The following is a 72,089-nucleotide window of genomic DNA, read 5'->3' as shown; positions in this document are numbered from 1 at the left end:
ATGTTGTTCAATCATTTGACTAGGGAGGCCAAGACTTGGCAGATGATCTTCGCCCACTACGTCCTGCCTACCACCCACTTTTCTGAGGTCCCCATGGAGATGCTTCTGCTGATCGGGTGTGTTATGGAAGGGAAGGATGTCTCCTTCCCTAGACTTATCCGACAGTGCATGTGGCGGGCGCATATTCGTGGCCTACTCCCGTTTCCTACCTTGGTCACGAGTATGGCAGCCCTGGCTGATGTCCCATGGTCGGATGATGATGTGCGACCACCACCCGCTGATGCTGATGACAGGGAGGTTACTATCCCCTGGGGTGTTTGGGTGCACGAGCGGCCACCTGCTAGCCGCCGCTCTCGGGCTAGGGCTGTCATAGGGACACCTTCACCACCAGCCCCTGCAGCTGGCCCATCATCTTCTACAGCCGCAGCGCCTCCACCATCTACAGACCCTCCGGCAGCACCTGAGCCTACATATCTCCTGGTCCAGCGTCTCTTCCGGTTCCTAGAGCGAGAGCGACGCCATGTCAGACGCCGTTTGGATCGGATGGACCAGGCACTTATCTCTCTAGGCACTGAGCTACCTCCGCTTCCTGATTCTCCGGCCTCCGATGAGCAGGATCATCAGGAGGAGGACGCGGAGGCACCAGCTCAGCAGGATGCCCCTGACACTACGGAGCCGGCACATATGGAGGCACCACCTCAGACTCAGGAGGAGCCTGTTCCTCAGCCTGTTCCTCAGCCGGTCCCACAGCCACAGACAGAGCCAGAGCCTATCGTTGCACCTCCCACTGATCCTCCGGTTTAGCATCGAGGACGATGCTTGGTTTTAAGTGTGGGGAGGGCACCGGTAGCATTATTTGGGAACCGGTGAACTCTTTTTCGGCTTAGTTATCTCATTTTGCACATTTTTGTATATATTTTGATGCATTTCTAGTTTGCTTTGGATACTTTTATTGCTTATTTTGGATTTTAGATATTTTGATGCTTTTGGATACTTTTAGATATTTTGGATGATAGATTCCATATTTTAGTTTGATTTTTCTTTATACATTTTCGCATATCTCCTTTTGTATATTCTCCTTTTAGTTTGTGGTTGTGATTAGAAATCATGTTTTGAGTGAAACTTAGTCACCCCTTTTTGCATAAGAATTTGGTTTTGAGTGAAAAAGAAAAGGGTAAACTAAGAAAAAAAAAATTTTTTTTTTGAATTTTTCAATCACAACAATGCTTAGTCAAACATTGAGGTTTTTCAAGAAAGTTTAAATATAGGGCATTAACCCAATTGATTGAAAAAAAAATTTTTGAAACTTGCTTGAAATTCATACCTTGTGAAGCATGTATTGAATTGAGGACACAAGCTTGTGAGACTTGAGCTTATTGATGTGGTTACATTTTATAACCACTTATTTTCCATTCTTGTGTGAAATTGTTCTCTTTCCATGATTGTGATCCTTAATTTGCTTGATTCTATATATCCGTTTATTTCTTGTGTTTGTGCATTTATATGATTGAGGCCATTATTTCATTTGCCACTTACCCAAATAGCCAACCTTTTACTCTCCATTGTTAGCCAATTTTGAGCCTATGCTTAACCAACTCATCCTTATTTTAGCTCATTACAAGCCCAAGGCGGAAAACCAATGAAAGGTCCTTGTTTGGATCTTTGATTAGCCTAGGCTAGTGAGAGTATGTATTATTCAAGTTGGTGAGGCTTGGGAACATTGGACGGGATAGAAAGGGGCAATACACTTTTATGTTTAGGAATTGGGCACATATTCATGTATTAATCAAATGTAGAGACCTTATGCATTGATGTTCGTGTATTTAGCTTGAAAGAAAAAAAAAACAAAAAAAACAAAAAAAATGTATATATATATATAGAAAAAAAAAATAATGATGAAAAGAAAAATAAAATGAAAGAAAAAAAAAAGAAGAAAAAAAATAAAAGGGGACAAAATGCCCCAAAGTGGAGTCAATAAAAAGGAATCAATGCATAAGTGTTGTGAAATGAAAAGAAAATACATGAAGTATGTAAGAAAAAGTGAAGAATGGGTAGTTAGAATAACTCGCATTTGTATAGGTCACTAATTAGGTTAGGTGGGAAAGTCTATGCTAATCAAAGACTCAAATCCTAGCCCACTTGACCATAAATAATCATACCTTGACCCTAACCCCATTACAACCTAAATGAAAGACCTCATGATGAATGTATGCACGCATTGAATAAATGTTGATTGTTAGAAGAAAATCAAATCTTGGAAAACATGATTAGAAGAGAATTGAGTGGATTAACCCTTAAACACTTGAGTGAATAGAGCGGATACACATCCGGTGAGGGTTCAAAAGTTCAATTACATGCATTTCACCTATATTATCTATATTCTTGCAAGTTTGAACTCCTTTTAACAATTCAATACAATTGTGGTTTGGACTTGGTCCTTATTACTTAGCTCTTGTACTTACACATGCTCTCTTGGGAATTGATTTGTTTGAACTAAGCATTTCCAATTGCCTTAGATAGTTGCATTTAGATAGGACTCATATAATTTAGTTGCATTCAATAAATGCCATACCCCTTAGTTCCTTCTTATTTTAGCATGAGGACATGCTAAGGCTTAAGTGTGGGGAGGTTGACAAACCCCAATTTGACGGTTTGTTTTGCCTTGAATTTAGAACATTTTGATAACCTTTGTCACATTTAGCCTAAGAATTAGCATGGTTTTGTTATCTCTTCCATGATTGTGCTTAAGTGTAAAAACATGCTTTTTAAGCCTTATTTTGGTGAATTCTAGTTTCTGTTTGATTCCATACGATGCCGTGATGTGTTTGCTAGTAATTCCAGGGTTGAAATAGGCTAGGCATGGATCAAAGGAAGCAAGGAAGGGAGCATACAAGTGGAGAGAAGCATAAAAAGTCAAAGAAGCAAAGTCAGCCATGCACGCGCACGCGCACAAGGCGCTCGCGCGCACATTGCAGAATCGACCAGGGACGCGCACGCGTACCATGCGCGCACGCGCCGATGCTGGCACATGACCTCATTAATGCAACACGTGCCTGGCGATTTGAGAGGGTTTCTGAACCCATTTTTGGCGCCAAATTGCTAAGGGAAAGGAATAAAAGGATGAAGGATTAAGGAGGAGGCATGAATCATTCATCACTTAGGATCATTGATCACTTTAGATGTTAGTTACCATTAGTTTAGTTTTAGTTTTGTAGTTAGTTTCTAGAGAGAGAAGCTCTCCCTTCTCTCTAGGATTAGGATTAGGTTTAGGTTAATCTCTCTTCTTAGATCTAGGTTTAACTCATGCTTTGATTCACTTTTCATTTACCAATTCTTAATCTTCTCCTCTTCCTATTTCTAGATGTGTGCTTTAATAATTGTAATCCTTCATTTTGTTTTGGATATATTGTTGTTCCTTGGTTTTCTTTCAATAGTGCAATTTGAGGTAATTCATGATAATTGTGATTTCCTTGATTGTTGTTGTTAATTCCTTTCAATAATTGTTGTTAGACTTCATTCTTGTTGTTGATTTACTATACTTTTCTCTTGTGCCTTCCAAGTGTTTGATGAAATGCTTGGTTGGATTTTAGTGTAGATTTTGTTCCTCTTGGCCTAGGTAGAGTAATTAGTGACACTTGAGTTATCTAATTCCTTTGTTGATTGATAATTGGAGAGATTGCTAATTGATTTGAAAGCCTCCAAAGCTAGTCATTCCTTTAGGAATTGATTAGGACTTGAGAAATCAAATTGATTCATCCACTTGACTTTCCTTTAATTAGTAAGGGTTAACTAAGTGGTAGCAATGAACGAATCTCATCACAATTGAAAAGGATAACTAGGATAGGACTTCTAATTTTCATACCTTGCCAAGAGCCTTTTATAGTTGTTAGTTTATTTTCATTGCCATTTACTTTTCATGCTTCTTATCCAAAACCCCAAAATAACCCATAACCGATAACAAGACACTTCATTGTACGTCCTAGGGAGAACGACCCGAGGTTTAAATACTTCGGTTTATAAATTTTAGGGGTTTGTACTTGTGACAAACAACTTTTTGTATGAAAGGATTAGTGATTGGTTTAGAAACTATACTTTACAACGAGATTTCATTAGTGAAATTCTAAACCGTCAAAAATCCCAATCATCAGCGACCCACGCGCAAGCGTACATGACGCGTACGCGTCGGTCGCCATCTTCACATCCACGCGTAAGCACACCTGGCGCGTACGCGCCCTTCGTCCAAACTGCGCATCGGCGCGTGGGCGTGCATGACGCGTCCACGTCACAAAAAAAAGAGTTTTTTTTCTCATCTTCCATTTTCTTTTGTCCATTGCATTCGCATACTTTTATTCTTTGCATTTTCATTTTGTTTTTATAGCTTGTTTTACCTTCTTCTTTTTTTTAGCTTCTTATTTTAATAATGGTGTTGAATTCTCTTACTCAATTGTTGAAAATTTCTTGGTTACTCTTGGTGCGTCGTGACTTGTTTGGCAATAATTGTAATATTTTCTCTACACACAAGATTCGTGCTTTAGTCTTTCCTGATTCATGATCCCTTGTTTTTGTACCTAATCATCATTGAGTTAGGATGGGACCAAATGCTCTCATGTTTATCACTAATCTTGTTTGTGTCAATTGTTGATTAAGCTTGATGCAACATGCTCCTCATGTCATTTGCCTATGCTTTGACTTTACTCTTGCATCAAGTATTAATTGATATGCCCTTTGGCTATATTGCTCTCTCACTTACATGCGTAGCTAACATGTAGTGAGAACCTTACTCTTATTTGGCATTAGCCCCCGCCTATGTTCTACTTGCTTTGATATCTTTGATATAGGCTTAATTATCCTTCTTTCTCTTTCCTTTTAGGTTGGCCACCAAGAAGGAAAGGATTGGAAAGGCTTCTAAATGGGGCAACAAACAAGTTCACCCGCACAACCCTTTGAGGAAGCTCATCAATTGTAGCAACCCGTCCACATTGATCTCCTTTGCATGCACCGAGGACGGTGCAAATTTCTAAGTGTGGGGAGGTCGTCCGACCGACCTCCATGGGTAACAACTCCTTTTTTCAACACCAATTCTTAATTTTCTTTGTTAGTTAGTTGTCGCATTGCATGATAAGTTGCATGATAGTTAGAGTTTGTACATATTTTACCACTTCTTTTTATGTTAGGACTACTTGGTTAGGGTGATGATTTCTTTTCTAAGAAAAATTGTTTTGGGACACCCTACCAATTTGAAAAAAAATATTGTGACAAACTTGCTTGAAGAATGTATTTTGGAACATGGTTTTTGAGCTAAGAATAAAAGCATGTGAGTTTTGAGCCCAATTGTGTGGTTACATCTTATAACCACTTATTTTCCATTCTTGTGTGTATTGTTCTTTTTCTATGATTGTAATCTTTGATTTGTTTGATTCTATATGTCTATTATTCCATGTATACATGCATTTATATGATTGAGGCCATCATTTTATTTAGCTCACTTACCCAAATAGCCTACCTTTCATCAACCATTGTTAGCCAATTTTGAGCCTATTGAATCCCTTTTGTTCTTAATTATAGCACATCACTACCCCTAAGTGAAAATAATAAATGTCCTTAATTTGGATCTTTGATTAGCTTAGGCTAGTGAGGGTGTGTATCATTTGGGTATGGGAAACTTGGGACATTGGTTGAGGTAAAAGTGTAATTTTTATTTTTATTAAAATTTTTGGGAATTGGGTACATACTCATGTATTAAATATGTAAACACATATGCATTGATACATTTGTATATACTTTAGAAAAAAATGATAAGAAGAAAATATATATATATAAAAGAAAAAAATAGAAAAAAAGAAAAAAAAGAGAAAAAGAAATAAAAAGGGGACAAAAATGCCCCAAAGTAAAGTAATAATATCAATGCATATGGAATGTGAATTAAAAAGAATGTATGAGTATGTGAAAAAAAGTGGGAATCATGGGTAGCTAGGTTGTGTATTAGAATTGTATAGGCTGTTATATGTGTTTAGTGAAAGCTTAGACTAATCAAAGATACAAATTTCAAGCTCACTGGACCATATACATCCCTACCTTTTTCCTAGCCCCATTACAACCTATGAATAAGTCCTCATGATGAATGTATGCATGCATTGAATAATTATTGATTGTTAGATGAAAAACAAATCATGGAAAGCATGATTAGAAGAGAATTGAGTGATCGACCCTATACACTTGAGCGACTAGAACGGATACACATCCGGTGAGGGTTCGATGCTCAATTCCTTGTTCCCGGCTTTCATGAGCTTTTCTTCTTGCAAGTCTATTTGTGCTTTAATTTGAGATTCAAATTGGTAGGATTCGTGAATCATCATACTACTTAGCCCTACATGTGCATATGTGCTCTTGGGGATTGATTTACTTTTAACCAAGAAGGTAGAATCATTTTGCATTTAGTTGCATTCATGTAGATAGGTGCATATAGTTTAATTGCATTGAATAAATATTCATACCCTTTTCTTGTCCTTCTTTATTCTTAGCATGAGGACATGCTTATTTTAAGTGTGGGGAGATTTGATAAACCCCGATTTTGTGATTTATCTTGTGCTTAATTTGGGGGATTTTATCAACTTTTCTCACATTTATTCAATGAAATAGCATGGTTTTGTAATTCTCCCTTGATTTGTGCTTAAATGTGAAAATATGCTTTTTAGGCCTTAAAATAGCTAAATTTAACTCACTTTAATTCCATTCGATGCCTTGATATGTTTGTTGAGTGATTTCAGGTTCATAAGGCAAGTATTGGATGGAAGAAGTGAGGAGAAAAGCATGCAAAGTGGGAGAACTCATGAAGAAATGAAGGAACCGTAAAGCTGTCAAGCCTGACCTCTTTGCACTCAATCGACCAAAACTTGAGCTACAGAGATTCAAATGAGGCGGTTCTAGTTGCGTTGGAAAGCTAACATCTGGGGCTTCAAAATGATATAAAATTTGCCATAGTTGCTTCGCGTTTAGGGGTGCGCACACGCCATGTACGCGTGCGTGCCGATGGAGCACGTGATTCACTAAAAGTGAAATCATGGCCAGCGATTTCTAGCTCATTTTAGGCCCAATCCAACTCATTTCTGATGCTATTGAACCCAAGGATTGAGGGGGTGGGGAATGAACCAAGTAGTCATAGTTTAGTTTTCATCATGTTTTAGAGTAGAATTCTAGAGAGAGAGGCTCTCTCCTCTCTCTAGACTTAGGATAGAAATTAGGGTAAAGTTAGGTTAATCACTCTCAAATTTCTCTTTCAATTCTTGTTTTGATTTTATTTCTTATTATATTTTAGTGTTATATTGTCTCAATCTTCTCTTGTTAAATTCTTGTTTTACTCTCTTTTGTGTTGATGAACCATTGTTGGATCTTAATTTTCCTTAATGCAATTTTATGTTTCCATGCTCTTCTATGTTTATCTTCATTATTATTTTTGATTTCTTGCTTATGATTCTTATGGGTTCCTTTAATTCTTTCATTTTATGATGTTTACTTTTCTTGCACTCTAAGTGTTTGATAGAATGTTTCCTTTAGTTTTTGAGTAGCTTTTCCTTGCTCTTGACCTAGGCCAAGAGAATTGAGTGACCTTGAGTCATTGGGTCTCAATGATTTGGTGATTTGAGAACCTTTGGTGATCAATATGATACTCATTGACACCAACCCACTACTAATCTAATTAGTAGATAGGTTGGAACTTATGGGTTGATGTGATCAAAGCCATTTGACGTACTTCAAGTCTAGGAGTAGATATTACGTACTTAAGACTTTTGGAAGTAGACTTGATGAGCTTGGTTCCTCATAATTATCAATATATGGTTTGTAGAAAAGGATGGTGATCTCAATTACCTATGTCTAGCCAAGATTTCTTTCCTTTATTTTATTAGTTCTTGTTGTTTAATTTCTTGTCATTTATTTTTCTTGTTAATTACGAAATCAAAACCCCTCACCCCTTTATAGCCAATAATTGAGCACTTCATTGCAATTCCTTGTGAGACGACCCGGAGTTTAAATACTTCGGTTAATTCTTATTGGAGTTTGTACTTGTGACAACAAATATTTTTTATGTGAGAATTGTTTGTTGGTTTGGAGCTATGCTTACAACGAAGTGCTTATTTCTATAAGAGAAATTCTAGACCGTCGAGCAAATCTCATCTATCAGATAGTTGCTAAGGGTTCTGCCTCGATCCAACATTTAGTGAAGTAATCAATCCCTACTATGAGGTATTTGACTTGTCCTAGTGCTTGTGAAAATGGTCCGAGCAGATCGAGACCCCATTTAATTGTTGTCTTTCAGTGTACTCAGCGACAAAGTCAGTAAGATATTGTGACTTAATTGGTGTCCAAGCTTCATACTTTAGGTCGAACTCGGACAGTTCTACAGCCCATTATAGCATCCGTCCTACCAAATCCATCTTTTGTAAGATGTGTTTCATTAGTTGATTAGTGCGGACTTTGATGGTATGAGCCTGGAAGTAAGGTCGGAGTCTTAGGGATGTGAGGATAAGGGCATAAGTAAACTTTTCTATCTTTTGATAGTTTAACTCTGCCCCCTTGATGAGCGGATAATTTATACGCTTTTTGGCATTGTTTTTAGGTAGTTTTTAATATGTTTTAGTCAATTTTTATTATATTTTTATTATTTTTTAAATAAAAATCACATTTCTGGACTTTACTGTGAGTTTGTGTATTTTTCTGTGATTTCAAATATTTTCTGGCTGAAATTGAGGGAGCTAAGCAAAAATCTGATTCAGGCTGAAAAAGGACTGCAGATGCTGTTGGATTCTGACCTCCCTGCACTCGAAATGGATTTTTTGGAGCTACAGAAGTCCAAATGGCGCGCTCTCAATTGAGTTGGAAAGTAAACATCCAGGGCTTTCCAGCAATATATAATAGTCTATACTTTGCTCCAGGATAAATGACGTAAACGGGCATTCACGCCAGTTCCATGTTGCATTCTGGCGTTAAACGCCAGAAACAGGTTACAAGTTGGAGTTAAACACCAGAAACAGGTTACAACCTGGCGTTTAACTCTGGAAACAGCCTAGGCACGTGTAAAGCTCAAGTCTCAACCCCAACACACACCAAGTGGGCCCTAGAAGTGGATTTCTGCACTATCTATCTTAGTTTACTCATTTTCTGTAAACCTAGGTTACTAGTTTAGTATTTAAACAACTTTTAGAGATTTATTTTGTACCTCATGACATTTTTAGATCTGAACTTTGTACTCTTTGACGGCATGAGTCTCTAAACTCCATTGTTGGGGGTGAGGAGCTCTGCTGTGTCTCGATGAATTAATGCAATTATTTCTGTTTTCTATTCAAACACGCTTGTTTCTATCTAAGATGTTCATTCGCACTTCAATATGATGAATGTGATGATCCGTGACACTCATCACCATTCTCAATCTATGAACGCGTGCCTGACAACCACTCCCGTTCTACCTTCGATTGAATGAGTATCTCTTGGATTCCTTAATCAGAATCTTCGTGGTATAAACTAGAATCCATTGGCAGCATTCTTAAGAATCCGGAAAGTCTAAACCTTGTCTGTGGTATTCCGAGTAGGATTCAGGGATTGAATAACTGTGACGAGCTTCAAACTTACAAGGGTTGGGCGTAGTGACAGACGCAAAAGGATCAATGGATCCTATTCCAGCATGAGTGAGAACCGACAGATGATTAGCCGTGCAGTGACAGCGCACCTGGACCATTTTCACTGAGAGGACGGATGGTAACCATTGACAATGGTGATCCACCAACACACAGCTTGCCATAGGAGGAACCATGCGTGCATGAAGAAGAAGACAGGGGGAAACCAGAGATTCAGAAGACAAAGCATCTCCAAAACTCCAACATATTCTCCATTACTGCATAACAAGTATTTATTTCATGCTCTTTTATTTTTCGCAATTCAAATTGATAATCATAATTAATCTCCTGACTAAGATTTACAAGGTAATCATAGATTACTTCAAGCCAACAATCTCCGTGGGATTCGACCCTTACTCACGTAAGGTATTACTTGGACGACCAAGTGCACTTGCTGGTTAGTTGTGCGGAGTTGTGAAAAGTGTGAATCACAATTTCGCGCACCAAGTTTTTGGCGCCGTTGCCGGAGATTGTTCGAGTTTGGACAACTGACGGTTTATTTTGTTGCTTAGATCAGGAAAAATTTTTCTTTTTGGTTTAGAGTCTTCTATTATTGTTTTTGGTTAAAATTTTGAAATCCTTATTTTATTTTTTTAAATTATTTTCGAAAATTTTTCTTTAAACTAATAACTTCATGATTTAGTCTTTTGTTGAGTTTAGCTTCATAATTTAAGTTTGGTGTCAATTGCATGATTTTTATTTTTCTTTCAATTTCTCGAATTATATGTTCTTAGTTCTTTCTTAATCTTCAAGTTGTTCTTATTTATTTTCCTTGTTTGATCTTTAGTTTTTCTTGTTTTGTGTTTTTTCTTGTTTTTCTTGTGCGTTTTCAAATTATCAGTATTCAAAAAAAAATATTTTATATACATTAAATACATTTGTTAAAACACTTTGAATTTATAGCTCAATTGGTTAGAGCAGTGTGCTTATGTTCTTGGTAATTGAGAATCTTCCTTTTAAAACTTTTTCAAAAATAATTTTTATTTAACTAAATCTTGTGTCAAGTTTTAAGTTTGGTGTTTTCTTGTTAGTTTTTATTTAATTTTCGAAAATTTATTTTTGGTTTTCTAAAAATTTTAAGTTTGGTGTTCCTTTTTTTTATGTTCTTGAGTCCGTTGAGTCTTTGAATTTTTGTTCCTCGTGTTCTTGTGAATCTTCAAGGTGTTCTTGAGTCTTCTTTGTATTTTGATCTTAAAACTTTTAAGTTTTGTGTTTCTTGGTGTTTTCCCTCCAAAATTTTCGAAAAACAAGGAGCATTAGATCTAAAAATTTTAAGTCTTGTGTCATTTTATTGTTTTTCTCTTTCCTCATTAAATTCAAAAATATCTTTTCTCTTTATTTTAAAGTGATTTTCGAAAATTGCTTTTAAAAATTCATATTTTTATTTTAAAAATTTTTATTTTATCTTATCTTAGTTTTAAAATTTCAAAATTCAAATCTTTTTCAAAAAAATCATATCTTTCTCCAAAATCTTATCTTATCTTATTTCAAATTCAAATTTCAATTTTCAAATTCCAAAATTCAAAATTCATATTTCAAATTTCAAATTTCAAAATTTAAAATTTCAAAATTTAATTTTCAAACTTAAAAATAAAATCTTTTCAAAATTTAAATCTCTTTCAAATCCTTATCTTGTATTGTTGACTTTTTCAAAATTCAAAATTCAAATTTTCAAATTTCAAAATTCAAATTTCAAATTTTAAATTTCAAAAATTTAAAATTCAAAATTTAATTTTCAAATTTAAAATTTAAATTTTCAAAACTTCCTAACCACTCTCTCTCTTCATTTTTCGAAAATCCTTACCCCTTATTTTTCAAATCTTTTGAATTAATTAATTATTTTAGTTTTCAATTTCCTTTTAATTTTTGAACTTATATTCGAATTTTTACTTATTTTATTTTATTTTCGGTTTCCAAAAAAAAACAAAAAAACAAAAAAACAAAAAAACAAAAAAAATTTTTTACAATCCACATCATCTTCCTTTCTCCATCATGGACAAAAGTAGAAATGAACAGTCCAGAAGGACTCTAGGGTCATATGCTAATCCCACTACTGCTGCATATGGGAGTAGTATCTGTATAACCCCCATCAAAGCAGGTAGTTTTGAGCTAAATCCTCAGCTTATTGTCATGGTGTAGCAAAACTGTCAGTATTCCAGTCTTCCACAGGAAGAACCTACAGAGTTTCTGGCACAGTTTTTATAAATTACTGATACAATACATGATAAAGAAGTAGATCAGGATGTCTACAGATTATTACTGTTTCCATTTGCTGTAAAAGACCAAGCTAAGAGGTGGTTAAATAACCAACCTAAGGCTAGCATAAAGACATGGAAACAGCTGTCAGAAAAATTTCTGAATCAATACTTCCCTCCAAAACGGATGACACAGCTAAGGCTGGACATCCAAGGCTTTAAACAAGGAGATAATGAATCTCTTTGTGATGCCTGGGAGAGATACAGAGAGATGTTAAGAAAATGCCCCTCTGAAATGTTTTCAGAATGGGTGCAGTTAGACATCTTCTATTATGGGCTTACAGAGAAAGCTCAAATTTCTCTAAATCACTCAGCTGGTGGATCTATACACATGAGAAAGACAATTGAAGAGGCTCAAGAGCTTATTGATATAGTTGCCAGAAATCAGCATCTGTACCTAAATAGTGAATCTTCTATGAAAGAAGAGCCTAAAACAGTAACTGCTGAACTTAGTCCTGCAGAACAAATTACTAAATTCAATCAGCAATTAGACTTTCTAACAAAACAGCTGGCCAAATTCAAGGAGATACTACAAGATACAAGAATGGCTAATATAAATATGGAGGTACAGTTGAAGCAAACAGAACAACAGTTATCAAAACAAATAACAGAAGAGTGCCAAGCAGTTCAATTAAGAAGTGGAAAAACATTAAATACCTCACTTCAAGGTAGCAGGAAGCCAAGAAATGAACAAACTTCTATTCAAAATCCCTATGAGGACAGTAAGAGCCCAGAGAGGAATAACTCTGGCGTTCAAACGCCAGAAACAAGCAAGGAGTTGGCGTAAAACGCCCAATGGAAGCTCAGTTCTGGCGTTCAAACGCCAGGAATAAGTAAGGAGTTGGCGTCCAATGCCAATCCAGCTTCTAACCCTGGCATTCAAATGCCAGTGAGGGATCAGACATACACAAGTGCTGATAACAACCCCTCTAAAAAGGCTTCTCTAACCACCTCTGTAGGAAATAAACCTGCAGTAACTAAGGTTGAAGAATATAAAGCCAAGATACCTTATCCTTAAAAACTCCGCCAGGAGGAGCAGGATAAGCAATTTGCCCGCTTTGCAGACTATCTCAGGACTCTTGAAATAAAGATTCCGTTTGCAGAGGCACTTGAGCAAATACCATCTTATGCCAAGTTCATGAAAGATATCTTGAGTCATAAGAAGGATTGGAGAAAAACTGAAAGAGTTCTCCTCACTGAAGAATGCATTGCAGTCATTCTGAAAAGCTTCCCAGAAAAGCTTAAAGATCCCGGGAGATTTATGATACCATGCATATTAGAGGGTAATTGCACCAAGACAGCTTTATGTGATCTTGGAGCAAGTATCAACCTAATCCCTGCATCCACTATCAGAAAGCTTGGCTTGACTGAAGAGGTCAAACCAACCCGGATCTGTCTTCAACTTGCTGATGGCTCCATTAAATACCCATCAGGAATAATTAAGGATATGATTGTCAAGGTTGGGCCATTTGCCTTCCCTACTGACTTTATAGTGCTGGAAATGGAGAAGCACAAGAGTGCAACTCTCATTCTAGGAAGACCATTCCTAGCAACTGGACGAACCCTCATTGACGTCCAAAAAGGGGAGATAACCCTGAGAGTCAATGAGGATGAGTTTAAGTTGAATGTTGTCAAAGCTATGCAACATCTAGACACATCAGACGACTGCCTGAGCATTGATATTATCGACTCCTTGGTGGAAGAGGTCAATATAACTGAGAGTCTCGAATCAGAGCTAGAGGACATTTTTAAAGATGTTCAGCCTGATCTGGAGGAACCAGAGGAAATAAAAGAACCTTTGAAAACTCCTCAGGAAGAGGAGAAACCTCCTAAACCCGAGCTCAAACCACTACCACCATCCCTGAAATATGCATTTCTGGGAGAAGGTGACACTTTTCCTATAACCATAAGCTCTGCTTTAGAGCCACAGGAAGAGAAAGCGTTAATTCAGGTGCTAAGGACACACAAGACAGCTCTTGAGTGGTCCATAAGTGATCTTAAGGGCATTAGCCCAGCCAGATGCATGCACAAGATCCTATTAGAGGATGATGCTAAGCCACTGGTTTAACCACAGAGGCGGCTAAATCCCGCCATGAAGGAGGTGGTGCAGAAAGAGGTCACTAAGTTACTAGAGGCTGGGATTATTTATCCTATTTCTGATAGCCCCTGGGTGAGTCCTGTCCATGTTGTTCCTAAGAAGGGAGGTATGACAGTGGTTCATAATGAAAAAAATGAACTGGTTCCTACAAGAACATTTACAGGGTGGCGTATGTGTATTGACTACAGAAGGCTCAATACAGCCACTAGGAAGGATCACTTCCCTTTACCATTCATAGACCAGATGCTAGAAAGACTAGCAGGTCATGAATACTACTGCTTTTTGGATGGCTATTCAGGTTACAACTAAATTGCAGTAGATCCTCAGGACCAAGAGAAAACAGCATTCACATGTCCATCTGGAGTATTTGCATACAGAAGAATGCCTTTTGGTCTGTGCAATGCACCTGCAACCTTTCAGAGGTGCATGCTCTCTATCTTCTCTGATATGGTAGAGAAATTTCTGGAAGTCTTCATGGATGACTTCTCAGTATTTGGAGACTCATTTAGCTCCTGTCTTAACCATCTAGCACTTGTTCTGAAAAGATGCCAAGAGACTAACCTGGTTCTAAATTGGGAAAAATGTCACTTTATGGTGACTGAAGGAATTGTCCTTGGGCATAAAATTTCGAACAAGGGAATAGAGGTGGATCAAGCTAAGGTAGAGGTAATTGAAAAATTACCACCACCCACCAATGTTAAGGCAATCAGAAGCTTTCTGGGGCATGAGGATTCTATAGGAGGTTTATAAAGGATTTTTCAAAAATTACAAAACCTCTGAGCAATCTGCTAACTGCTGACACGCCATTTGTGTTTGACACAGAGTGTCTTTAGGCGTTTGAAATCCTGAAAGCTAAGCTGGTCACAGCACCAGTTATTTCTGCACCAGATTGGACATTACCTTTGGAAATAATGTGTGATGCCAGTGACCATGCCATTGGTGCAGTATTGGGACAGAGGCATAACAAGCTTCTGCATGTCATTTATTATGCTAGCCATGTTTTAAATGATGCCCAGAAAAATTATACAACCACAGAAAAAGAGCTGCTTGCAGTGGTTTATGCCATTGACAAGTTTAGATCATACTTAGTAGGATCAAAAGTGATTGTGTATACTGACCATGCTGCTCTTAAATATCTACTCACAAAGCAGGATTCAAAGCCCAGGCTCATAAGATGGGTGTTGCTTCTGCAAGAGTTTGATATAGAAATAAGAGACAGAAAAGGGACAGAGAATCAAGTAGCTGATCACCTGTCCCGGATAGAACCAGTAGCAGGAGCATCCCTCCCTCCTACTGAGATCTCTGAAACCTTTCCAGATGAGCAATTGTTTGCAGATATTGCAAACTATAAGACATAAGGTTCTCCTTCTGTAACCATGGAGAGGAAGCATGAAAAGCTTCTCTCAATACAGAGTCAAACAAAACCCCCACATTCAAACTCTATGTTTGGTGTTGGGAGGCCACAACCAAACTCTAAGTTTGGTGGTGGGAGGTTCCAACCTTGCTCTGATTATCTGTGAGGCTCCATGAGAGCTCACTGTCAAGCTATTGACATTAAAGAAGTGCTTGTTGGGAGGCAACCCAATGTTATTTAATCATATCTATTTTATTTTCTTTTTGTTATTTCGTGATTTATTAGGTTGCTGATCATGTGAAGTCACAAAAACTACTGAAAAATAAAAAACATAATGAAAAACAGCATTGAAAACAGCACACCCTGGAGGAGAGCAGTCTGGCATTTAAACGCCAGAAACAAGCACCAAGCTGGCGTTTAACGCCAGAAACAAGCATCTGCCTGGCGTTAAACGCCAGAAACAAGCTACATTTGGGCGTTTAACGCCAGAAACAAGCAGCAGTCTGGCGTTAAATGCCAGGATTGCACATCAAGGGCGTTTTACACGCCTAAATTGGAGCAGGAATGTTAAGTCCTTGACCCCACTTGATCTGTGGACCCCACAGGATCCCCTCAGGATCTGTGGACCCCACAGGATCCCCACCTACCTCACCATTCCAATTCAAACCATTTTCCTCCCATACCTACCCATTCACACACCTCCTTCTCCTCCACTTCTCCTTCTACTCCCTTCTATCTTTTTTTGCTCGAGGACGAGCAAACCTTTTAAGTTTGGTGTGGAAAAAAGCGTTGCTTTTTGTTTTTCCATAACCATTTATGGCACCTAAGGCCGGAGAAACCTCTAGAAAGAGGAAAAGGAAGGTAGTTGCTTCCACCTTCGAGTCATGAGAGATGGAGAGGTTCATCTCAAGGGTCCATAGTTCAGTGGCAGAGCATTTGACTGCAGATCAAAGAGCTATGAGGAAGGAGCAACAAAGACAAGGAAGAGACATAGAGGAGCTCAAGAGCACCATTAGTTCTTCAAGAAGAGGAAGACGCCACCCTCACTAAGGTGGACCCGTTCCTTAATCTCCTTGTTCTTATTTCTCTGTTTTTCGTTTACTATGCTTTATGTTTATTTATGTTTGGGTCTTATTACATGATCACTAGTATCTAAGTGTCTATGTCTTAAAGATATGAATGTCCTATGAATCCATCACCTTTCTTAAATGAAAAATGTTTTCTGAAAAAGAAAAAAGAAGTACATGAATTTCGAATTTTAAAATAGTTTAATTATTTTGATGTGGTGGCAATACTTTTTGTTTTCTGAATGAATGCTTGAACAGTGCATATGTCTTTTGAATTTGTTGTTTATGAATGTTAAAATTGTTGGCTCTTGAAAGAATGATGAAAAAGGAGAAATGTTATTTGATAATCTGAAAAACATAAAAATGATTCTTGAAACAAGAAAAAGCAGTGAAGAACAAAGCTTGCAGAAAAAAATGCGAAAAAAAAAGGAGAGCAAGAAAAAGAAAAAACAAGCAGAAAAAGCCAAAAGCTCTTTAAACCAAAAGGCAAGAGCAAAAAGCCAATAGCCCTTAAAACCAAAAGGCAAGGGTAATAAAAAGGATCCAAGGCTTTGAGCATCAGTGGATAGGAGGGCCTAAAGGAATAAAATCCTGGCCTAAGCGGCTAAACCAAGCTGTCCCTAACCATGTGCTTGTGGCGTGAAGGTGTCAAGCGAAAACTTGAGACTGAGCGATTAAAGTCGAGGTCCAAAGCAAAAACAGAGTGTGCTTAAAAACCCTGGACACCTCTAATTGGGGACTTTAGCAAAGCTGAGTCACAATCTGAAAAGGTTCACCCAGTTATGTGTCTGTGGCATGTATGTATCCGGTGGTAATACTGGAAAACAGAGTGCTTAGGGCCACGGCCAAGACTCATAAAGTAGCTGTGTTCAAGAACCAACATACTGAAATAGGAGAATCAATAACACTAGCTGAATTCTAAGTTCCTATAGATACCAATCATTCTGAACTTCAAAGGATAAAGTGAGATGCCAAAACTATTCAGAAAAAAAAAAAAAAGCTAATAGCCCCGCTCATCTAATTAAGACTGATCTTCATAGATGTTTTTGAAATTCATTGTATATTCTCTTCTTTTTATCCTACTTTGTTTTTAGTTGCTTGGGGACAAGCAACAATTTAAGTTTGGTGTTGTGATGAGCGGATAATTTATACGCTTTTTGGCATTATTTTTAGGTAGTTTTTAATATGTTTTAGTCACTTTTATTATATTTTTATTTGTTTTTAAATAAAAATCACATTTCTGGACTTTACTATGAGTTTGTGTGTTTTTTTGTGATTTCAGATATTTTCTGGCTGAAATTGAGGGAGCTGAGCAAAAATCTGATTCAGGCTGAAAAAGGACTGCAGATGCTGTTGGATTCTGACCTCCCTGCACTCGAAATGAATTTTCTGGAGCTACAGAAGTCCAAATGGCACGCCCTTAGTTGCGTTGGAAAGTAGACATCCAGGGCTTTCCAGCAATATATAATAGTCTATACTTTGCTCAAGGATAAATGATGTAAACTGGTATTCAACACCAGTTCCATGTTGCATTCTGGCGTTAAACGCCAGAAACAGGTTACAAGTTGGAGTTAAACGCCAGAAACAGGTTACAACCTGGCGTTTAACTCTGGAAATAGCCTAGGCACGTGTAAAGCTCAAGTCTCAGTCCCAGCACACACCAAGTGAGCCCCAGAAGTGGATTTCTACACTATCTATCTTAGTTTACTCATTTTCTGTAAACCTAGGTTACTAGTTTAGTATTTAAACAACTTTTAGAAATTTATTTTGTACCTCATGACATTTTTATATCTGAACTTTGTACTCTTTGACGGCATGAGTCTCTAAACTCCATTGTTTGGGTGAGGAGCTCTGCTGTGTCTTGATGAATTAATGCAATTATTTCTGTTTTCTATTCAAACACGCTTGTTTCTATCTAAGATGTTCATTCGCACTTCAATATGATGAATGTGATGATCCGTGACACTCATAACCATTCTCAATCTATGAATGCGTGCCTGACAACCACTCCCGTTCTACCTTCGATTGAATGAGTATCTCTTGGATTCCTTAATCAGAATCTTCGTGGTATAAGCTAGAATCCATTGGCAGCATTCTTGAGAATCCGGAAAGTCTAAACCTTGTCTGTGGTATTCCGAGTAGGATTCAGGGATTGAATGACCGTGACGAGCTTCAAACTCACAAGGGTTGGGCGTAGTGACAGACGCAAAAGGATCAATGGATCCTATTCCAGCATGAGTGAGAACCGACAGATGATTAGCCATGCGGTGACAGCACACCTGGACCATTTTTACTGAGAGGACAGATGGTAGCCATTGACAACGGTGATCCACCAACACACAACTTGCCATAGAAGGAACCTTGCGTGCGAGAAGAAGAAGACAGGGGGAAACCAGAGATTCAGAAGACAAAACATCTCCAAAACTCCAACATATTCTCCATTATTGCATAACAAGTATTTATTTCATGCTCTTTTATTTTTTGCAATTCAAATTGATAATCATAATTAATCTCCTGACTAAGATTTACAAGGTAACTATAGATTGCTTCAAGCCAAAAATCTCCGTGGGATTCGACCCTTACTCACGTAAGGTATTACTTGGACGACCCAGTGCACTTGCTGGTTAGTTGTGCGGAGTTGTGAAAAGTGTGAATCACAATTTCGTGCACCACCCCTGTAGAGCTTTGCTGACGAAATAGATAGGTTACTGCCCATTTTCATCTTCTCGGATCAGAGCTGAAGCTATAGCTCGACTTCCTACTCCCAAGTACAGCACGAGTTTTTCTCCTTTGATAGGTCGGCTAAGGGCTGTCCCAGAAATGCTTTGAAGTCTTGAAAGGCTTGCTCACATTCTAGGGCCCACTTGAATTGCTTCCTTTTTCTTAGGATTGAGTATAAGGGAAGTGATTTCAGAGCTGATCCGGCTAGGAATCTAGATAGAGCTGCCAACCTTCTATTTAATTGTTGGACCTCTTTAACACAAGTTGGACTCTTCATGTTGAGTATAGCCTGACACTTGTCTGAATTTGCTTCTATACCTCTTTGGGTTAACATGAAGCCCAAGAACTTTTCTACTACTACTGCGAATATGCCTTTTGAGGGGGTTTAACCTCATTTCATGCTTCCTTATCATGGAGAATACCTCGGAGAAATCGGACAGCAATGTTGTGTCCTCTTTGGTTTTGACGAGCATGTCATCTACGTACACCTCCATGAGTTTTCCCAGGTGAGAGAAAAATACTTTGTTCATTAGTTGCTGGTATGAAGTCCCCGCGTTCCTTAACCCAAAAGGCATTACTATTTAGCAATAGTTGGCTTTTGGAGTTATGAATGAGATCTTTTCTTAATTTGACTTGTACATCGAGATTTGGTTGTATCACGAGTAAGCGTCCATGAAGGGCAGATATCGGTAGCCTGAGGCTGAGTCAACTAAAGCATCAATGCTAGGGAGAGAATATGGATCCTTGGGACAAGCTTTATTGAGGTATGTGTAGTTGGTACACGGAATCGTGATTACACTTTAAGTATGTAAAATTCATCGCTCTTTCTTTCCCTGGCAATGACGCCAAAAACTTGAAGCCAAGACCATGGTTCACAACTCCGTGTAACTAACCAGCAAGTGCACTGGGTCGTCCAAGTAATACCTTATGTGAGTAAGGGTCGAATCCCACGGAGATTGTTGGTATGAAGCAAGCTATGGTCACCTTGCAAATCTCAGTTAGGCAGATATAAATTGATAATGGTGTTTTCGAATAATAAATAATAGAATAGGGATAGAGGTACTTATGTAAATCATTGGTAGGAATTTCAGATAAGCGAATGGAGATGCTTTTCGTTCCTCTGAACCTCTGCTTTCCTGCTATCTTCATCCAGTCAGTCTTACTCCTTTCCATGGCTGGCTTTATGTGATACATCACCACTGTCAATGGCTACTTTCGGTCATCTCTCGGGAAAATGATCCAATGCCCTGTCACGGCATGACTAATCGTCTGGAGGCATCACCCTTGTCAATGGCTTCATCTTATCCTCTCAGTGAAAATGGTCAACGCACCCTGTCACGGCACGGCTATTCATCTGTCGGTTCTCGATCATGCTGGAATAGGATTTACTATCCTTTTGCGTCTGTCACTAACGCCCCGCAATCGCGAGTTTGGAGCTCGTCACAGTCATTCATTCATTGAATCCTACTCGGAATACCACAGACAAGGTTTAGACCTTCCGGATTCTCTTGAATGCCGCCATCATTCTAGCTTACACCACGAAGATTCTGGTTAGGAGATCTAAGAGATACTCATTCAGTCTAAGGTAGAACGGAAGTGGTTGTCAGGCACACGTTCATAGGGAATGATGATGATTGTCACGTTCATCACATTCAGATTGAAGTACGAATGAATATCTTAGAAGCAAAACAAGATGAATTGAATAGAAAACAGTAGTACTTTGCATTAATCTTTGAGGAACAGCAGAGCTCCACACCTTAATCTATGGAGTGTAGAAACTCTACCGTTAAAAATACATAACTGAAAGGTCCAGGCATGGACAAATGGCCATCCCCTCTGATCTAAGAACCAGGAGTCCAAAGATCCCTAATACAATAGTAAAAGGTCCTATTTATAATAAACTAGTCACTAGGGTTTACAAGAGTAAGTAATTGATGCATAAATCCACTTCCGGGGCCCACTTGGTGTGTGCTTGGGCTGAGCTTTGACTTTCCACGTGCAGAGGCCATTTGTGGAGTTGAACGCCAGGTTTTGATCCATTTCTGGCGTTCAACTCTGGTTTTGGATCCTTTTCTGGCGCTGGACGCCAGAATTAGGCAGAGAGCTGGCATTGAACGCCAGTTTGCGTCGTCTATTCTTAGCCAAAGTATAGACTATTATATATTGCTGGAAAGCCCTGGATGTCTACTTTCCAATTCAATTGGAAGCGCGCCATTTCAGGTTCTGTAGCTCCAGAAAATCCACTTTGAGTGCAGGGAGGTCAGAATCCAACAGCATCAGCAGTCCTTCTTCAACCTCTGAATCTGATTTCTGCTCAAGTCCCTCAATTTCAGCCAGAAAATACCTGAAATCACAGAAAAACACACAAACTCATAGTAAAGTCCAGAAATGTGAATTTAACATAAAAACTAATGAAAACATCCCTAAAAGTAACTAGATCCTACTAAAAACATACTAAAAACAATGCCAAAAAGCGTATAAATTATCCGCTCATCAGTAGTCAACACACATATTCTCCACTTTCCGTTTTGTTTTTTCACCAAAACGACATTAGCTAACCACAATGGATATTTTACCTCCCTTATGAACCCTACTTGTAGCAAGGCTTGTACTTGCTCCTCCACGACCTGTGTCCTTTTTGGTTTGAGCTTCCGACACTTTTACTGAATAGGTCGGGAGCCAGGGTATACTGCCAGTTTATGGGACATCAGGTCAGGATCTATGCCAGGCATGTCGGAGGCTTTTCAGGCGAAGAGGTCGAAATTCTTCCTTAGTAGTTCGACGAGCTGTTCCTTCAGAGCTTTCTCCATATTAGCCCCGATATTCATTATTTTGTCATGGTGGTCTCCGATATGTACTTCTTCTACTTTGCCCCCGGGTTAGGGGCGTAGTTCTTCTCGAGTTCAGACTCACCCTAGTTCAATTGTGTTGACCTCTTTGCCCTCAAGACTGCCTTTTAAATTAAGGCTTTCATTATAGAATTTGCATGCTAGCTTTTGGTCCCCCTTAATAGTGGAAATTCCTTCCACTGTGGGAAACTTCATACAAAGGTGGGGTGTCGAGACAATGGCTGAAAGTCAATTCAACGTGGTCTGACCTATTAAGGCATTGTATACCGAGGTTACATCGACCACAATGTAATTAATACTTAATGCCTTTGACCTCGTTCCCTTTCCAAAAGTGGTATATAAGGAGATATACCCAAGAGGTCGGATTGGTGTGTTTTCCTGTTCGAATAGGTTGTCTGGGTAGGCCTTTAAGTCCTTTTCTTCCAGTTCGAGCTTGTCGAAGGCGAGTTTGAACAAAATGTCCACCAAGCTACCCTGATCTATCAAGGTTATATAGAGGTTAACATTTGTGAGGATCATTGTTATCACCATGGGGTCATCATGCTCATGTGTTATCCCTTGGGCGTCCTCTTTAGTGAATGAGATAGTAGGCAAATCGGGCAGCTTGTTCTCCTCCCCGATTTGGTATACCTCCTAGAGATGCCTTTTTCGTGATAACTTTGTCATTCCTTCTCTAGCAAATCCTCCATTTATCATGTGTATGTGTCGTTCTGGAGGGGGGTCTGAGGTAGACGTTCTTGTCGTCCTTCATCTTCCTCCCTTCTTCTCTTCCTCGGGATGCCCAATCCATCAGCCAGGTATCTGTCTAATCGGCCTTCTCTGGCAAATTTTTCTATGATATTCTTCAAGTCGTAGCATTCATTGGCGAAATGTACATAGAGCTTATGATACTCACAGTTTTCTATTTGACTTCATGCCTTTTTATGTTTGATGACGAGGAAGTGGAAGCTTCTTTGTGTGGCATATCTCCTTGTAAACATCCATTAGAGAGACTCTAAGGGGAGTATAGTTGTGGTATTGTTGGAGCTTTTTTGAGTGTTGTTCTTCCTTTTCCTTAGGCTCTTTTTCCTTTTTCCGAGCTTGATAGGGCAGATTTGGCCGTGGATAAGATTTCCTGAGTGGGAAATTCTCCTCCATGTTGATGTATTTTTCTGCCCTTTCTTAGACTTCGTTCAGGAAAATTGGGTGCCGCTTAGATATGGACTGAGAGAATGGTCCTTCTCTAAGGTCATTGACTAATGCCATGATGATAGCCTCAGTGGGCGAATTCTGAATCTCTAAGCATGCCTTGTTGAACCTTTTCATGTAGTCTTAAGGATTTTCCTGACCTCTTGCTTGACTCCCAGCAAGCTCGGGGCGTGCTTTGTTTTATCCTTCTGGATAGAGAATCTGGTAAAAATTTGCTAGCCAGGTCGTCAAAGTCAGTTACCGACCTGGAGGGTAGGTTATCAAACTACTTCATGGCCGCTTTCGTCAAAGTAGTCAGGAAGGATTTGCAATGGGTGGCATCAGAGACGTCAACTAGGTACATCCTGCTTTTAAAATTGCTGAGATGGTACCTCAACTCGGTCGTTTCGTCATAGAGATCTATGTCGGGAGTTTTGAAGTTTCTAGGAATTTTGGCCCGCATGATCTCTTCTATGAATGAATCTTCTCCACCTAGAGGGCTTTCTTCCCGATTGGTCCAATTATTTCAATCGCGAAGGTCGGCTTCTAATTTCAAGAGCTTTTTCTTCTAGCTCCCTCTGTCACCTTACTTCCCTCAGCAATTCCTGTACTGTTTCTCGCTGTCGCTCAGCTTCATGCTCGAGCTATTCTAGTCGTTCTTGTTGGCCACAGATTAGACCTAGTATCTCTACTATTTGAGGGGGCTCTACATCTTCGGAGTGATGGATTTTCGAATGAATCTGCCTTGGCTGGGGGTTCCTCGATGGCCCTTCCCCATGAGAACCACGAGTTTAGTGTGGTGGAGGTAGTATAAGGGCGTTGCCCTCTGGTTGGGGCTCAGCTTCAGATTCAGATGCCGTATGGTGGTCTTTATACTGGTTGTCCACCATTGTTAAGGGATGAATTCTAGGTCTCCAGTAACAACGCCAATGTTGAAGAATTACCTGAAATGTGAATTTGGGCCTGAACGTGAGGTCCAGATCCCTATGTTTGGCAGCGTTCGACTTGATTGGTGCCGATGTGCCGCCTGTTTGAGTTTCTCGTGAGGAGGTGGAGGTGGTACCTACAAGAGACTCCGATGCTTAAATTAGCAAAGGTTTTAGGCAAGTTTTTAGTATATGAGAACATAAATTATACTTGAGGGGTGTCAGTGTATTTATAGTAGAGTTGATAGCCACCTTTTGTTGGAGTAGTTCCATATTTTCTAATGGATAATCGTTCCCTTTATCTTGGGAGTTTGTTGAGATCTATCTTTTGAGAAAGATAGAGATTGTAAGCGAGATTTAGGGAGGCAGTTACTTGCTTTTGGGCAAGTAGAGCTGGGCTCCTTTGTCCGTGTCCGACCTCTTTGAAGAGGTTGGGCATGTCGTAGAGACCACCTTTTTTGGTGGATCCTTTTGTTTTATTGGGTCTAGCGTTATTTACTGGATTAGGGTACGAATAGTATTCTTTAAATATTGTCCTTTATTCAGCTTTTAGATGAGAGAAAAAATAAAAAAACAAGTAACTCCTTTATTTTTTTAAATAACTGATACGTAAAAATGGGTATTTAATTAAATTAGTTAAATAATAATAAATCTTTAAAAGAGCTGACTAAAATTAAAGTACAATTAACATTTTATATATATATATATATATATATATATATATATATATATATATATATATATATATATATATATATATACCCCTATAATGAACTGTATACACATTTTGATCGGAAAAATAATGGCCATATCATTTGAACCAACTATCCTTTACAATTATTAAATATTATAAATAGAGATATTTTTTTACTCAATAATAATCCTTGATAAATAAAAAATCCTATGTTAATTAAACAAGTTATTATTATAAAATAAGCAAAGTACAATACACTTTTGCGACAGATTCAAAATAATATACTTGAGTACAAAAATAAATTTTAAGAGATCCAAAACTCAAACAATTATTATAAAATAAGTAAAATATAATATATTTTTGGGGATAAGTACGATTTTGATCCCTCACGTTGAGGGTCAGAATCGAACCCGTCCCCGATGTATATTTTGATTTAAAATCGTCCTTAACGTATTTTTTTCGTATTAAAATCGTCCTTTTTATTTTTTTGGACAAAAATACCCTTCCCCCCACCCGGTCTCCCCTTCCCGCCTCCCTCTCCCCTCCCCCACCCCCACCCCCACCCCCGGTCTCCCCTCGCCCTCCTCCTCCCCTTCCCCTCTCCCCCACCCCCACCCCCACTCCACCCCCGGTCTCCCCTTCCCCCCTCCACCTCCCCGTCTCCCCTTCCTGCCACCCCCCACCCCCACCCCACCCTCGGTCTCCCCTTCCCCCACCCCCCGGTCTCCCCCTCCTACCACCATCCACCCCCACCCTCACAACCACCACCAACCACCACCACCAAGAAACAGGAAACAACACCACAACCACAACCACAACCACCACCAACCACCACCACCACCAAACAGAAACAGAAACAGAAACAAACAGAAACAGAAAACAAGAAAGCAAAAACAAGGCGTGAGGCGGAGGCGGCAGAAGCGAAGCGGAGGCGGAGGCGGCAGAAGCGAGGCGGAGGCGGCGACGTGAGGCGGCGAGGCGTGAGGTGGCAGAAGCGAGGCGTGAGGCGGCAGAAGCTAGGCGGAGGCGGCGAGGCGAGGCGGCAGGCGGACTCCAACGTTCTTCCCCTTCGCCGCCGCCGTCCTCCCCCTCTCCCCTTTCCTCTCCCCTTCCCCCCACCCCCACCCCCACCCCGCGTTCTTCCCCCTTCCCCCTTCGCCGCCGCCGTCCTCCTCCCCCTCTCCCCTTTCCTCTCCCCTTCCTCCCACCCTGAACCCGCTTCTTCTCCGGCTTCTTCCACTTCCCCTCCTCCCTCTCTTTGCCGCCGGCGCCATCCCCCCGCCGTCCCCCCTCCCCCTTCCCCTTTTCCCCCTTCCCCCTTCCCCCTTCCCCCTCTCCCTTAGTAAACCCTTCCCCCCCCTCCCGTACGCGTTTTATTTTTTTATATAATTTTATAATTTTTTTATTTTAGGGGTAGTTTAGGAATAAATTAAAAAAATTTATTAGAAAGGACGATTTTAAATTTAAATGCGACTTTAAGGACGATTTTAAATCAAAATATACATCGGGGACGGGTTCGATTCTGACCCTCAACGTGAGGGACCAAAATCGTACTTATCCCTATATTTTTGCGACACATCTAAAATAATATACTTGGATAAAAAAATGGGTTTAAATATATCCAAAACTCAAAAATCATTATCATTATTATTATTAATATTAATATTAATATTAAATATAAACATAGGTTTAAATATTTTACCATAAAAAAATAAAAATTAAAAGGAACAATGACGTATAGAGAGATTGATAGAGAAAGAGACGAAAGAGATTGGAAGGAATAAAAGGAATGAAAAGGATCATGCGGTGTTGATGGTGGTGCAGGAGAGAAGAGAGAAAATAAAAAATAAGTAACTTTTTTTATTTTTTTTGAAAAGTCAGTATCGTAAAAATGAGTACTTAAATTAAATAAAAATAATAATGATTCCTTAAGAATAGGAGACATAATTAATTCTTTAGTTAAACGTTCATAATTAACTTTTTTTTTTTTTACTGACCAAAAAAAAAATTCAATTTTTTTTTACCCTAAATTGAGATTAAAATATTAATAATATCTTTGTCATCTTGGAAAAAGAAGGGTTGGCAGGATTTTAGGCGACTCCAAATTAAAATGCTAGTAGAAATCAAATCTTTTTTCTCCTCCTAGAGTAAGAAAGAAAGGAAGATATCCGAGAGATGCTTCTGATTTGTACATCTCTTTGAATTTCCAAAAGAGCTCCTCATATATCGCAAAAATTTTCCTCCAGACTGGGCTCGGAAGAAAAGAAAACTACGACCTTGGTTTACCGCGACATTGGGAACAATTAATTTAAACATATAAAAGAATATTATGAAATAATAAAGAAGTAATAAATAAAAGTATAAATCATTTACCAACACTATTATACTACTATAAAGATAATATATTAATATTATATTAGTAGTATACGAAGAAAAAAAATAAAGAAGTGCTTTATATAAGAAAGAGAGAGAGCAAGTATTTATTTTTACTAGTGTTGTGTGTAAAAGTCTCAGCCTTACTTCTCTATTTATACATGTGCAATATTGCACTTTTTCATATGTTGGAAAACAAGCAGAGCTTATACTTTAATGTTTATACTTCCCAATAGTATTTGGATGGAAGAATATATTATGCTGAGTAGGCATTGAATGGATATATGGACATCTATATCGTAACACTCCCCCTTGGATGTCCATTTAGGATTATTGCCTCATTAAAACCTTACTAAAGAAAAACCCAGATGAAAGTGAGGGTAATTTTTCTAATATAACTTTCTTATTTGAATCATGAGTTGTGATACATAAATACTCATGATTTTTCTCATTCATTGTCTCAACATGATATCCATTTCGGCGAATATCTTTGAAACTCAACAAGTTCCTCAGGGACTTGGTAGATAATAGTGCATTATTTATTATAAATTTTGTTCCTCCAGAAAAATGGTGTGCGAACTTGCACTATCCGTAAGGCATACATCTTCATTACATATCCTTGTCATTCTCTTCAAAGACAAATAATAATAACATGAGTAGTATGCATAGTTAAATTGAATACTTGATCGGAATTATTTTTCTAAAAAATTCTGTACATAAAAATAATGTCATATACTAAAATTTCGTTTTAAAACATGACACATTTAATGATTTCAAAATTTATAAACATTAATATTTCATTATTTATATACATCATATTTGAAACTTAAATACATAGAAAATAAAACTTAACAATAAGTTCTTTACATTATTTATTTACATGGATACTTAACAATTTCACATATTAAACTATTCCATCATTGATCAAATGACCAATATTTCCTTCAGGGTCCTCAAAGAAATCAGATACATCATAATGAGTGGTGGAATTTTCAGCATCATTTGAAACAAAATTTGTTTCCTTTCCTTTGTCATCCTTTTTCAAAGATGCCTGGTAAAGATCAACTAGGTGCCTTGGGGTACGACAGGTACGTGACCAATGGCCCTTTCCACCACAACGGAAATACTTATCCTCTGTTGATTTACTCTACCCGATATTTCTTTCTTTATCCCACTTCTGGTGAGATCCTCTCTTTTGAATATAATTCATTTTTCTTCCATAATTTTTCTTGTTATTAAAACCTTGCCATTTACCTCTTTTGGGGTAATTTGCCGCATTTACTTCAGGAAATGGGGCGGCGCCAGCTGGGCGCGCTTCATGATTCTTTAAAAGCAACTCATTGTTGCGTTCAGCAACAAGAAGGCAAGAAATTAACTCAGAATATTTTTTAAACCCTTTTTCTCGATACTGCTGCTGCAGGAGTACATTCGAGGCATGGAAGATTGAGAAAGTTTTCTCTAACATATCATGATCAGTTATTTTTTTCCCACATAATTTCATTCATGAGGTGATTCGAAACATTGCAGAATTATATTCATTTATGGATTTAAAATCCTGCAGACGCAAGTGCGTCCACTCATATCGGGTTTGAGGAAGTATCACCGTTTTTTTATGAGTATACCTTTCTTCAAGGTCTTTCTAAAGATCTGCAAGATCTTTTAATGTGAGATATTCATTTTTCAATCCTTCTTCAAGATGACGACGAAGAAAAATCATGGCTTTGGCTTTATCCTTCTGGGATGCATTATTTGCCTTAATGGTATCTCCAAGATCCATTGAATCAAAATGAATTTCAGCATCTAGTATCCATGATAAATAATTGTTTCCAGATATATCAAGAGCATTGAATTCAAGATGAGAGAGTTTCGACATAATAAAAATTTGTTACCTGAGTCTTCCTAAAAGTTTGATCAGAATCTCGTGCTGATAACGTATTGTGAAATAAATAAGGAAGAAGAAATAAATAAAAGTATAAATCATTTACCAACACTATTATACTACTATAAAGATAATATATTAATATTATATTAGTAGTATACGAAGAAAGAAAATAAAGAAGTGCTTTATATAAAAGAGAGAGAGAGAGGAAGTATTTGCTTTTATTAGTGTTGTGTGTAAAAGTCTCAGTCTTACTCCTCTATTTACATGTGCAATATTGCACTTTTTCATATGTTAGAAAATAAGCACCGCTTATACTTTAATGTTTGTAGTTCTCAATAGTATTTAGATGGAAGAATATATTATGCTGAGTAGACATTGAATGGATATATAGACATCCATATCGTAACAAAGAAAAAATTATTAAACAATGAAAGTTTCATAGATGTGCAGACAATTTCGAAGGCTCTAATAATTGTCCAACTATTGGGGAGAAGTTGTGAACGGACTATAGCACTACGGAATAAGACATTTTGTTAGAATTGTGTAAATGATATTCTAACCCTAGTAAATATCACATCATACACCCATAGCCAATTTGGTAAAATACCAGCTTGGTGGTTCAAGAAACAGAGGTGATCATGACGATGTGGTATAAAAAGTTTGTATTGGGTGTCAATTTTAGGGGTGTACTTATCTTAGTTACGTTTGAAGCTTCTAAATATTCAAAAGTGATTTTTGAAGAGGTTTTAAGAACTTCATCAAACATCCAATCCAACTATATAACTCTACATCGTGGGAGGTACAACATTTTCTAATTCTTAATATCCTCTTTGATCTATCACTCATTTAGACATCGAAATATATTTGCAAGTATAAATTTTCACCACTCAACAAATAACTTCAAAAGTTCCAACATATAATTTGTTACGGCCCAGCTCGGGTTGTGTCCTGGCCGGACCGACCCGAGCGGCCCAATAACTGAAGACCAAACCTGGGTCGAGGAACCGATTCGGACAGCTAACCCCCAGTTCATCACACAAACAGCTGGGCAGAAAAATTTTAAGGAAGGTGGATCTGACCTTGTGAGACCTACTTCTGACAGAGTATATATGGGGAGGGTCCTACCCCTCTCCCAAGGTACATCACTACCCCTATCACTCATTGTCATCTGAACAACTCCTGACTTGGGCGTCGGAGTGTCATTGCAGGTGGCATCCCCCACTTTTCGAAGAGTCCAAAAAGTCGTCGATCCGCACACAGACTCAAACCCAAGCTGGTTCCCCCCACCTCACCTGGAGCACCTCTCCAACCCGTCCGGAATTCCGAGCAACCGAACATAATTTAAAGGTATAAAAAATTGTTTTGAATGATAGTGACACTAAGAAGAAGAATTTTGTATATATATATATATATATATATATATATATATATATTGCATATATAAAGTTACAAATAGATATATCTAATATGTTAATATGTGCTTCAAATGTTCGTGATATGAAGAGTTCAAGTATTATTTAAAAGATATTAGTTTATATTTTTAGAATGTTTTAATTTAATTTGATGTATTTTAATTTTGTTTATTTAATTACTAGATTGAGCCTTATGTTTGTGGGTTTAGGATTTTCTATATTTTAATCTAATAAGAGGTTATAAATACCTCATAAATTAGTGTAGTCGTAATATACAATGATTTAGAGGTTTGAAAATCTCTTTTTGGTTTGGTGATGAAACCATGATGTGAACAATTGAGGTTGAGGAGTTCCTTTATTGTTGCATCGGAAAATTGAGTAGAAGATTGTAGAGTCCTTTCGATTCAATTTCTAAACTATGGTGTTGACAAGTTAGGTTGAAGAGTCCCTTTCTTGTTGTGTCAAGAAATTGGGTAGAAAGTAGAGTAATTTTTTTTTACTCAATTTTAATCTATCTTTTTTGTTTTTATTTCAATTTTAGTGTATTTTTTTATTCAGTTTGGATCCTTATCTTCTTGTTTATCTTTTATTTCTTTATCCTATGTATAAATATGTATATAAGCTCATGCTTTTCTTTTCTTGAAATTATTGAGTGATGAGTGATTTCTTCCCCCTTTACATGAATATATCATTACAATTATTTTTGAAAGGGAAAGCCCAAACTTGTGGTAAGGGCCCATCTCACCAATAAAAGGGTCCACCATATTAAATTGATTTTTCCACTGCAACATTAGATGATCTATATGAATGGGATTTATTACCGACACTCCAAAATAAGTACTCTGAAGTGTGAACCTGCGAGTCCCGTCTCTGCATATGATGCAGCCAGGACACGCATCCAAGATAAGATTGATGATCTACCAAATTTTTGTGTCGTGCTTGTTGCTCTTGCTTTTGTAGGATCTATTCTTTCAAATGATGTGCAATGGGACTCTTTCCCTTGTCTATGTGTAGTTTGGTTTGTTAGGCATTAGTCGCGTTTAATGCCAAAAAACATGAAAGAAAAAGATAAGCCTCTTTATTTGTTGCATTACGTTTTCTAGATACTTAGCCATTACGTACGTACTTGTGAAAACTTATGCTTTCGATTCTCCTAATAAGGCCTCTTGCGTTTTAATGCTAGAGTTACAACTTACAGTGCATCTGAATTAAAAAGCAGTCATAGTTAGCTAAAGAAGAATGTTTTCCACACGACATATATAAGTCTGGTACAACATAATTGCATCCTTCCACCACAGTTTCAGTTGTCGTAGCCAATATAACCCAACCATATACTATTGGAAGAATTTTAAATATTTTTAAAACGCCAGTATTTTAATAATTTTAAATTTTTAACTATTGATCTCAAATATAAAAAATATATATTAATTAAAATTAATAATTAAAATGATTAAAATATTAATGTTTTAGGAACATTTGAAATTTTTTTAAACTATTATTAGTTGAATAATTGGATTAATCAAAAGGTGAATGCTATGGTGCCTATCACTTTGTATTTAAATTACTAAAAAGAGTAAATGAATAATATTTAATAAATTTTACATGATTTACTTTTTATTTTAAATATTTTATTTTTTACTTTAAAAAAAAAATTAGACAATTTAGACACCATAACAAAGTTACCATAGAACTCACCTAATCAAAATCGTAGCAATAATAGAATGACATTTTTCTCATTCTTTCTAAACGTTAAATCCATATTTTTAACTTTCTCTTTTACCTCTAATAATATAAATCGTTTTTTATGAGTTTAGATCCAAATGGATAAATAAGTTTTTGTTCTTTAAATATATTTTTTAATTTTTATATTTTTGGATAATAAAATTTAAAAGTCTTTATTTTAGTTGCTATCGTTAGTTTTTATTATTAAATGCTGACATGACACATTAAAAGTGTTACATCAATAATTATCTAGTGTAAGTAAAAAATGTGGCACAAATGCTTCTTATATATGAATAAATTTTCAAAGCATCTCGAACAGAGTCCACTAAAAAACTTAAACAAAATGTAAAGATGCACCACCAAGTCTCCATTATTGTTTGAAGAAAGTTGGACAGCTATTCCATGCCTATTTTTTCCTTTCTTTTAAAAGCATCTCTTTCTTACAACAATAATTTGGTTATATCATATGTATCAAAGGTTCCCAAATTAGTGTGCAAATTCCATCAATATGATTAAATTTCTATTCAATTCATTATTTTTAATACCAAATATACAGAAAATTTTTATTTATAATTAAACTATTTTAAATAAGGGAAAGAAACGAAGAAGAAATAAATATTTGTAAAAGTATTTCCATTATTGCACTACTATAAATTTATTTGTATGAACGAACTTTTCTTATTTAGTTATTATAAGAAGAGTATTATTTAGGGTATTTGTTAAAAAATAATAGCTAAAGAAGTAAATAAAAGGAAAATTTTATTAAAAATTAAGGTAATTTGACAAACGTTTTCTATTATTAGTTTCAATGTTATTGTTTTCAAAATTTTCTGAAAAGTTATAATACAAAAATTGTTTTCTACAATTTTTTAGTTTTATTTTTTCTTTCACAGAATTCTAAAAATTAATAATACTAAAAAGTGAAAATTAAAACAAAATAATATCAAGCAAACATATATATAAACCTTTTTATACTTGTAAATTCTAATGTACGGAGTGCATTAAAATTTTTAAAAGTCGTAAAGAGTATGATACTTATTAAATAATTCCTGTAAGATTATAGTAGTAATAGTATTCTTTAAAAAAATAAAAAATAAAAAAGAATCAAGATGCTGAAAGCTAAAGCATTCAATTGATATATGGTCAATATGGTGATGACTATCACTTTGAATTCGAAATGATATGAGTCTCTTGAAAATCTTTGTCGTCCCACACACTTTAATTAAAAATTTTGTTTGATTCTTCTGCTTTTTTTATTTGTTGTTTTGTGAATAATATGTCATTTTCATGTAATGAAAATCAAAAGTGAAAAAATGCTAACCGTCAATGAGAAGGCCGCTTTATATTTCGTTTATGCTAGAGTTATTTCCTGAAAGCGACTAATATGCACGGAAAAAAAAAATTAATTCGCATCCTCTAAATTTTAAATTTTTATTTTAGAAAATGAGCCATCACTTTATAACTCGGCGTTAATTATCATTTATTATTTGCTTGTTACTGACACTTTCATTACCAACTTAATGACCATCATTTCAATCTTAAGGACCAAACGGTCATAACATAAATATCATTCATCAATTCTATACCTATAAAAGGAACCTTCTATATCTAATTTCAAGAAGCAACATGATAAGTTCTATAAGTTCTATATCATGTCTTACATTCTATATTCATAGAATTATTCTTATACCTCTTAAACACTTACTGACTTGAGCGTCGGAGTGTCTTTTGCAGGTACTCACCCCCTTGTTCTCTCCTTGCCGACGTATAACTCATCCCGACGAGAAGTTTGAAAACATTCATCGATGGACGAGCTATACACCGGCCAAACTCAGCAAGAACAATTGGCGCCGTCTGTGGGGAGCGAGTAAAATAATTCCTACTCTCCTCAAGTTCATAAAACTTGAATTACATTCAAATTTTTGAACCAATTTCAACAATCTTGTTTAAGATTTTATTTAATATATTTTATCAAATTTTAATCTAACGTATCATAATATTTCACCTGTTATAATCAATCCGAGAACAAACTCGCCTTTCAACCAATCGGAAAAAAAAAAACTCGATTTTCAATCAATCAAAGTACAAACTCACCTATCAATTTTGCTAACGTTTTCAAAGTTCTCTACTTACACAAATAACATTATTTATTTTATTCACACATATTTTTGCATTTATATTTTGTGTAACTAATATTTACTGATTTATTAGTTATATTCAAACCTCAATATATATTCTATACAATAATGACATGTAACAACCATGTCAATTGAATTTTTATTTCATTATGTATTATATTCTTATTGCTTAATGATTTTATTTATACAATTAAATGACAGTAATGATGAGTTTAAATCTTAAAATTAGATTCTATAAAAAATTAATTATATATCAATTGTATATAACTGTTACACTATTCACTTTATGCTATTAAATTTTATGTTACTATTTGTTTAATGTAGAAAATTAAACAGGCAATTTACTATTATTGCACGAAGAATATCCCTTGTCATACTGTAACTGCTAGAAACGTTATACTAAATTTATAATTCAATAACTGTTTTCTTATTGCTTTATTATCAAATTAAAGCATGTCCTACAAAATAAAATTCAGATATTCACATTTGGCATGTATTACATTCATATATGTCGTCTTCTTCTCTACAATTATCAACTTTCAAGGTATATTTTTCTATTTTGAACTCTTTTACTTTTACAATATATATTATTCAATATATGTTGCGACTTTAGACATATTCATTTTCTCAATTTATCTTATTCATGTCGTATGACCTTCACTATAAATTGTAAATATTCAATAACTAATTGGTTTGAGCGAGAAATTTATCAATAAGTTGTTATGGGCTGGAAAAATTCCCAAGACAATTAATCATTATATCCTCGGATCATACAATCGATTCCGTCAATGGATATCTGTCTCTGAACTTTTCAGTTCACATACAATCAAATGCTAAAATTGTTCTTAAGCGAAAAAGTATATCCCCCACACAACTATCTTGATTGAATGACTCTTATCACTCAATTATTTTTTGAATAAGTGCCGACATAATAACCCGACTAAGCTTGGGGGCTCACCATATCATTATTCACTTATCTTTTAGTAGAGTTATAACTCATTTTATTTTCTAAGCTTAGCCTGGATCATATGATCGGCAGACAAAGCTTGGGGGTTATGATCCGTCACCTTATAACTCGGCGTTAATTATCATTTATTCTTTGCTTGTAACCGACACCTTCATTACCGACTTAATGACCATCATTTCAATCTTAATGACCAAACGGTCATAACATGAATATCATTCATCAATTCTATACCTATAAAAGGAACCTTCTATATCTAATTTCAAGAAGCAACATGATAAGTTCTGTAAGTTCTATATCATGTCTTACATTCTATATTCATAGAATTATTACACACAACACATGATAACTTCTATTTCATGTCTTACATTCTATATTCATAGAATTATTCTTATACCTCTTAAACACTTACTGACTTGAGCGTCGGAGTGTCTTTTGCAGGTACCCACCCCCTTGTTCTCTCCTTGCCGACGTATAACTCATCCCGACGAGAAGTTTGAAAACATTCATCGATAGACGAGCTATACACCGGCCAAACTCAGCAAGAACAATTGGCGCCGTCTGTGGAGAGCGAGTAAAATAATTCCTACACCCCTCAGGTTCATAAAACTTGAATTACATTCAAATTTTTGAACCAATTTTAACAATCTTGTTTAAGATTTTATTTAATACATTTTATCAAATTTTAATCTAACGTATCATAATATTTCACCTGTTATAATCAATCCGAGAACAAACTCGCCTTTCAACCAATCGGAAAAAAAAAACTCGATTTTCAATCAATCAAAGTACAAACTCACCTATCAATTTTACTAACTTTTTCAAAGTTCTCTACTTACACAAATAACATTATTTATTTTATTCACACATATTTTTGCATTTATATTTTGTGTAACTAATATTTACTGATTTATTAGTTATATTCAAACCTCAATATATATTCTATACAATAATGACATGTAACAACCATGTCAATTGAATTTTTATTTCATTATGTATTATATTCTTATTGCTTAATGATTTCATTTATACAATTAAATGACAGTAATGATGAGTTTAAATCTTAAAATTAGATTCTATAAAAAATTAATTATATATCAATTGTATATAACTGTTACACTATTCACTTTATGCTATTAAATTTTATGTTACTATTTGTTTAATATAGAAAATTAAACAGGCAATTTACTATTATTGCACGAAGAATATCCCTCGTCATACTGTAACTGCTAGAAACATTATACTAAATTTATAATTCAATAACTGTTTTCTTATTGCTTTATTATCAAATTAAAGCATGTCCTACAAAGCAAAATTCAGATATTCACATTTAGCATGTATGACATTCATATATGTCGTCTTCTTCTCTACAATTATCAACTTTCAAGGTATATTTTTCTATTTTGAACTCTTTTACTTTTACAATATATATTATTCAATATATGTTGCGACTTTAGACATATTTATTTTCTCAATTTATTTTATTCATGTCGTATGACCTTCACTATAAATTGTAAATATTCAATAACTAATTGGTTTGAGCGAGAAATTTATCAATAAGTTGTTGTGGGCCGGAAAAATTTCCAAGACAATTAATCATTATATCCTCGGATCTTACAATCAATTCCGTCAATGGATATCTATCTCTGAACTTTTCAATTCACATACAATCAAATGCTAAAATTGTTCTTAAGAGAAAAAGTATATCCCCCACACAACTATCTTGATTGAATGACTCTTATCACTCAATTATTTTTTGAATAAGTGCCGACATAATAACCCGACTAAGCTTGGGGGCTCACCATATCATTATTCACTTATCTTTTAATAGAGTTATAACTCATTTTATTTTCTAAGCTTAGCCTGGATCATATGATCGGCAGACATTGCTTGGGGGCTATGATCCGTCACCTTATAACTCAGCATTAATTATCATTTATTCTTTGCTTGTAACCGACACCTTCATTACCGACTTAATGACCATCATTTCAATCTTAATGACCAAGCGGTCATAACATGAATATCATTCATCAATTCTATACCTATAAAAGGAACCTTCTATATCTAATCTCAAGAAGCAACATGATAAGTTCTATAAGTTCTATATCATGTCTTATATTCTATATTCATAGAATTATTACACACAACACATGATAAGTTCTATTTCATGTCTTACATTCTATATTCATAGAATTATTCTTATACCTCTTAAACACTTACTGACTTGAGCGTCGGAGTGTCTTTTGTAGGTACCCACCCCCTTGTTCTCTCCTTGCTGACATATAATTCATCCCGACGAGAAGCTTGAAGACATTCATCGACGGACGAGCTATACACCGGCCAAACTCAGCAAGAACGGAAAATAAAATGTGATCTCTCACTCTTGATTAATTTTTCTTTCATATATTTTCTTGGTCCTACCTATAAAATAAATGCTAAAAAATTATATTTTATCTTTTAAAATAAAATTCAAAATTTAAAAAATTTAAAAAAAATCCTTAAAAATTTAACAGAACAAGTATATGTGAACGTTATACGTACTCCGTACTCAGGGAGAATGAGAGAAGGAGAGAGCGGGAGAGAGCGTTTGAGGGTGAAACACGGTGAGAAAGATGACCATGCCATCGAAAGAGATGAGGGGAAGAGCGTGAAAGGGTTTGCATCAGGTGTGAAGGAAGGATCAAGTAAGGGCAACCTTAGTTCTAGGGTGACTTCCAAGATTTCTTTTCGTGACAAGGTTATTTGTTCTATGGTAGCCTCAGGGATAAACCGGGCTGAAGCTCTACATTAGGATTACATGGCAGTAGTCACCGAAAAACCAGGAGATCCTATGCCTCCGAGAGTTTGCTTCTCCGAAGAGGCTAGAAATATCCTTTCTGAACCATACAAGGAGGCAATTGTGATTAAGGTTCTTGGAAAAAACCTTAGTTACACGGCCATGTCTCACAAACTGAAAGGGGTATGGAGAATCACTGGTAGATATGAAATTTTGGATGTGGGATTTGGGTACTTCCTCGTTAAATTTGATCGCATGGACGATCGAGAGAAGGTTTTACTAGGGGAGCCATGGATGATCTTCGGTCACTATATTGCCGTCAAGCCATGGACACCGGATTTTAAACCTTGTGAGGACACTTTCGAGGAGACTATGGTTTGGATTCGAATCGCTAGTTTGAGTATTTGGTACTATCAGGATAAAGCCATGATGAGAATTGCTTCTGCTGTGGGAGACCAGTCAGGGTGGATCTGGCTACTAAGTCAGCGGAGCGGGAAAAATTTGTTCGAGCTTGCGTGCAAATTAATCTTGGTTTGCTGGTGGTCCGAAGTGTGATTGTCGATGAGTTTGAATATAAGGTGGAGTATGAATGCTTACACCTTATTTGTGACAAGTGCAATTGTTTCGGGCATCCAGCAACTGACTGCAGAATGACCCCAATAGAGTTGGAAAAGGTGGATCGAAAGGAAATATCAGTGACCGAGACGACGGCTCAGGTGGTGCAGCCACAAGAAGCCTCAAAGGAAAAAATTTTTGAATTTGGATGCAATTCCGAAGATTTAGTGATAGTTGCAGAAATTGGGGAGGAATTGGGTGATACGTTGCATGGAAAGGAAGTGGGGTCCCAGTATTTGGAAAATGAGGCTAGTTGGACCAAAGTCAGCAGTAAAAGGAGAGAAAAATTGAGCCAATCAAACAAAGCCCAACAAAGCTCTAAAGACAAAGTGCTGGTGCACTCAAATAAGAAATTATACTAGAACCGTGACTTTGGGCTACGTATGAGAGGAGCCAAATTAGGGGTGAAGACCGGGTCGGTTGGCGGATCCCAAGCACGCATGGCGTCTTCCAAACAGCAAGGGGTGAAAGGCAAAGCTGTCTCCGTTGCGGTGCCGAATTTCACTGCCATTTTAAAAAGCGGATACAAGAGCGCCCTTCTTCTTTGCAAAATTCGCCGTCGACTCCGAACTGCCTTGGCGACACCAGCAAGCAGCAAATCAGTGAATTGGAAGGGGTGTCAGTGGAGGGACACAGGCAAACCGGGCAACAACCGGGTAAGAACAAGCAAGTCTCAGGGGGATATGATGGTGGATTTTCATCATCTCGTTAGGGACTTCGGTTGAGGTTGGTCCTTTTTACAGTACAATTGTTTTATGGATTATTTAGATTTAAGCTTTCTATTTTGGAATATTAGAGGGGTCTCTAATAAACTGGCCTGACTTCATAGTAAAGAGTTAGTGAATAAATTTCACCCTACTTTTTTCATTTTGTTTGAAACCCATATTCCTTTCGAGAGGATGAAATCTTTTTGGAATAATCTAGGTTACCATGGTGTTGGTATTGTTGAGGCTAATGGTCATAATGGGGGTATCTGGGTTCTATGTTCTAATTCAAATATTTCTGTGAGAATATTGGATGTAGTTGATCAATGTATCAGTTTTGAAATCACTATGGGCAATACTTCTAGTTACTGCAGTGCAGTGTATACTAATCCATATATACATCGACGTAAAGAACTGTGGGGTGACTTGACAGGGATTGCTAATATGATCCACGGACCTTGGATTGTGTTAGAGGACTTTAATGATGTGCTGTTGCAGAGTGAAATTAGAGGAGGGCAGTTTAGACTTGCCAGAGCAGAACAATTTGCGAAAACAATAGAGGATTGTGGGCTGTTTGATGTGGGGGCTATTGGGAGAAGATTCACTTGGTACAGGAAGGTGAAAGGTGAGGTGCAGGTGGCTAAGAAGCTTGATAGAGCAGTCATCAACCAAGACTGGCGACTGATGTTTCCGGAGGCTCATACTGAGGTGCTGGCGCGCCTTCACTCTTATCATTGCCCGTTGTTCACTAGGTGCAAGATGGCAGAGAGGGCTACCAAGGGCCATCGTCCGTTCAAATTCCAGGCTGCATGGATGACTCATCCTCTTTTTAGGAATGTTGTTCATACAACTTGGAATAAAGGAGCTCCGGATGTGGTCAAATATTTGTTGGATGTTCAAAAAGATGCAACTAGCTTCAATAAAAAGGTTTTTGGCAATATTCTTGTTAAGAAAAGGGAGCTGGAGAGGCTTTTGAATTATGTTCAGATTACTTTGGAGAGTCAGGAGGATCAATAGCTTAGGATCAAAGAGCAAGTTTTTTATCAGGAACTGAATGATGTCCTTCTTCAAGAAGAGCTGTTGTGGTATCAAAAATCTAGAGAACAATGGGTGAGATGTGGAGACAGAAATACAAAATTTTTTCATCTGTAGACGGTTATCAGGTGAAAGAGGAACAAAATTCATGGGTTGTTTTTGGAGGATGGGTCTTGGGCCACGGAGACTTTGACTCTAGAAATGGCGGCAAATTCTTTCTTTCAAAAACTCTTTTCTATAAGGGAGGATATCGACCTGGACGCCATGGGGCATTTTCCTTGCCCGTCTCTTAGTACTAAGGCTTGTCAAAAGCTAGTGGAACCAGTGACGTCTGAAGAGGTTAAAAGAGTTGTGATGACCATGAGTTCTTTTAAAGCCCCAGGGCCAGATGGATTTCAAGAAGTTTTCTACAAAGAGTTCTGGGACTCTCTTAGCAATGATGTGTGTGGACTGGTCAAGCGAGCCTTTAAGGGTGAGCCAATGAATGCGACTATTTTCGAGACTCTCGTTGTTCTAATTCCTAAAGTGGAAGTTTCCTCTTCCTTACGGGAGTTTTGGCCTATTAGCTTATGTAATGTAATTTATAAAATTGTTACAAAGGTTCTAGTTAACAGGTTCAGACCTTTCCTATCGGAGATCATTGGTCCTTTGCAAGGAGGGTTCATTCCAGGAAGAGGAACCACAGAGAATATTATCATTACTTAGGAGATTATGCACTTCATGAGGAACACTAAGTCTCGAAAAGGGACCATGACGTTCAAGATTGATTTAGAAAAAGCTTATGACAGGGTAGACTGGCGTTTTTTGGAAGCTACTTTGGTCCGGTTTGGGTTTCCAAAGGCTACCATTAATCTTATATTGAATTGTGTGACTTCCTCTTCGTTGGCAATTTTATGGAATGGGAACAAGCTCTAAAATTTCAATCCAAAGAGAGGATTGAGGCAGGAGATCCCATGTCTCCTTATCTATTTATACTTTGTATGGAAATGCTTGCTTGCTTTATCTATCATAGAGTTTCCCAAGGTTTGTGGAACCTGGTAGCGGTTTCTAGGAACGGACCACGACTCTCTCATTTGATGTTTGCAGATGATCTTTTGCTTTTCTGTAAGGCATCGAAAGCTCAAGTAATAGAGGTTATGCATTGCCTGGACTTGTTTTCTAGAGCGTCAGGTTTGAAGGTAAATCTTCATAAGTCAAAGGCCCAGTGTTCCAAGAGGGTGTCGGAGAGGAGAAAAGAGGTTCTCTTAGGGGTCTCTAACATCCGGTTCTGTAATGATTTGGGTAAATACCTGGGAATTAACATCGATCATGCTAGAGCTTCTAGGAAGACGGCTCAGGAGGTTATTAAAAAAATTTTAAGGAAGCTCTCCAGTTGGAAAGGATGCCTGCTGAATAAGGCAGGGAGGCTTTGTCTTGTTAAATCGGTTATGGCCTCTATCCCGGTTTATGAAATGCAAATTTCTCTTCTCCTGAAGTATGCATGTAATAAAATTGATTTCTTGATGAGACAGTTCTTGTGGAAAGGCCAAGCAACCGACAAAGGACTGCCTCTGGTCAGGTGGGAGGTCGCCATAACTCCTAAAAGGGCAGAAGGATTGGGTATTAAGGATACTACCTGTGCTAACATGGCGCTTCTGGGAAAGTTGGTATGAGATATCTAAATAATAGTGAGAAGTTGTGGGTGCAGGTTCTGAAGCATAAATATCTCAGGAATCAATCTGGTATGAACAAAAACAGTAGAAATTCTTCATCGGCTACCTGGAAGAACATTGTTAGTGCCTATGAGCATCTCAAGGAAGGGCTTCATTGGAATATTGGGGATGTCCACAAATAATTTTGGTATGATGAGTGGACTCCTTTTGGTAAGCTTTGCAACCTTGTTCCTTATGTACATATTTTTGAATAAGATTTCATAGTGGCTGACTTGTAGAAAGGGATGTCTTGGGAGGTTGATAGTCTTACCACACTTATTCCGCATGAGATTAAGCAGTTTATTTGTGGTCTGAGATATCCTAGTTTGACTGAGTTGGAGCCACAGTGGGAGTGGTGGCCTGCAGCAACAAAAAAGTATAGTGAAAGGGAGGGTTATAGATGGTTATTAGAGAAAACATTAAATTGGAATGTCAATAGTAACTGGAACTGGTTGTGGAATACAAACATTCTAGAGAAGTTCAAATTTACTATATGGCTTGGCTTACATGATGCTCTACCAACTGAGACCTTTCGATCCAAGCGGCATTTAGCTTCTTCAGATATGTGTAAGAGATTTAACAAGGCGCAGGAGACTATGGAGCATTGCCTTAGAGACTGTGAACGATCAAAGGCAATTTGGCATATGTTGGATCCTAGTATCCTGGACTCGACAGCTGGTATTGCTCTTGAAGAGTGGTTTCGAAAGGCCTTGGCTAACAATGGTGCGTCTTTTGGTGCAGGACTTTGGTGGGCATTGAGAAATAAGTGCAATGACATATTCAATATTGACAACTCTTGGACAGACCACAAGGTTGTTGCCTTGGCCAGAATTACCGCCAAGGACTTACAGGTTTACAGGAATCGAAACAATGTCTTTAGGTCTCTCCGAAATTGCCTGTGTTGGGAACTACCAGTAGGCAACAGTTTTAAAGTTAATTGTGATGCAAGCTTGTATCATAATTCAAATTTAGAGGGATTTGGATGTATTATTAGAGATTCTAAGGGAGATTGGATCTCGGGCTGCTCTGGAAGCATTCTCCCTTGGTCTATCATTAGATGTGAATTATTTGCTGCTTGGAGGGGGCTGGTTTTAGCTTGGGATTGCGGTTTGAGGGATATTATATGTGAAACGGATTGCCTTGACAATCTGCCCATCATGCATGAGCTTACAAGTGGGCATTCATCTGAAGTAACAGATTTGGTTCACAAGATTCAGGAGCTTTTATCTCGTCCTTGGCTTGTTCACGTTGAGTGGGTGTCTCGAGAAGCAAATAGAGCTACGGATTGGATGGTTAGATATGGTGTCAAGAGTAACTCTAATCATGTTATTTAATCTGAGCCTTGTGCTGATCTCCAGCAAATCATTCACTCGGATATAGGATAGTGTTTGCTTTGTTTCTTTCCATGTTTAGACACCAAAAAAAAAATATGTGAACGTTATTATCACAAATCTAATCACGAAAGAGATGAGATTATTTACAACTCAATTAATCATTCAATATTATTGGTAATAATATGATAATAAAAAATATTATTTTATTGTATTTATACTAATTATAAATTTAATATCAGAACATAAATAATTTACTCTAAGAATACGTTGTACTTGAATGACACTGATATACTTAAATTAGTGAAAGATTCTATATAAATGAATCGCATGAAATTATCTACCTATATGACTGTAGGTGTAGGTATTTATAGTGTGGTGAGAGAGCCATTTTTTCTTTTTTACAGTAATCTACCATTTTAGTATAAAAAAAATTCATAATAAAATAATTTTCGAAAGAAGAAAAAAAAAAGTAGCCTTCTAAAAATGATCTCAATTTGACAAACTACATCAAATATAAAGGCATAATTATAAAAGAAATTTAGAGATCAGATTTCGATATAATTTTATGATAAGTGCATTTTTTGATAATTTTTTTTACATAAATGACATATTTTAAAAACAATTGAAAAAAATGTTTAGAAATCAAATTTTTTATTTATTTTTTAAATAACTTTTCAAATATTTCAAAAAGAAATTAGATTGAATGCACGGGTTATTTGCAAACTCATGAAAAAATATCTTTTATTTATCAAATTAAATCATTTTTATAAGATTAAAATATTGTTTTTTAGACCTTATTTTGTCAAAATTGAATATTTTGAAATGACCAAATAAATGATAGTTTATTCAATTTTTTTTTTTAGCTTTAGTATATCCATATTAGGAGTACAAATTAGTTAAGATGACTCAATCTTTATTTTCAACAGGTTATTAATTCTGCAATATAGCTAACTGATTTAAATTTAGCCTACAACCTATTATTATAGGTTATTTTTTAATTCAAATACTAAACCTGATATAATATAAAGTTTGATGACATATTATTAAGTTTGACTTTGGTCTAAAATTTGTTCAAAAGCCTTACAGTTTTTGCTAAAAATAATTATTTTATAAATTTGACTTAGGTTTGATATGATAAAATTATTTTTTATAAAAAAAATTATTTAGATGCAATACATCCACCAAATTCAATGCTTACAACAATATCTAATTTTTTAAAAAAATTTTAAAATATACAAAAATATTTATAATAAAACATAACAAATTTTAAAAATTTAATATATTTTTTAATATATATTCATTTAAACCTTAATAACCTCAAGAAAATCTCACAAACTAATCTGACTAATTTATAAATTTGGGTATGATCTATTTGTAATAGACCAAGCCATAGCTAGGTCAAGGCGAATATATGCTAGCTTTAAACTTTTGAGGAATTATCTAATCTATTTTTATCATTTTCTATGACCCTTCTAACCTATATTTATCGATAACTATTAGATTGTAAAACTGGATAGCTTAGTATCCAATTAAGATATTCGTGTGTATTTGGTGGTATCCTTGATGCCAAATGTGTTGTCCAACTTGGACATATTTTTTATTTTAGAGAGATTATGGTTATTAGTTATATTTTGAATGTTCGCAAAATAAAGAGATTATGGTTATTAGTTATAGTTTGAATGTTCGCATCTAGCTATTTGTAATTATGTATAGATAAGACTTTAGCGAAATTTAACTATTAATGAGCTTAGGTAGTAATTCTCTGTTATAAAATTACTTATTCTAAAACTTTAAAAAATTTATTTTATATGTTAAATATGTGAATCATTAAATCTACTGTGTAATAATATATCACAAAAAATAATTTATCATTTAATTTTCAAATTACATGGAATCAAATTGTCTTAATTATTTCTCATTTTAAATGAAAAATATTTCATAGTCAATCTTGGTAGTAAAATGAGTTCCGTGACTAAATTAAATCTCAACTGCGAATTAGGTTAACCGAAAGGGGCGTGAAGGTCAAGGAGAGTCGAAGTCAAAGATAGACAATGCAGGAAAAAAGATTGACTAGCGATTACTTTGACTTGAGCACCAAGATTTTTACTTGACTCTCAGACTGAAAGTGGGGAACATAGTGCAAATTTTGGGGAACAAGTTGAAGAAAGAACGTGGAAAAAAAAGAATAATTGTCGAGGATTTTTTTTCCTATAAATAAGAATGTTGACATTAACACAAGCATGCATTGCAACCCACGTTAAGCCACACCAACACTCTACGAAAATTTTCAGTCACACTGACGCATGGAAGAATGGAGTGCTTGTGTATGTAAGTGTTGAATGTCATCACTTTTCTCTTATTTTTTTCATTTTTTTTCATTTTTTCTTGTTTCCTTTTCCATTATTTTTTACCGATCTTTTATTTCAATTTTTTTTATTATTTTAGTTTCTTTATTGTCTTTGTACTTTTCATTATTTTTAATTTTATTGTCAATTTCACCAATTACTCATGACCTTTTCATTTATTTCATATTATTCTCAAATTTTCTGTTTGCGTTAAGTTCATCTATTGAAGAAGCGTTACAATTGATTAAATCAATAAAGGCACTGATTAAGTAAATTCCGAGTCGAGCTCACCCTTTTAAGAGAGGAGTCGTATTTGCTCTCCGAATGAGATTTTGATACAAGCTCGTTCCGAAATTACCTGTCAAAATCGACAAAAATCGAGTGAAATAAATTGGCATGCCCAGTAAGACACTGGATAAGATTAGTGCCTTGTGACTTTACATGCAATTGCAAAGTGGTAAGATTGTAAGTATGTCTGATAACGCCCCTATTTCGACTAATGGGTCAGATTCTAAAGGGGCTGGCGAGCCTAGTATGAGAACTACAGGAGTCGAAGTTATGATGCGTGAGCATCTTTCCTATCTTTTCCTAGTGAATTTGCATCTAAATTGTTGAGTTTAATAAAGAATTAATTATCTTTTAGCCAATATGGATGCTACTTTGAATCTTGTGCAATTCTGTTTATTTTAGGTAGCATTCAGCTGGATTTGATAGAGTTTCTGCAGAAGAAGAGATGAAGGCGAATGATGCTGTCAACCCTGACCTCTCTGCACTCAAACCTGAATAACACGAGCTACAGAGGTCCAATGGACGTGATTCCAGTGGCGTTGGAAAGCTAACTTCCAGAGATTTTCAACGATATATAATAGTCCATACTTCTTCTCCAAAATCACTGCCAAGGCTGCACCTAACTTGAGATTTCTCAAGTTAGGCGCAAGACACAACAACAATACGCGAGATTGGTCCTGCCCACTTCAAGTTAGGCGCACTAAAGCCCAAGTTAGGCGTACTAAAAGGCCCAAGTTAGGCGCAGATTTACTCAACTAAACTCCAATTCATGCTGTCAAGCCCAAGTTAGGCGTGGATCCTAGTGAAGCCAAGTGGTCCCCATCCATCAATTGAAAATTTGCTGATTGCTATAATTAATTCTAATTTAAATTCAAATTTTAAAAATAGAAAAAGATATTATTTTAGTTTTAAAGATAGATTTTAAATTAATTAGGATTAGATATAAATAGGCGGATACCACCTCAACATTATTCCAGACTTCCAATTCTATACAAATTTACATTTCGTAATCCTAGTTTTCCACTCTGAACCATGAGCAACTAATCCTCCATTGTTAAGGTTAGGAGCTCTGTCTATTTGTATGGATTGATTTTATTACTTTTTCTATTTTAATTCATGTATGAATTTATAATTTAAGAATTGTTTTCACTCTTTATCTTATGAATTTGGGTGGAACGGAAGTATGACCCTCTTTCTATTTGAGTTCTTGTATAACTTGGAAAAACTCTTTACTTGAACAACAGTTTGAAAATATATTCTCCTAAATTTTAATTATCTAGATTTAACGGGATACGTGACATATAATCCTTTTACTTTTTTGGGTAATTAGAATTTTTGTGGCATAAAACTGGAATTTGATCATGTAGCTTCTAATTAGAATTAATTGACCAAGGAATTGGCAGTTAATGAATTTTAGAGGAGACTAGAAAGGTCTAAGGAATTAGGGTCTAGTCACATATAGTTTGCCATAAATTAAATCCTACATAATTAAAATAGTTAGTAAGAAAAATTAATCCGAAAAAATAGATAACTCTGAAACCTTAACTGTTTTCTCCATATTTTATTCCCAACTCATTTACTTGCCTTCATTCAATATTCTTTATATTGTTTAATGTCTTTTATATTGCCCAAACATTACTTTCTGTTTGCCTGACTAAGTATATCATTCAATTATTATTGCTTGATCCATCAATCCTCGTGGGATCGACCCTTACTCATGTAAGGTATTAATTGGTACGACCCGATCTACTTGCTGGTTAGTTTATGGGTTAGAAATTCCGCACCAAGTTACTTCTATACTAGTAAGTGGTGGTTGACATAGTACCACAGTCATGATTATAAGAAAGCAACCTTCTACTACAACCACCACTACATGGTCCCCTTTTGGGCTTCCAATGAATTATTCGCCACCGTCTGAGGAGGTGACAGTGAATTTTGAGAGTGATAATGTGAAGACCAATCTATTATATAATCTCATGCCTCCTCTTAGGTATCCTATGTGGAGAGGATATAATTCTAATATTTTTAATTATAATGCTTATCAGCATCCCATGAATAATCCTCTGTACTTAGGATCGACACCCATGCAATATCAAACTATTGTGGTGAGACCAAATACATTCCACACATAATACCGATACCCAGGAAAATGTCATCTCAGTCTAGGGGTTCGACAACCATAGTTAGGAGGGAATCTGTCTTCCTTGAAATATCGAGACAAATTCCTATAAGTTTTAATCCTTCAAATACAGTCGAGTCTTGGCTGTATTTCGATAGCAAATAGAGGATAGTAATCATGACTTAATCAATATGCTTACATAACATATGGCTATAATTTTAGATACCATTTGAAAAACAACACTGCAAGAATAGAACAGGTAGCTCGATGTGTTAACGATCTTGTAGGGAACTTTAATCGACCTCATAATATCCCTATAGGTGCCCATGTAAACAACCCTTTAGTGATATTGAATCGGGAGGAAGATCCTAATAGGGTATTACATGAAGCCAGAGCTAACAATGCTGCTCAAGTTTATGGGCAAAATATTACTCAAGTTGTCAAACAAATATTGAATAGAGTCGATCTTAACAAAGGTATAACTAATCAGCTCTATTTTATACCCCCATTTCCCTGATTATGTCTTACAAGCTGAATTGCCAAGGGGCGTAAAAGCCCCAAAATCTCTTACAAAGTTTTCAGGAGAGAGTGGAAAATTAACTGTCAAGTATATTACTCGCTATACTGTCGAAATAGGAGAGTTAGCTAATAACGAGTATTTGAAAATGAGATACTTTCCTTCACCTTTAATAAAAAATGCTTTTACTTTGGTTCTCCAATTTATAGCCTAACTTGATATATGGTTGAGTACAATTAGAAAGAGGTTTTTATGATCAATTATTTAAAGAAGAATTAAAAGTTACTTTATCTTATTTATTCACTATTAAGAGAGAAAAGTTGAAGTCGATTGATGACTATTTAATATGTTTCAAGAATATGAGGAATAAATATTTCACTCTGATTCCTGAACCAGAAACTGTTAAAATGACTATTAATAGTCTCGATTTTTTTATTCAAAAGAAACTAGTTAATCAACAGTTCCTCGATTTGGCTCAATTAGCTGACAAGGTTCAGCAAATTGAGAAGCTAAATAAAAAAAAAGAGGAATTCGAGTCGAGTAAGAAAAAATCCTTTTTCAATAAAAAGTTGTTTTCTAGAATGTCTAACTGAAGAAGAATAGAATAATGAAACTGCGTTTGCAGCTGAATTAAAAGACAGACCCCTTATGTGTGTCGATTCTTCAATCTAGCCAAAAATAAATTCCTTTTATCAGGAAAAAGAAGTTATTCTTTCGACCTGACCAACGCATAACAGATATTTGACATGTTATTAAAAGATAAGCAACTTGTTCTTCCCGAAGGGAAACGAATGCCTTCCGTGTCTGAAATTAAAAATAAAAAGTTTTATAAATTTCATCAAACTCTCGGATATTATACTAATAATTTTGTACATTTCAGAATTTTGATTCAAAAGGCAATTGAGAATGCTCGACTCAAATTCGCTAAGAAACCAGAAATGAAGGTGGATTCCAATCCGTTCCAAGTATCCTCAAACTTTGCTGATATCAAGAAAATGACCTTTCCGATTAATATGCTGCCGTCGACATAGTCAACTATAAAAGTCAATTTGAGATTGACATGTTTGAAGTTGAAAGGCCAATCTATCCTAAACCTGGAAAAGATTTGCTTGATTTCTTGCTGAGGCAAAGAGAGGAAGAAGGAAATGTGGCCGTATGTCTACAGTGCAGTGCTCTTCTCGATGCCTCTGCTGCAAAAGCATTCGATTCCTACAAAAAGAGTAAGGAAATAGTGAACCAAGAGGAATTGAGGCAAGCTCGATTAAAGCAGAAAGTAATCAGAGGAAAGAATTAGGAGCTCGACACCATTCTAGTGAATAAATAGATGCGTACAGTGGTCACAGTTGATGGCAAACCACAAGGGGTCTCGACACGCACTAGGGTGCCTCCTTCCAATGTGACTAATAATAGGTGGGTGCAAAACAATGCCCTTAACTATTCAAAAAAATATAATTTCCATGGGCCAAGAGCTGAACACGGCCATTAGGTAGGAGGTTATAAAAGGGGAGGTGTACCCAGAGAGGGTCGAACAGGAGAAGCAGTTGAGGTCACTCTCGACGCAATGCAAACAAAGCTCCCTTCATTCCGAGGCCTTTGGAGAGAACAAAAGATGTACAGGTCAAACAAGGGCCATATCCGGACTTAGCCAAGGAAAAAGATTCGATTGACAAACACAGGGAAGTAAAGGCTTTGTCGGTTGTATCTAAAGAAAAAGACTTTATTGCTAAGTCGAAACAGACAGAAGTCGAATCGGGCTAGTAGGAAAAGATACAAGACGAAACGGTTGTTAAGGCTGAAGATGAAGAGGCTGCAATCATGCCGTTTGATTCAGGATTCGATGATGACTTAGATGTGGTGTTTGGGGAGACTGGTTTTGGTTATGTAGCAATATTGTCAGTGTTGCCATTCGACTTCTAGGGTGGGGCTGACAACCTGTGGGGATGTTTAAAAGGAGATTGTGATGATGTCATTCTGCGTGACGAATACAGGTTTGTTAAAAATAACATAGTCAAAGAAGGCATATTTGAGAAGCCCGATGAAATCACTAAGTGGCATCTTCGACCCCTTCATATCAAGGCAAAGGTAGAAGGGTTGTTGATTAATCAAATTTTGATCGATGGAGGAGCGGCTATCAACCTTTTGCCAGAAAATGCATGTTACCTTTGTTCCATAAGACAGTAAAAGATTTTATCAAAACTAATTTGTCTGTGATCAGATTCAACGGCAAGTCGACCACTACTTTGGGAATGAATCCCTCTAAGGGTCAATGTCAGAAGTGTCGAAAGACCTACAACATTTATTGTAGTACACACTAAAGCCACTTTCAACATGTTGTTGGGAAGAGATTGGATTCATAGAGTAGGAGCTATTGAGGACTAGGCATCTTAGGCTAGTTTCATAAGCATTTTTCATTTGTTTTTATATAGTTTCATGCACTTTCTTGAGCAATAAGTAAGTATTTGGATGAGAATTTCATGCATACCTTGATTCAATCAAACATGGTTAATTATGTGTATTTTCATGAGATTTATGCAAGAAATTACTTGATGCTATGAATGGTGCAAGAATCTTGTGATTATGGCAAAGCTTTGATGCACTTGTTTGGTTGATGATAGGTGAAGAGAAGTAGAGGAAGGGTGAGAAAGAAGCAGAGAAGGCAACGTTGGTGGCCAAAGTTGGCTCACCAACGTTACCACCAACGTTCCAAGGGCTTGAAGAGCAACGTTGGTGGCCAAAGTTGGCTCACCAACGTTGCTGGCAATGTTATCCAAAATTGGGTGTCAACGTTGGAAGGAACGTTGGTGAACCAACGTTACCCCCAACATCCTTGATAAATATCAAAAGTTGGAGCTGGTTGGATTGCTTAGTGTGTGTACGCACAAGGCAGTGTGCATACGCACAAGCGTCCAACGTTGGTGAACCAACGTTACCCCCAACGTCCTCGACTAATCTCGAAACTAGAGCTGGAAGAATTGCCTTGTGTGCATACGCACAGTGTTGTGTGCGTACACACAAGAAGAAATATTGTAAGTGTTCGCACGCACAAGGCAGTGTGCATACGCACAAGTGTGCAACGTTGGAGGGAATGTTGGTGAACCAACGTTACCCCCAACGTCTGCGATCAAATTTCAGTTTTGAGATTGGAAACTTTTGATATGACGCGTACGCGTGAAAACGGAAAAACAGCAAGTCTGAAGAATCCGACGCTATGTGTCTAAAGAAGAGGCACAGAGAATTCTATGACATTGCCATAGCTCTGACTATGGAGGACACTTTGGAAGTGAGCGGACAGCCACTAAGGTACTCCAAAGTGGCTTTTACTGGCCTACTCTCTTTAAATATTCTAGAGAGTTCGTCCGTAACTGTGATAGTTGCCAAAGAGCTGGCAACCTTCCTCATGGTCACAGCATGCCTCAACAAGAAGGAATCCTAGAGATTGAGTTGTTTGACATATGGGGCATAGATTTTATGGGACCCTTTCTGCCTTCATACTTAAACATCTACATCTTTGTGGCAATAGATTATGTGTCTAAATGGGTTGAAGCAATAGCAACACCTACTAATGACACTAGAGTAGTAATGAAGTTCCTCCAGAAGAACATCTTCAGTAGATTTGGTGTCCCTAGGACACTAATCAGTGATGGAGGTACTCATTTCTGCTACAGACAGTTGGATTCTGTCTTAAGCCGTTACGGAGTTCACCATAAAGTAGTAATACCGTATCATTCCCAAACAAATGGGCAAGCTGAAGTCTCAAATAGAGAACTAAAGCGAATCCTAGAGAGGACAGTAAGTGACCCTAGAAAGGATTGGGCTAGAAAGCTTGATGATGCTCTGTGGGCATACAGAATAGCTTTCAAAACCCCCATTGGAACTTCACCATATCAGTTAGTATATGGGAAGTCCTGTTATTTGCCAGTGGAACTAGAACACAAAGCCTATTGGGATACTAGATTCCTCAACTTTGATACTAAGGCATCAGGAGAGAAACGGCTGCTCCAACTAAATGAGTTGGATGAATTCCGCTTAGATGCATTTGAAAAGGCAAAAATCTATAAGGAAAAGGCTAAAAGGTGGCATGACAGTAAGATAGCTTCTAGAGTCTTTGAACCAGGACAGAATGTCCTGCTCTTCAACTCAAGGCTCAAATTATTCCCTGGGAAACTCAAATCTCGCTGGAATGGACCGTATGTGATTACAAGAGTATCACCTTACGGACACATAGAACTTCAAGGAAAATATCCTAAAAATAGGTTCACTGTCAATGGACAGAGGTTCAAACATTACCTTGAAGGTGATATAGAGCCAGGAGGCTCAACACTGTTACTAAGTTAAGTACAATGAAGTCCAGCTAAAGACACTAAAGAAGCGCTTGTTGGGAGGCAACCCAATGATTCCTTATATGTTATCAATTCTATAATTACTTCTATTTTTGATTATTTTTTTAAATTAGTTTTGATTATATTTTAAATCAATTTTAATGTTAGTGATCATGTACAGTGCCTAAACAGAGACAGAATGATGCAGAACAGCAAACAAAATACCCTGGAGTAAGGATCTTTCTGGCGTTTAAACACCAGAAAGGGTAGGCAATTGGGTGCTTAAACGCCCATGGAGACAGCAGGCCTGGCGTTAAACGCCAGCCAGGAGGTCTTGGCTAGGAATTTAACACCCTGAAGGGAGGGGTACTCTGGCGTTTAACGCCAGTGAGGCAGCATGGAGGTAACTTCAAATTTTTCATCTTTTCTTGATTCAACTCATCTTTTTCCAATTCAATTTCAAATTAAAATATTTTTTTAAATTTCTTTCAAATCCTTTTCAAAATTTCATATCTTTTACAACTTGTTTTCAAAATCTTTTCTTATCTTGTTCATATCTTTTATTAAACATTCAAATCTTTTTCATACTTCATATCTTGTCTTTAATGCCTTTTCTATCCTCTTAAAATCCTTTCTTATCTTTTAAATTTAACAACTTATCTTTTTTATCTTTTTAAAAAATCTTTATCTTTTATTCATGATTATTTTCGAAAATTCCCCCTCCCTATATATATGTGTGCCGTGCCCTCTCTCCCTCACTCACCACCTCTCGTTCGAATTCTCTCTTCTCTTCACCCTTCTATTCTCTTTTCTAGTTCTTTCTTTTTCACTCTTTGCTCGAGGACGAGCAAATTTTTAAGTTTGGTGTGGCAGGAGTCCTATTCTCTCACCAAGAATTCAATCCCATAGCTCCAAAAAGTGGCAAGACTGTCCCTAAGAACAAGAAAGAAGACAACTCAACAGTTGTTTTCAAACCTGTTCGATTCCTTACCAAGCAGCATGAAGAACATTATCACAAGATAATGAGCAAAAGGCCAGTAATCCCTGAAGTAGGATTCAACCTTGGAGAAGAAGAATACCCAGAGATCCAAGAGCAGATTCTAAGTAATCCTGAGTTAAATATTGGATACAACATGATCCAGGAATTCTATGCAAATCCGTGGATGACAGATAAGCAAAAAAAAAGATCGAACAACCCTCCATACTTTTCGCACTATGGTCAGAGGGAAGATCAAGTACTTTCACCTGGACAAGGTGAGAGAGATCTTCAAACTACCTCTGCAAAAGGATGGCCGTGAGTCATACAACAGAAGGGTTGTAGCCAACCAAAAGCTGGATCAAGTCCTAGAGGACATATGCTTGCCCGGAACTCAATGTATTGATAATACAAAAGGGGAGCCATGCCAGCTAAAAAGAGCCAACCTCAAGCCTGTTGCTAGAGGATGGCTAGACTTCATTGGGCGTTCTATACTCCCCACAAGTAACCGCTAGTCAATATTGCAAGAGTTGTGATGATTCACTGTATCATGATGGGGAATGAAGTGGAAGTCCAACAAATAATCTCCCGTGAGATTTACAAGCTATCAAACAGAGATTCTACTAGGGCCATGTTGGCTTATCCAAATCTTATCTTTCGCCTATGCCAAGAGGCTAAGGTTCTGATCCAAGTGGACAACTTTATTCCAGTGGAAAAATCAATCGCCAAGCAGGTGATGGAGAACTCCAAGATAGAAGACGATCATCCTAAGAGGAAGGAACCTGAGCCTTCCCAAGAGATCCCTCCAATGGAGTACTGGGAATAGCTAAAGGCGTCTGTAATTCATTTACAGAGCACGTTAGATCAGCTTAGAGAAGAATAGAAAGATCAAACTAGCATGATTTGCAAATTGATCAAGGAACAGGAGAAGCAATGCCGTGAGCTGGAGGAGCTGAAGCGCCAGAAGCTTTCCCCTGAAGAGCCCAGTACCCTTCAAGTTGAAGAGCCATGCGTCCAACAGCCTGAAAAAACCAGCATCCCCCAAACTGAAGGTTGTTGAGTTTCAACCCTGAGTATTCCCATTCCTGTCTCACGTATTTCCATCCTAATTTAGAGTTGCATGATCACTAGTAGTAATTAAGTCTTTATTTTTATTTTTATTTTATGTCTTTTAATTTTTAGGATTACATAAGTATTAGTAATAATTAATTAATTTTTATTTTTTCAATTAGCTATAAATTATTCCTCTTATCATCATTGAACATGAATAAAATAGTAGATTTTTTTAGAAGAAATAAAGATGCATAAATTTTTGAGCTTTCCAATAAAGAATAGTTACATTAATTTGATGTGGTTACATTGCTTTAGTTTTCTAAATGTATGAATAAATAGTGCATATTTGAAGTTAAATTTTAGGATGCTGGCTCTTGGAAGAAAGAAGAAAAAGGAAAAATATTATTGATGATCTGAAATATCTAAATAAATTGATTCTTGAAGCAAGAAAAAGTAACAAAAAGAAAAATAAAAAGTTTGCATGCGAAAAAAAAAGTGGCGAAAAATAGAAAGAAAGAGAAAAATAAAAAGAAAGCAAAAAAAGTCAATAGCTCTTTAAACCAAAAGGCAAGAGAAAAAATCCAATAACCCTTTAAACCAAAAGGTAAGGGTAAAAGGGTCCCAAGTCTTTGAGCATCAGTGGATAGGAGGGCCTAAAGAATAAAATCCTGGCCTAAGCGGCTAAATCAAGCTGTCCCTAACCATGTGCTTGTAGCATGAAGGTGTCAAGTGAAAAAAACTTGAGACTGAGCGGTTAAAGTCGTGGTCCAAAGCAAAAAGAGTGTGCCTAAGAACTCTGGACACCTCTATCTGGGGACTCTAGCAAAGCTGAGTCACAATTTGAAAAGGTTTACCTAGTTAAAGTGTCTGTGGCATTATTATATCCAGTGGTAATATTGGAAAATAGGGGTTAGCACAAGTAGCGGGTACTCGATTACCTGTCCGAACCCAAACTGAACCAATTAAATTGGTTCTGGAATCAACGGGTAATCAGATCCAACCCGAACCAAACCAATAGCCTTAGTTAGTGATTGGTTCGGGTATCGATTCTGGGGATGCGAAACCCGAATCAACCCGTGAACCCGATTATATATTAATTAAATAAAAAAAATATATATATGGCTTTTAGTGGCTTTTAATGAGATTATTCACTATTAATATGTTTGGATTTTAATAAGTTTAGCTTTTAATGTATTTGGTGTTTAACATCTTTAGATTATCTATATTGATGTTACATGTTTATTGTACTTGTTGAATTTTTAAGATAAAAAATTGGTTTTTTTATGAATTTCAAAGTCATCGGGTACCCAATTACCCGAACCAAACCAATCCGTTGTTAATCGGTTTGGTTTGGTTTGGGTACATACACAAAAAAATGCAAATCCAAATCAAACCAAACCAATTATATTTTGATCGGTTCGGTTCTAATTTTACCTTGAATCCGAATTAAACCGACCTGTGCTCACCCCTACTAGAAAAAACAAGGTGCTTAGTGTCAGGGTCAAGACTCTGAAAGCTGTGTTCAAGAATCAAAAAGTGTTGAACTAGGAGAATCAATAATATCATCTAGATTCTAAGTTCCTAAAGATGCCAGCCATTCTTATTTTCAATGGATAGTGAGATGCTAAGACTATTCAGAAGCAAAAAGCTACTAAGTCCCGCTCATCTAATTGAAACTGAGCTTCATTGGAAACTCAGAGATTTATTGCATCCTAATCTTCTATTCATCCTATTTTATTTTTAGTTTCTTGGGAAAAAGTAACAATTTAATTTTGGTGTTGTGATGAGCGGATATTTTATCCGCTTTTTGGCATAGTTTTCATGTAGTTTTTAATATGTTTTATTCAGTTTTTATTAATTTTTATAGGTTTTAGTGTTAAATTCACATTTTTAGATTCTACTTTGAGTTTGCATATTTTTGTACCATTTCAGGTATTTTCTGCTTGAAATTAAGGAGTTGGAGCAAAAGTCTGATTCAGAGACAGAGAAAGCACTGCAGATGCTGTCCAGATCTGACCTCTTTGCACTCGGAAGATATTTTTTCGAGCTACAGAAGTCCAAATTGAGCGTAGTCAACGGCTATAGAAAGCTTACTTCTAGAGATTTTCAGAAATGTATAATAGTTCATACTTTGTTTCGGACTAGAAGGCCCAAAACTGGCGTCCAACGCCAACTTCCTGCCCCCTTTCTGGCATCCAGCGCCCAAGGAACAGAACCTGGCATCCAAACGCCCAAAGAGAACCCCCTTGCTGGCATTCCACGCCCAAAAGATCTCATAGCACGTGGATCTCATCAAAGCTCAGCCCAAACACTCACCAAATAGGCCCCGAAAGTGGATTTTAGCACTGAAAATACTATTTTACCTTTACTAGTCATTGTTTAGTATTTAAGGGATTTTATTCATATTATTCAAACATTTTTTAACAACTTTACATCACTTTTATCATCATACACATTTGACCATCAGCATGAGTTTCTAAATCTCCTAGGTTGAGGGGAGGAGCCCTGCTGAGTCCTATGAATTAATAAAAGTATTACTGTTTCTCTTCGATCCGTGTTTGATTAATTCTAAGATGTATATTCGTTCTTCATCAATATGAATGTGTTGAACTGGCATAAGGTTATCACATTCTACATGGGTTCAGAGTGCGTCTTTCATCGGACAATGATGAACCACCAGCTTGAATATACGTCTCTCAGACGGTAATCCACGATTTCGTTGGGGACTTCTCGAAACATCAGTTCAGCCGATTTTCGAGGAGATTAGGGTCTCTATCGTAGAGGCTAGAACCCAAGGTGCAGCATTCTCTGATCTGGAAGATCCGACCTTGTCTGTGGTGTTTTGAGTAGGATCATTAAGGAGAATGAATTGTACGAGCTTCACCCTCAATCAAAATGGATCCGCACTAAACCTGGGTTTCAGATCTGGAGGAGTATTGGTAGCTGCTTAAACTAGTGCCAATCACATACAGCTTGCCATTGAAAAAATCACTCACAAGCAAAGGAAATAGTACTACCAGAATTAATTCAGAAAGACTAAGCAACTCCAATCCTTTACCTCATTCTTATCCCTCTTTTCACAGTTTACACGACTTCTGAGCTCTAATTAACCTATTTATTTATTTCCTTTATTTTTATGCAGTTAAAAATAATATACCAACATCTCCTACTCTTTCAGGCCGGGGATGTGAAGACCATGATTCTTAGGGATGACGAATTTGTCCCGAATGGGAAATATATCAGGCCTCCAGTGCCACCTGTGAGCCTGGATGAAGACCCATCCTTCGATGCCCCTTCATCCTCTGCTCCACCATCATCGACACCATATGCACCACCACTTTCCACCCACCAGTTATTACCTGAGCTCATCGAGAAGGTAGACCGGCAAGGCCAGAGAATTGAGCAGATGGAGTGACGCAACAAGCGCCGCTATAACTACTTGAAAGAGCTCATTGGGTGTTCTAACCCACCTATGGAGGAAGCCAACACCTCGGACTCTACTTCCATTGATGGCAAGGTGAGCGATCAAGATATGGACATGGAGGATCCCAGACCCACCTGGCAGATCACTGATGGCATGGAGGACCGTGTTGAGCATTAAGTGTGGGGAGGTCGGTAACTGACTCTCGAAGGTAACAACTCTCTCTCAACACCAATACTTTAATTTTCTTGTGTTACATAGGATAACTTGCATGAGTAGTTAGTTGCTTGCATTTAGGTACTACTTGGTTGAAGTGATAATTTCTTTTACAAGACACTGCTTTAAAGCATTTTACTAATTTGAAAAATTTTTTTGTTGAACATTGCTTGAAGGAATTTATATAAGGAACATGGTTTTAGAGCTCAAACACACAAAACCAGTGAGATTTTGAACCTATTTGATTAGTTGCATCTTATCAACCAATGTTTTATTTTTGTGTGTGTTGTTCTCTCTAAATTTGTGATCTTTGTCTTGCTTGATTCTATATTTCTATTGTTTGATGTATGCATGCACTTACGTGATTGAGGCCTTGTTTTACTATAGCTCACATACCCATATGGTCTTACCCTATCATTACCCTTTGCAACCCAATGTTGAGCCTATTTTATCCCATTTATTCCTTATTTTAGTACATCATTAACTCTAAGCGGAAAAAAATAAATGTCCCTAATTTGAATCCTTGGTTAGCTTAGACTAGTGAGAGTGCATATGAACTAAGTGTAGGGAATTTGGGTTTGGGAAATACCTGGTTAGGGAATTAGGTATTTTTTATTATTATATAAAAATGTGAAAATAGTTTGGGCACTTGTTCATGCATCCAGCACATTAATCATATGCATTAACTCACTGAAAAAAATAAAAATAAATAAATAAAAGAAAAAAACAAAAATAAATAATAAGGACGGGAAAAAAAAATAAAAAGAGAAAGCAATAAAAAGGGGACAAAATGCCCCAAAGCTAATAAGTGAACGAATGCATATGATTTGTACTCGAAAGATACCAAGGTGCATGAATTTGTGGAAAAATAGTCAATGGGTAGCTAGGCTTTGCATTGTGATAACATGGAATGTCTTAGGTTAGGTGGGAAGTTTAGGTTAATCAAGGATTCGGATTTTAGTCCACTTAACCAAATACATTCCTACCTTGACCCTAACCCCATTATAACCCTTGAAAAGACCTCTTGATATGTGTATTTGTGTATTAAATATTGTTGATTGGTAGAAGAAGAGCAAGCCTTAGAAAGCAAGATTAGTAGAGAGCCGTGAGAATCGACCCTCAAACACTAGAGTGATTCGAGCGTATACACTTCCGGAGAGGGTTCGATGCTCGATTCTTTGTTCCCGACTTTCATGAGCTTTCTTCTTGCAAGTCTACTTGTACTTTATTTTGAGATTTGAATTAGTGGAATCTAGTTTATGTTTATCCTTGGAGAATTTTTTTACTTTTAACCAAGTAGGTAAAAGCATTTAGCACGTAGTTGCATTCTTATAGATAAATTGCATTGCATAAGTCTCACCATTTTTCCTTCACTCTTTTGTTTCCATTGAGCTTAGCATGAGGACATGCTAATGTTTAAGTGTCGGGAGATTTGACACCACTATTTTATGATATATTTTGGAATGAATTGAGTGGGTTTTGTCAACTATTCTCACACTTATTCATGTAAATTGCATGTTTTTAAGTTTCCTTCTTAATATCGTGCTATAATTAAAAACATGCTTTCTAGGCCTTAAAATTGCTAATTTTAATCCTCTCTTATTATCATTCGATGATGTGATATGTGTGTTAAGTATTTTCAGGTTTTATAGGGCAAAAATGGCTTAGAGGATTGAAAAGAAACATGCAAAAGTGGAAGGAACATAAGGAATTAAGGATTTCAAAATCTGGTAGCGATGCGCACGCGTGGATGACGCGTACGCGTGGCCAGGAGCAAGGTTCAGCGACGCTGATGAGCGGATAATTTATATGCTTTTTGGCATTATTTTTACATAGTTTTCAGTATGATTTAGTTAGTTTTTAGTCTATTTTTATTAGTTTTTATTTAAAATTCACATTTCTGGACTTTATTATGAGTTTGTATGTTTTTCTATGATTTCAGGTATTTTCTGGCTGAAATTGAGGGACCTGAGCAAAAATCAGATTCAGAGGTTGAAGAAGGACTGCAGATGCTGTTGGATTCTGACCTCCCTGCACTCAAAGTGGATTTTCTGGAGCTACAGAACTCCAAATGGCGCGCTTCTAATTGTGTTGGAAAGTAGACATCCAGGGATTTTCAGAAATATATAATAGTCCATACTTTGCCTGAGTTTAGATGATGCAAACTGGCATTGAACGCCAATTCCATGTTGCAGTCTGGCGTTCAGCGCCAGAAACAAGTTGCAAAGTGGAGTTCAATGCCAGAAACACGTTACAAACTGGCGTTCAACTCCAAGAATGACCTCTCCACGTGAAAGCTTCATGCTCAGCCCAAGCACACACCAGGTGGACCCCGGAAGTGGATTTCTACATTAATTACTTACTTCTGTAAACCCTAGTAGCTAGTCTAGTATAAATAGGACTTTTTACTATTGTATTTTCATCTTTGGATTATCTTTTGATCTTTAGATCATGTTTGGGGGCTGGCCATTCGGCCATGTCTGAACCTTCATCACTTATGTATTTTCAACGGTAGAGTTTCTACACACCATAGATTAAGGTGTGGAGCTCTGCTGTTCCTCAAATATTAATGCAAAGTACTACTGTTTTTCTACTCAATTCAACTTATTCCGCTTCTAAGATATTCATTCGCACTTCAATATGATGGATGTGATGATCGTGACAATCATCATCATTCTCAACTTATGAACGCGTGCCTAACAACCACTTCCGTTTTACCTTAGATTGAATGGATATCTCTTGGATATCTAATACAGGGGACCGAGTCCAAGTTATTAGTGTCTTCGTGGTATAAGTTAGAACCCATGGATGGCCATTCCTGAGATCCGAAAAGTCTAAACCTTGTCTGTGGTATTCCGAGTAGGATCTGGGAAGGGATGGCTGTGACGAGCTTCAAACTCGCGAGTGCAGGGCGTAGTGACAGACGCAAAAGGATCAATGGATTCTATTCCAGTTTGATCGAGAACCGACAGATGAATAGCCGTCGTGACAGAGCATCTTGGACCATTTTCACTGAGAGGACGGGAAGTAGCCATTGACAATGGTGATGCCCAACATACAGCTTGCCATGGAAAGGAGTAGGAAGGATTGGATGAAGACAGTAGGAAAGCAGAGGTTCAGAGGGACGAAAGCATCTCTATACGCTTATTTGAAATTCTCACCAATGAATTACATAAGTACCACTATCCTATTTTATATTTTATTTATTTTCATCCACTATAATTTCTTAATACAATTTAATCCGCCTGACTGAGATTTACAAGGTAACCATAGCTTGCTTCAAGCCGACAATCTTCGTGGGATCGACCCTTACTCACGTAAGGTTTATTACTTGGACGACCCAGTGCACTTGCTGGTTAGTTGTACGAAGTTGTGAAACAGATATAAGATCATGAACGTGCGTATTGAGTTTTTAGCGCTGTTACCAAGAAATGGAATGATCACGATTTCGCACACCAAGTTTTTGGCGCCGTTGCCGGGGATTGTTCGAGTTTGGACAACTGACGGTTCATCTTGTTGCTCAGATTAGGTAACTTTATTTTAATTTTAACCTTTTTGTTTTTATTATTCTTATTTTCGAAAAATCCAAAAAAAAATTTATAAAATCATAAAAATCAAAAATATTTTTGTGTTTCTTGTTTGAGTCTAGAGTCAAGTTTTAAGTTTGGTGTCAATTGCATCTTTTTAATTTTCTAAAAAAAATATATTTTCGAAAATTTCATGCATTGCATTCTTCATGATCTTCAAGTTGTTCTTGGCCAGTCTTCTTGTTTGATCTTCATATTTTCTTGTTTTGTGTCTTTTCTTGTTTTTCATATGCATTCTTGAATCATTAATGTCTAAAGAATAAGAATTTTTAAGTTTGGTGTCTTGCATGTTTTCTTTTCTTGAAAATTTTTCAAAAATAAGTTCTTGATGTTCATTTTGACATTCAAAGTGTTCTTGGTGTTCATCTTTGTATTCAAAGTGTTCTTGCATATTTTTCTTGTTTTGATTCATAATTTTCAAGTTTTGAGTCTTTTTGATGTTTTTCTCTTTCATCATTAAAAATTCAAAAATAAAAAAAAATATCTTTCCCTTTTTCTTCTCATCAAATTCGAAAATTTGAGTTGACTTTTTCAAAACTTTTTAAAATTTAGTTGTTTCTTATGAGTCAAATCAAATTTTCAATTTAAAAATTCTATCTTTTTCAAATCTTTTCAAAAAAATTCAAATCTTTCTCATTTTTCTTTTATAAATTTCGAAATTTTCAAATTTTATTTTCAAAATCTTTTTCTTATTTTTATTTCATATTTTCGAAATTAATGCTAATAACTAATATGATTGATTCAAAAATTTCTAGTTTGTTACTTGCCTAGTAAGAAAGATTCAACCTTTAAACTATAGAATCATATCTTTTTAGTTTCTTGTTAGTCAAGTAATCAACTTTGATTTCAAAATCAAATCTTTTTAAATTTCTTTTTCAAATCTTTTTCAAATTAAGTTTCAATTATATCTTTTTCAAAATCAATTTCAAAATCTTTTCTAACTTCTTTTCTAACTTCCTATCTTTTCAAAATTTAATTTTCAAATCTTTTTCAAACCAATCCTATCTTTTTGTTTCAATCATATCTTTTTCAAAACTACCTAACTAACTCTCTATCTCTAATTTTCGAAAATCACCTCTTCTTTTTCAAAATTCCTTTTTAATTAATTAATTGTTTTAAATTTAATTTAATTTCATTTTTCTTTTTAATTTTCAAATTTTAATTCTAATTTTAATTAAAAACAAAAATATTTTTCTTTTATTTTTATTTAATTTTCGAAATTCTCTTCCCCTCATCTCTTTCTAATTATTTTATTTATTTACTAACACTTCTCTTCATCTAAAAATTCGAACCCTCTCTTCCTCCTGGTGTTCGAATTTCTTTTCTTCTACTCACATAGAAGAATCTCTATACTGTGACATAGAAGATTCCATTTTTTCTTTGTTATTTCCTTCTTTGTCATATGAGCAGGAACAAGGATAAGAACATTCTTGTTGAAGCTGATCCTGAACCTGAAAGGACTCTAAAAAGGAAACTAAGAGAAGCTAAAATACAACAATCCAGAGACAACCTTATAGAAATTTTCGAACAGGAAGAGGATATGGCAGCCGAAAATAATAATAATGCAAGGAGGATGCTTGGTGACTTTACTGCACTTAATTCCAATTTACATGTAAGAAGCATCTCCATCCCTGCCATTGGAGCAAACAACTTTGAGCTGAAACCTCAATTAGTTTCTCTGATGCAGCAGAACTGCAAGTTTCATGGACTTCCATCTGAAGATCCTTTTCAGTTCTTAACTGAATTCCTGCAGATCTGTGATACTGTTAAGACCAATGGGATTGATCCCGAGGTCTACAGGCTTATGCTTTTCCCGTTTGCTGTAAGAGACAGAGCTAGAGTGTGGTTGGACTCTCAACCTAAAGATAGCCTGAACTCTTGGGATAAGCTGGTCACAGCTTTCTTAGCCAAGTTCTTTCCTCCTCAAAAGCTTAGTAAGCTTAGAGTGGATGTTCAAACCTTCAGACAGAAAGAAGGTGAATCCCTCTATGAAGCTTGGGAGAGATACAAGGAACTGACCAAAAGGTGTCCTTCTGACATGCTTTCAGAATGGACCATCCTGGATATATTCTATGATGGTCTGTCTGAGCTATCAAAGATGTCACTGGACCATTCTGCAGGTGGATCCATTCACCTAAAGAAAACACCTGCAGAAGCTCAAGAACTCATTGACATGGTTGTAAATAACCAGTTCATATACACTTCTGAAAGGAATCTTGTGAATAATGGAACGCCAGTTTAAAAGGGAGTTCTTGAAATTGATACTCTAAATGCCATATTAGCTCAGAATAAAATATTGACTCAACACGTCAAAATGATTTCTCAAAGTCTGAATGGAATGCAAGCTGCATCCAACAGTACTCAAGAGGCATCTTCTAAAGAAGAAGCTTATGATCCTGAGAACCCTGTAATAGCAGAAGTGAATTACATGGGTGAACCCTATGGAAACACCTATAATCCTTCATGGAGAAATCATCCAAATCTCTCATGGAAGGATCAAAAGCCTCAACAAGGCTTTAATAATGGTGAAAGAAACAGTTTTAGCAATAGCAAGCCTTTTTCATCATCCACTCAGCAACAGACAGAGAGTTCTTAGCAGAATCCATCTAGCTTAGCAAATATAGTCTCTGATCTATCTAAAGCCACTTTAAGTTTCATGAATGAAACAAGGTCCTCCATTAGAAATCTGGAAGCACAAGTGGGCCAGCTGAGTAAAAGGATCATTGAAATCCCTCCTAGTACTCTCCCAAGCAATACAGAAGAGAATCCAAAAGGAGAGTGCAAGGCCATTGAACTAATTACCATGGCTGAACCTGTAAGGGAGGGAGAGGACGTGAATCCCAGTGAGGAATACCTCCTGGGACGTCCAGAGATCAATAAGGAGCTTCCCTCTGAGGAACCAAAGGACTTTGAGGCTCATCTGGAGACCATAGAGATTCCATTAAACCTCCTTATGCCATTCATGAGCTCTGATGAATATTCTTCTTCTGAAGAGAATGAGGATGTTACTGAAGAGCAAGTTGCCAAGTACCTTGGTGCAATCATGAAGCTAAATGCCAAATTATTTGGTAATGAGACTTGGGAAGATGAACCTCCCTTGCTCATCAATGAACTGAGTGATCTGGATCAACTGACATTACCTCAGAAGAAACAAGATCCTGGAAAGTTCTTAATACCTTGTACCATAGGCACCATGACCTTTGAGAAGGCTCTATGTGACCTTGGGTCAGGGATAAACCTCATGCCACTCTCTGTAATGGAGAAACTGGGAATCTTTGAGGTGCAAGCTGCCAGAATCTCACTAGAGATGGCAGACAACTCAAGAAAATAGGCTTATGGACTAGTAGAGGACATGTTAGTAAAGGTTGAAGACCTTTACATGCCTGCTGATTTCATAATCCTAGACACTGGGAAGGAAGAGGATGAATCTATCATCCTTGGAAGACCCTTCCTAGCCACAGCAAGAGCTGTGATTGATGTGGACAGAGGATAGTTGGTCCTTCAACTGAATGAGGACTACCTTGTGTTTAAAACTCAAGGTCCTCCTTCTGTAACCATGGAGAGGAAGCATGAAAGGCTTCTCTCAGTACAGAGTCAAATAAAGCCCCCACAATCAAACTCTAAGTTTGGTGTTGGGAGGCCTCAGCCAAACTCTAAGTTTGGTGTTGAATCCCCACATCCAAACTCTAAGTTTGGTGTTGGGAATCTATAAAATTGACCTGATCACCTGTGTGGCTCAGTGAGAGCCCACTGTCAAGCTATTGACATTAAAGAAGCACTTGTTGGGAGGCAACCCAATGTTATTTAATATATTTTATTTTATTTTCTCTTTGTTATCTCATGATTTACTAGGTTGATGATTATGTGGAGTCACAAAAACTACAAAAAAAATTCAAAAACAGAATGAAAAATAGCATTGAAAACAGAACACCCTGGAGGAAGGGCTTACTGGCGTTTAAACGCCAGTAAGGAGCATCTGGCTGGCCTTTAACGCCAGAACAGAGCATGAAACTGGCGTTAAACGCCTGAAACAAGCAGCATTCTAGCGTTTAAACACCAGGAATGCACCCCAAAGGAAAACTGGCATTCAATGCCAGAAACATGCTGCAGACTGGCGTTGAACGCCCAAAACAAGCATGGAAGTGGCGTTTAACGCCAGAAACATGCTGGAATCTGGCGTTAAATGCCAGGATTGCCTACAAAGGGCGTTTACACGCCTAATTGGAGCAGGGATGATTAAAGTCCTTGGCCCACTGGATCTGTGGATCCCACAGGATCTCCTTAGGATCTGTGGACCCCACAGGATCCCCACCTACTTCTTCTCTCCTCTTCACACCTTTTCATAACTCTCTTCCCCAAATACCCCTCACCAATCAACTCAATCACTCTTTCCCATCACCTCTTCACCACTCACATCCATCCTCTCTTCCCCAAAAACCCCACCTACCTTTAAATTCAAAATAATTTCCTTCCCAAACCCACCCTAAATGGCCGAATCCTAACCCCTCCCCACTCCTATATAAACCCCTCATTTCTTCTCTCCTTTTCACACAATACAACCTTCTCTTCACCCCTTGGCCGAATTCACCTTCTCCCTCCATCTCCTCTATTTTTCTTCTTCTTCTACTTCTTTCTTTCTTCTTTTTACTCAGGGACGAGCAACCATTTTAAGTTTGGTGTGGTAAAAGCATAGCTTTTTATTTTTCCATAACCATTCATGGCACCTAAGGCCAGAGAAACCTCTAGAAAGAGGAAAGGGAAGGCAATTGCTTCCACCTCTGAGTCATGGGAGATGGAGAGATTCATCTCTAAGGTCCATCAAGACCACTTCCATGAAATTGTGGCCAAGAAGAAAGTGATCCCTGAGGTTCCTTTCAAACTCAAAAAGAATGAGTATCCGGAGATCCGTCTTGAAATCCAAAGAAGAGGTTGGAAAGTTCTTACCAACCCCATTCAACAAGTCGGGATCCTAATGGTTCAAGAGTTCTACGCAAACGCATGGATCACAAGGAACTATGATCAAAGTGTGAACCCGAATCCAAAGCATTGGCTTACCATGGTTCGGGGAAAATACTTAGATTTCAGTCCGGAAAATGTAAGGCTGGCGTTCAACTTGCCAATGATGGAAGAGAACGCACGCCCCTACACAAGAAGGGTCAACTTTGATCAAAGGTTAGACCAAGTCCTCATGGACATATGTGTGGAAGGAGCTCAATGGAAAATTGACTCAAAAGGCAAGCCGGTTCAACTAAGAAGGCTTGACCTCAAACCAGTAGCTAGAGAATGGTTGGAGTTCATTCAACGCTCAATCATTCCTACTTGCAACCGGTCGGAAGTTACTGTAGACCGGGCCATCATGATTCATAGTATCATGATTGGAGAAGAGGTGGAAGTTTATGAGATTATACCTCAAGAACTCTACAAGGTGGCTGACAAGTCCTCTAATTTGGCAAGAATTATTGGGAACAAATCAACACTTTCCTAGGAGAATTAAGTTCCAACATGGGACAACTAAGGGTGGAGCACCAAGAGCACTCTATCATCCTCCATGAAATTAGAGAAGATCAAAGAGCTATGAGAGAGGAGCAAGAAAGACAAGGAAGAGACATAGAGGAGCTCAAAAGCACCATTGGTTCTTCAAGAAGAGGAAGACACCACCCTCACTAAGGTGGACTCATTCCTTAATCTCCTTGTTTATTTATTTTCCTGTTGTTTTTCGATTTTTGAGCTTTATGTTTTATCTATGTTTGTGTCTTTATTACATGATCATTAGTGCCTAAGTGTCTATGCCTTAAAGTAGTGAATATGAATCCATCACCTCTCTTAAATGAAAAATGTTTTAATTACAAAAGAACAAGAAGTACATGGTTTTGAATTCATCCTTGAAACTAGTTTAATTATTTTGATGTGGTGGCAATACTTTTTATTTCTGAATGTATGCTTGAACAATGCATATGTCTTTTGAAGTTGTTGTTTATGAATGTTAAATATGTTGGCTCTTGAAAGAATGATGAAAAGGAGAAATGTTATTTGATAATCTGAAAAATCATAAAAATGATTCTTGAAGCAAGAAAAAGCAGTGAATACAAAAGTTTGCGAAAAAAATAAAATAAAATAGCGAAAAAAAAGAGAGAAAAAGAAAAAGCAAGCAGAAAAAGCCAAAATCTCTTAAAACCAAAAGGCAAGAGCAAAAAGCCAATATCCCTTAAAACCAAAAGGTAAGGGTAATAAAAAGGATCTAAGGCTTTGAGCATCAGTAGATAGGAGGGCCTAAAGGAATAAAATCCTGGCCTAAGCGGCTAAACCAAGCTGTCCCTAACCATGTGCTTGTGGCGTGAAGGTGTCAAGTGAAAACTTGAGACTGAGCGGTTAAAGTCGAGGTCCAAAGCAAAAAGAAGAGTGTGCTTAAGAACCCTGGACACCTTTAATTGGGGACTCTAGCAAAGCTGAGTCACAATCTGAAAAGGTTCACCCAGTTATGTGTCTGTGGCATTTATGTATCCGGTGGTAAAACTGAAAAACAAAGTGCTTAGGGCCACGGCCAAGACTCATAAAGTAGCTGTGTTCAAGAATCAACATACTGAACTAGGAGAATCAATAACACTATCTGAACTCTGAGTTCCTATAGATGCCAATCATTCTGAACCTCAATGGATAAAGCGAGATGCCAAAACTATTTAAGAGGCAAAAAGCTACAAGTCCCGCTCATCTGATTGGAGCTATGTTTCATTGATATTTTGGAATTTATAGTATATTCTCTTCTTTTTATCCTATTTGATTTTCAGTTGCTTGGGGACAAGCAACAATTTAAGTTTGGTGTTGTGATGAGCGGATAATTTATACACTTTTTGGCATTGTTTTTACATAGTTTTCAGTATAAGTTGGTTAGTTTTTAGTCTATTTTTATTAGTTTTTAATTAAAATTCACATTTCTGGACTTTACTATGAGTTTGTGTGTTTTTCTGTGATTTCAGGTATTTTCTGGCTGAAATTGAGGGACCTGAGCAAAAATCAGATTCAGAGGTTGAAGAAGGACTGCAGATGTTATTGGATTCTGACCTCTCTGCACTCAAAGTGGAGTTTCTGGAGCTACAGAACTCCAAATGGCGCGCTTCCAATTGAGTTGGAAAGTAGACATCCAGGGCTTTCCAGCAATATATAATAGTCCATACTTTGCCCGAGTTTAGATGACACAAACTGGCGTTAAACGCCAGTTCCATGTTGCAGTCTGGCGTTCAGCGCCAGAAACAAGTTGCAAAGTGGAGTTCAACACCAGAAACACGTTACAAACTGGTGTTCAACTCCAAGAATGACCTCTCCACGTGAAAGCTTCATGCTCAGCCCAAGCACACACCAAGTGGGCCTCGGAAGTGGATTTCTACATCAATTACTTACTTCTGTAAACCCTAGTAGCTAGTCTAGTATAAATAGGACTTTTTACTATTGTATTTTCATCTTTGGATTATCTTTTGATCTTTAGATCACGTTTGGGGGCTGGCCATTCGGCCATGTCCTTCATCACTTATGTATTTGGAGCTCTGCTGTTCCTCAAAAATTAATGCAAAGTACTACTGTTTTTCTACTCAATTCAACTTATTCCGCTTTTAAGATATTCATTCGCACTTCAATATGATGGATGTGATGATCGTGACAATTATCATCATTCTCAACTTATGAACGCGTGCCTGACAACCACTTCCGTTCTACCTTAGATTGAATGGATATCTCTTGGATATCTAATACAGGGGACCGAGTCCAAGTTATTAGTGTCTTCATGGTATAAGTTAGAACCCATGGATGGCCATTTCTGAGATCTGGAAAGTCTAAACCTTGTCTGTGGTATTCCGAGTAGGATCTGGGAAGGGATGGCTGTGACGAGCTTCAAACTCGCGAGTGCTGGGCGTAGTGACAGACGCAAAAGGATCAATGGATCCTATTCCAGTATGATCGAGAACCGACAGATGAATAGTCGTGCCGTGACAGAGCATCTTGGACCATTTTCACTGAGAGGACGGGAAGTAGCCATTGACAACGGTGATGCCCAACATACAGCTTGCCATGGAAAGGAGTAGGAAGGATTGGATGAAGACAGTAGGAAAGCAGAGGTTCAGAGGGACGAAAGCATCTCTATACGCTTATCTGAAATTCTCACCAATGAATTACATAAGTACCACTATCCTATTTTATATTTTATTTATTTTCATCCACTATAATTTCTTAATACAATTTAATCCGCCTGACTGAGATTTACAAGGTGACCATAGCTTGCTTCAAGCCGACAATCTCCGTGGGATTGACCCTTACTCACGTAAGGTTTATTACTTGAACGACCCAGTGCACTTGCTGGTTAGTTGTACGAAGTTGTGAAACAGATATAAGATCATGAACGTACGTATTGAGTTTTTAGCGCCGTTACCAAGAAATGTAATGATCACGATTTCGCACACCAGACGCGTATGCGTGGCTGACGCGTATGCGTGGCTGACGCCTACGCGTAATGAGCGTCACGTGCTGTATTTAACAGAACTTGCTTAGGGCGATGATGAGGGGATTTATACCCTTTTGGCATTGTATTTACATAGTTTTTAGTATGTTTTAGTTACTTTTTATTATATTTTTATTAGTTTTTATTCAAAAATCACATTTCTAGACTTTACTATAAGTTTGTGTATTTTTCTGTGATTTCAGATATTTTCTAGCTGAAATTGAGGGACCTGAGCAAAAATCTGATTTAGAGGCTGAAAAAGGACTGCAGATGCTGTTGGATTCTGACCCTCTTGCACTCCAAGTCGATTTTCTAGAGCTACAGAAGCCCAATTGGTGTGCTCTCAATTGCGTTGGAAAGTAGACATCTTGGGTTTTCCAGCAATATATAATAGTTTATACTTTGCTCGAGATTTGATGGCCCAAACCGGCGCTAAAAGCCAGCCTAAAACTTTCTGGCGTAAAATGCCAGAACTAGCACCAGAATTGGAGTTAAACGCCCAAACTGGCACCCAAGCTGGCGTTTAACTCCAAGAGTGGCCTATGCACGTGAAAGCTTCAATGCTCAGCCCAAGCACACACCAAGTGGGCGTCGGAAGTGGATTTCTGCACTATCTACACTTAGTTACTCATTTTCTGTAAATCTAAGTTACTAGTTTAGTATAAATAACACTTTTTACTATTGTATTCATATCTTTTGATCATCTTTTGATCATTTTAGATATGAGACTTGGACTTGGAGGCTTGCCATTCGGCCATGCCTAGACTATTTTTACTTATGTATTTTCTACGGTGGAGTTTCTACACCTCATAGATTAAGGTGTGGAGCTCTGCTGTTCTTCATGAATTAATGCAAGTACTATTATTTTTTTTCAATTCACGCCTACTTCTTCTCCAAGATATACTCTCGTACTTAATTCAGTTAAGTCAGAATGAAGGGGGTGACCCGTGACAATCACCCAATCTTCATTACCCGCTTAGCCAAGATCCGCGTGCCTGACAACCACAAGCGGTCTACATGATGTTCAACGTAGTCATTGGACGACAGCTGGAGTATATTCTCTTGAGTCTCTAATACACGGACCGAGTCTGTGAGATTAGGATCTTCGTGGTATAGGCTAGAACCAATTGGCAGCCATTCTAGAGATCCAGAAAGTCTAAACCTTGTCTGTGGTATTTCGAGTAGGATCTGGGAAGGGATGACTGTGACGAGCTTCAAACTTGCGAATGTTGGGCACAGTGACAATGTGCAAAAGGACAAGGGTCCTATTCCAACGCTAGCAGGAACCGACAGATGATTAGTCTGCGGTAGCTGTACT

At 37.0% G+C, this 72,089-nt stretch overlaps 1 long non-coding RNA gene and 1 other non-coding gene across 2 annotated transcripts; one reads left to right on the top strand and one right to left on the bottom strand.

Moving 5' to 3' along the window:
• Positions 1–36,915: 36,915 nt before the first annotated feature.
• LOC148579818 (uncharacterized) lies at positions 36,916–46,894 on the top strand. Its single transcript, XR_015881036.1, has 3 exons — positions 36,916–37,659; positions 45,445–45,773; positions 46,481–46,894. It is a non-coding gene; the product is annotated as an uncharacterized LOC148579818 (long non-coding RNA).
• A 17,328-nt stretch (positions 46,895–64,222) lies between these two features.
• Positions 64,223–64,330, bottom strand: LOC148579817 (small nucleolar RNA R71). Its single transcript, XR_015899584.1, has one exon. It is a non-coding gene; the product is annotated as a small nucleolar RNA R71 (small nucleolar RNA).
• Between the last annotated feature and the right edge of the window lie 7,759 nt (positions 64,331–72,089).

Source organism: Arachis ipaensis, chromosome B10, assembly GCF_059453495.1.
Source record: "Arachis ipaensis isolate K30076 ecotype BB chromosome B10, ASM5945349v1, whole genome shotgun sequence".
NCBI classification, from domain to species: Eukaryota; Viridiplantae; Streptophyta; class Magnoliopsida; order Fabales; family Fabaceae; genus Arachis; species Arachis ipaensis.
This window is presented reverse-complemented; position numbering and strand designations above follow the sequence as displayed.